A 72089-nucleotide genomic window follows, 5' to 3' on the forward strand; every position below is an offset into this window, starting at 1 on the left:
TCTTTACTTAGTCTTTAAGAGCACATTAACTTAGTGGTAGTGACATAGCCTCTTGTGTGTGAAATAGAGATTATAGCAACTAGAATTGTGGATAGGAGGCTTGCAATTTTAGTAGGCTAGCGCAACACTCGCTTTGCTTCATAACTGTCTAACCACTTGGCTTAAGTGTTGTTGTAGAAATTTTTATAGGTTATTCACCCCCTCTAGCCATTAGGACCTTTTAGCATGGCAGAAGGATGGTCAACAGAGGAAGCACTGGAGTTCTGCATTTAGTATTTGGGTCACACTAGGCTCGACATTCCTATGTCACGGCATGAGGGAAGGCTACAAGGAAACAGGATTATCGGGGAGAAGCATCTCTATGCTCGTGAGTACAGTGTTCTAATGCAAGCTCATTTCACAGTCCTACAACAAGCACATGTAGTTTTGCCCTATGTCAAAAAGCATAAGGAAGAATTAGCTGTAACTAACATTTCTAGGTTTAGGCATGGCTCGACAAGCAACACAGACAAAAGTTTGCCAAATGGCTACAACAACATCTACTGGAGGTTACATTCGGTGACCATAACCTTGATGCATTAGCCATGGGACGAACAATTCAGTGGTGATGTACCAAGGTTATGACATAAATGCGTACACATTTTACACTAGAAAACAAGACAAAAAGAGTGCGAACCAAAATAGCGGTGTCCGGATCGATGCTTGCTATGAACAAAATAAGCAAATGGACACCTACTATGGAATCATAGAAGAAATATGGGTGCTAGAATATGGAGAATTTAAGGTCCCACTTTTCCGGTGCAAGTGGGTTAGACCTAGAGCGGTATCTGTGAACAAGGATGGTGTTACTACCGTGGATCTCAATAGCATGGGTTACAGAGAAGAACCTTTGTATGGGCAAAAGATGTAGTCCAAGTATTCTATGCACTAGACCTAGGAAATAATGAGCGAAGACATATAGTTCTTCAAGGTAAATGGAAGATCATTGGTGTCGACAATACAACTGAGGAAGAAGGGAACGGATATCAGGACACGCCTGTAGTCAAAGCAGATGTTGACCTACTGAAAGCTCTAGTTTGGTTTTAGTTAATTGGTGAAACCCTAAGTGCTAACCTAGTTTATCAAAGTAATTATAAGATAGGTAGCGCTACTCCAAGTGATGAAGCAATGGTAAAGATCATGATGATGGTGATGGCATGGTGATGATCAAATGCTTGAACTTGGAAAAGAAGAAAGAGAAAAACAAAAGGCTCAAGGCAAAGGTATAAATAGTAGGAGCCATTTTGTTTTAAGTGATCGAGATACTTAGTGAGTGTGATCACATTTAGGATTGATAGTCGTACTATTAAGAGGGGTGAAACTCGTATTTAAATGTGGTTATCAAAGTGCCACTAGATGCTTTAACTTATTGCATATGTATTTAGGATCTAGTGGAGTGCTAACACTCTTGAAAATGTTTGTGAAAATATGGTAACACATGTGCACAAGGTGATACACTTGGTGGTTGGCACATTTGAGCAAGGGTTAGAAGCTTCACCAGCGTCCTACATAGAAAAGATAGGGGTTCATAGAGTGACCGGACGCTGGTAGCGCAGTGACCGGACGCTGGGTCCTGAGTCCAGTCAGTAGCAACTGTGAGCATGCGTCTTGGTCTTGTGACTAGATGTTGGCGTGAACAGTGACCGGACGCTGGCAGGGTGCATCTGGTCAGTGCTGACATACACTGACATGAGGCGCATAGAGGAAACGTTGAGTGACCGGACATCGGGTGAGTCTGATCGAACCTTACTAGAAATGACCGGACGCTAGGGTCCTACGTCTGATCCCTTCCTAACTGGCACGTCTGGTCATCACTTGACCGTTGAGATCGGGCGATCGACGTTTGAAGCTGATGTCACGTGGCAAGCATCGAGCGACCGGAGCATTCGGTCACCCCGTGTTGTTCCTAGTGAAGGGGTACAACGACTCTATTTCGTGGGGGCTTCTATTTAAGCCCCATGGCCGGCTCAAGCTCACTCTCTTGGCCATTTGCATTGACATAGCAACCTTGTGAGCTTAGCCAAAGCCCTTCCACTCATCTCCATCATTGATTCATCATCTTTGTGAGATTGGGAGAGAATCTAAGTGCATTGCTTGAGTAATTGCATCTAGAGGCACTTGGTGTTCGTATTTTGCTGTGGGATTCGCTTGTTGCTCTTGGTGGTTGCCACCACCTAGATGGCTTGGAGCAGTGGAGGAGGATTGGCATGAGTTGGTGATTGTTCGTGGCCATCTCCGGTGATTGTGAGGGGGTTTGTACCTTCCCCGGTGGAGCACCGAAAGGTAACTCTAGTGGATTGCTCATGTCATTGAGTTACCTCACTTGTGGGTAGGTTCTTGCGGTGTCCAATTGTGTGGACGAGGTTCGTGCAACACCTCTTAGCCACCAAACCACTAAGTGTTGGTCGACACAACGGGGACGTAGCGTGTTGGCAAGCACGTGAACCTCGAGAGAAAATTGATTGTCTCTTGCCCTTTGGTATTCTCCCGGTGATTGATAAAGTATTCATCTTGTGATTGGTTCACTCCTCTACATGGTGGTATAATCACCTCACTTACTCATTTACATTTCCGCAAACTAGCTATAACAAGCTCTTTAGTATAGCTAGAATTGAGAGCTTGTTTTGTAGATTAAGTTCATCTAGTGGAGCACTTTAGTGTAGCAATTGTGAGAGCTCTTAGTGAGTAGTGACCTAGTAAATTGTGTGCCTAGTGATCATAACAACTAGAATTGTTGGATAGGTGGCTTGCAACCCTTGTAGAGCTAGAGCAAGTTTGCATTTCGCTATTTGTTATACTAATCAAATTGCTCTAGTCGCTTTGTAGATTTTTAAATAGGCTATTCACCCCCTCTAGCCATATTAGGACCTTTCACCTACCTCTATTTGAAGAGGGCATTTAACCTATGTACGTTAGAGTGGATCATGATGAGGCTATGATCATCGTGCCTTGAAAACATTTGTTGTACCTAAATTTTGTTGTTCTTGAGGTTTTGTACTATGATTATAACTGCCAACTCAACAAATGTTACCATCGTACTGTGGTGACAATATAATATTCTTCATGTTATGGCAACACTAGCATATGATCCGGTGTTCCTGTACAACTGTACCCTAGCCCAAATCTGTTTGGTCCATCGTTATTTGATTCATCTCGGCCATCCATTTGTACCCAACCGGACAACCCTAAAAGGATAGTCTACTTACATCTCACCATCCGCCGCCGCCACCGATGACCTCGAACTCCAAGGGAGCAGACCTAATTCTGATCCGACTGACAGCGGACCTTGACTGTTCTGAGTTCCACCAATATGTAATCGGAAGTCAGGAACCTCAGGTTCATAGCTAGGGAAACCCTATATCATGGCAGTGTTGCACATCAGCGCATCGAGTAGCTTGCTTGCCTTACCTCCATATATCGCCGTGTGTACACACTGCCCCTTCTAGTTGTCCCCTTGACCTCCTGAGCAAGGCATAGCTGCGCTGACCGGGGTTGCATTCTAGGTAAGATCCGATCCTTGCCCTTGCCCATAGCTATATATTGAAATAAAAAACAAATCAGTTTGTAAATTATGCGCTCCATGTATCTTTGGTACTTCAGGATTATTTATCACTATGGTGTTGGTGGTCACTAACGATCAATTTTAACCACCAATTAATATCCAAAATGGTAGAAATAAACAAACTTTCAAGACATGTGCCTTTACTATTAACATATTTCCACATGTATTGGATACTTAGTGTTTTATAGGACATATACGCCAAATACATGGGATGATCAAAAGGCGCAACACAGGAAAGCATAAAGCAGAAAAGTGCAAAGGATCCAAGCAAAAGCCCACCCAAGCTAAACTTGGATCGGGCACCGACGTGGAAGCAACCTAGGCCCAGCCTGAAGCCCACTAGAGCAAGGCGGTGGCGAGTGGAGCAGCCCAGGGTGCGAGCATGCCCAGGGTGCGCCCGCACCGCCCCTAGCTCTGCTCGGGCCTAGTTTGCTCTGGCGGTTGCATGGTGGCATGCAGAGGCGGTCCACGACGGTTTCCTAATTTACCTGTGCCAAACCGACCTCCATGTCACTATAAGAAGAGGGGTGGAGCTCTCCTTCAACACACACCTCATTTGGAGCCAAACACCTCACCTCTCTACTTGTACTCTTTTAGTTTTTAGTTACTTTTGTGAGCAAGGCAAGAGCTATCAAGGAGATCTTGGCTCCTTGGAAGAAAGATCAAGCTATAGAAGTGGAGGTTCCTCAAGTTGCTGCTGTACCAATTTCCGCTGACGTACCTGATGCTGAACAACAGCAGACCCCTGCTGCAACTCCTACACACAATAGTGCCGCACCTACCCAGTCAACAGCAACTGATTTGACTCTAGCTCGAGGACAAAACCTACAACAAATCTTTGAGCAAGAAGAAGATGAACAAGAGGCCATTGATCATCGAAGACTAAGACCAACAATGCAATGGGATTATCCTGTTGATAATATTCTTGGGAGTTTTCAAAAGGGAGTATTGATTTGTTCTCATTTAGCAATTTTTTATCAATATTACTTGTTTGTTTCCTCTTTGGAGCCTCTCAAGGTAGAAAAGGCACTTGAAGATGAGGATTGGGTGATGGCCATGCAAGAAGAGCTAACCAACTTCAAAAGAAATCAAGTTTGGACATTGGTGGAAAGACCCAAGACTAATGTGACTAGCACCAAGTGGGTCTTCTGAAACAAGCAAGATGAGAATGGCGTGGTGATAAGGAACAAGGCAAGATTGGTTGCTCAAGGCTTCACTCAACTAGAGAGCTTAGATTTTAAAGAAACATATGCACCGGTGGCAAGGCTTGAAGCAATCAGAATGCTTCTAGCCTATGCCACTCATCACAACTTCAAGCTATATCAAATGGACATGAAGAGTGCATTCCTCAACGGTCCCATTCAAGAACTTGTCTATGTTGAGCAACCATCGGGCTTTGAAGATTCCAAGTTTCCCAACCATGTCTACAAACTCCAAAAGGCGCTCTATGGGCTTAAGCAAGCACTAGGAGCATGGTATGAATGCCTTAAAGAATTCTTGCTTAAACAAGGCTTTGAAATAGGCAAAGCCGATCCTACCCTTTTCACTCGCAAAGTTGATAAAGATATCTTTGTTTGCCAAATATATGTCGATGACATAATATTTGGTAGTACTAATCATACTTTTTATGAGGAATTTAGTAGGATCATGACCAAGAGATTTGAGATGTATATGATGGGTGAATTGAAGTTCTTCCTCAGATTTCAAATCAAGCAAGTGAAGGATGAAACTTTTATTAGCCAAATGAAGTACACCCATGATATGCTCAAGAAGTTTGACATGGTGAATGCTAAGCCTATCAAAACTGCCATGCCAACCAATGGACATCTTAATCTCAATGATGAAGGGAAAGCCATGGATACCAAGGTATATCTCTCCATGATCGGCTCTATACTTTATTTGCGCGCATCTAGGTTCAATATCATGTTTAGTGTGTGCATGTGTGCTAGATTTTAAGCTAACCTAAAAGAGTGCCACTTGGTGGTCATTAAGAGAATCTTGAGATATTTAGTACACACTCCTAACCTTGGCTTGTGGTATCCTAAGGGCTCTAAGTTTGATCTACTTGGATATTCAGATTCCGATTACACCGATTGCAAAGTAGATCAAAAAACACTTCGGGGACATGTCAATTCCTTGGACGGTCCATAGTGTCTTAAAGTTCTAATAAGCAAAACTGTATAGCCCTTTCCACCACCGAGGCCGAGTATGTTGCAGCCGGCGCTTATTGTGCTCAACTATTTTGGATGAGGCAAACCCTTCAAGATTTTGGATGTCGATTTACCAAAATCCCATTATTATATGACAATGAAAGTGCCATAAAGCTTGCAAATAATCCCATAAGCCACAAGAACTAAGCACATAGACATCTGACATCATTTCTTGAGAGACCATGAAACCAAAGGAGATATCGAAATTCGCCATATGAGCACCAAAAAACAACTAGCTGATATCTTCACTAAGCCTCTCGATGAGTCAAGGTTTTGTGCTTTGCGTGGTGAGCTAAATATACTTGATTCTCATAACATGGTTTGAACTATAGCACACCTTTGCTTGGTCAACTAGTATGCATAGTTAAAAGTTTTGCTTCAAAATGCTTTTGAAAGAAACTAGTATACTATGATCATAGCTTGGAATGTTTATCTGTTGCTAATCATAATATGCTGGAGATATGTGTCTATATCCTATATATAGAGCTATTTAGTTTGTAGCTAACTCCTTGTTGTTGTTGGGTGCGGCAATATCGAACATGTGTCATGGCAATGCTGCTTTGCGGCAGTGTCGCATATAGGCCGCGATAGTGTCGCATTTTGAATCTCGCCTGGAGATTGGGTCACAACGATAGTTACTGTAGGCCCCATCCCCTATCCTTTTCTCATCTGGGATGTAGTAACTCTCTCCTCTCTCTTCCCATTCACCCTGACGCGCTGCTCTCTTCCCCCTCATGCTCTTGCATCGCCGTGCCATCGCCGCGCCTTTTGTGCCATGTTCCGAAGGTGCCGCACCGGCTGCCAGAGCTCCTGTGCTTCACCGACGGTCGCTGCAACTCTTGGGTGGAGCCGTCTCTCTCATTTCCTCTCCAATCCGCAAGTTTCAAGGTGAAACCCTAAAACCTTTCCTGATTTATGCAATGGAGTTCATTTTGTGTTGGATAATGGTTTCTAGTGACTACATGATTAGAGTAGAAGTAGCTTTGATGGATAAATTGAATCAAAATAGAGATTCATGGTTGTAGTGCCATCAGCCCATGCGGTAGTGCTGCATGCTGGGCACAGTAATGCCGTGTGTTGTAGTGTTTTCTGCATACTGAAGTAACATTCCATCGATGACTCCCTATAGTGATTGAATTTGTTCACCAAATCTACTACTGATTTAATCATGATGACACTTTGCCTATCAAATGCTCAACTCCATGTTTCTATTAGATCTATATGTCTTGAGAATGTGTGATGGTCTAGAGGAGTATTTGAGAAGTAGTTTGAGCAAGTCAGATGAAACAAAGTGATGGATCAATGAAGCATAAGGTGCAGCAGTGCCGCTCCTAGGTACGGCAGTGCCGCGCCACCTCAAATTTTTCTTTTTAGGTTGCTTCTCAAGTTCAAAATTTGAGTCATCTGGCTTATTCAAACCATTTCACAAGTGTTCCTTTACCTCATCTTTGCACAACTTCTCATTTGAATATACTCTTTGGCATAGATGGCATTCGGATGAGACGATGATCGGAGGGTCCATAGGAAGTTTGATGCTCCAAGAGAAAAGCCTCTCTCTCATCATGGCAGAGGGGCAAGTAGATGTTGCTAGAGAGAGGGGAACCATGATGAGCCGATCCGGTAAGAGGAAACCCTAGAGAGAGCTTGGACGTGTCATCCCTCCTAATGCATGTCCTGACACACCACCACACCTTGATGAGTTTGACCCTTCATATCTCAGAAATTATGATGAAGATGTGGTGGAAAAGAGGGCTAATGACACTCGTTAGCATCCAGTTGTTGACTGTATGGGTAAGCAGAAGATGGTTGAGGAAGCTAGAGAAGAGAACCCATATTTGGCATCGAAGGACTTGGGTGTTGATTATAGATTTTGGAATGTCTTCCATTCCAACTTCTACACCTCAGTCATTTTCAACAATAAGAAATCCAAGATTGTGAAGATAAGTTCATTGACTAGGAGGAGTTGAGAGAGAAGAATGACCCTGATTTCAATCAGGCAATCTAGGCTTGTGAGAGGTTTGGGTTGACAGACACTATGGCCTTTAGGTATGATTGGAACATAGAGGTGCTAGCTTAGTTCCATGCCACCTACTACTACAAGAGCAACACTGATGAGATACATTGGATGATAGAAGATTGCCGCTATCGTGTTGATTTTGGTGACCTTCAGTCGTACCCTTGGGTTTGATGAGGATACCGTGGGTTCTCCTATATTCAGATGAGAGGAGGGCTGAGGTTAAAAAGATAGCCTTCATGTATCTTGATAGTAGATCTGCAGATGGCAAGGTGAAGGGCCTGAAGAGCTACTGTTATATTCTCAACAACCTGATCAGGCACATAATTAATCCCAAAGATAGAGCCACATCTGATCTTAATGGTTATGTGAGGAATTGTGCTTGCTAAGTTTGCTCCAGGGGGAGATAAATTCAATGTTCCTCATTTCATGTGGCAAGAAATTAGAATGGCAATGGATGATGCAAGGAAGGGGCTGCCCTATGCTCCCTACTTGATGTTTGTGATTGAGAGAGTGACTGGCTACCAGTTTGTCAAGGATGGATTGCATGAGCAATACAAGATTAAGAAGGTTGGACATGCCAAGACCAGTGAAACCATTGCTTCTCCCTCTAATGTGCCTGAGTCCTCTCGTAGTGGAAGGAAGAAAAGAAGAAGAAATGGATGCAGTGGATCAAGGCCATTTTTGGCAAATGCACCTATGCAGCTGAAAGGGCATACAGGACACTAGATGGAGCAGCAGGAGATGCTGTGCAGCCGCAAATCTCCCACCTGCTCCCTCCACCACCACCACCTCCACATTATAACTTGCCCAGTTTCTCAGATTCCGATAATGAGGATGAGGAGGAGACCGAGGAGGAGTTTGACTACTGGATGACCTTGGGATCAACCTTGCGCTCTATGCGCCGCACTCACCACACTTCGACCACCCATCGCTAAGGGAGGGTGGTGGTGTCCTTGGACTACAACGACGATGATTGCGGTGATGGTCGTGCTGCTGGTGGAGACGATGTTGATTGGGACAACATCGACGAGGATGAGGAGTCAGTTGTTTGACTTCTCTCTCTTCTCTTTTTGGTGCTTTATACCAAAGGGGGAGAAATTAGAGGGGTCAACACTTTTCGACGCCATGTGTTGCAGTAGCTGGAGCTTCATGTCTTATTCGATGAGAGTAGGTGATTAGGTGTGAGTTTGAGGGTCACTCAAAACTCTATTTTATTGTAATAGTGCTACCTAAGTACTCTATTTATATTGGATATGGACATGTATCGTTGTGTGTTGTAGCTTGTCGTATACCTGTGCTAGATTGTTGATCTTTTTATATATTATCTGTTGTGTGGTGCTTGGCTTAAACTGTGCTGCGATAGAGGAGCGACAGTGCCACACCTTGTTGCATCAGTAATCCCTTGAGTGGATAAACTACCATTCGCATCACGTTCAATTACATGACATAGTGTGCAACACCCCACAGGAGCATGGATGTAGGAGGAGCCCCATCACTTTGACTAAAGTGTGAATTTTGGCCTCTAATGCCAATTTGAAAATTCAACTTTCAATTCACACATATAGGGGGAGTCTCTACACCCATGACTCAAAAAATCTCAGTAACATTTTATATATTTTGTAAGCTCTAATTGGGTTGCCATCAATCACTAAAAAGGAGAAGATTGTAAGTACAATCAAGTCCTAATTGTGGGTTTTGGTGATAATGACCACACAATTAGAGAACTAATAAGATTTATCGAGATGACAAGCAGGAGAATCATAAGAGAGGATGTTATACATAACGGAAGAGCCCCCAATTACAAAAGATGACGGCATCAAGCTTGAAGGGAGGTTTACTTCATTTATATTTTGTAACTGAGTATAGGAAAAGTCATACTATAAAGAGGGATACAATGCTTAAGTCAACATGTACAACCAAGTGTTCAATCTTACACAAAAGCATCCTCAAAGTTTAGCTAAGACAACCAGCTCAAAACCTCCTTATACCTTTGTTGTCTGGCTCAGTGTGGCAGTGGGGTGGCACTGCCGCAGATAAGCCGCGGGATTGCCGCAACTTATCTAATTATTAGGGACTAGGGGAGGTATTTATACCTCTTCACTTCTCTTACAACGGTCTTTTTCTTCACCTCTTCATTTAGACCGACGTAGAACACACCTGTGCTCACTCTCTCTCCTCCATTGGTGCCTTAGAGCTCTCAAGCTTTCTCTTTTAATTTTTCCATCAATCATTGAGAGAAAAAGGTCCCAAATTCAATTTGAGAGCAGATTCATTGATTCCCCAACTCTAAAGACCATTTGGTTCATGTTTTGGTCGGTGGTTATGTTTGTTACTCTTGGAGCTTGGCTTCTAACCGGCTAGAGCATCGTCCGTGAAGCTTATCAACTTGTATGGCAGCCCTATGAAGTTTGTAACCATCTCTTGAAGCTAGTAAACTCATCCCTCATCTTAAGAGTTAAGTCTCTTAACTTAAGAATAAGGAAGTGTTGCAAAGCCCTAAGCCTTAGTGGCTAACCTCAACAACGTGGACTTAGACAAGCCTTGGTGGCGAGCTGAACATGAGATAAATCTTTGTGTCCCTGTGTGCTTGATTTGCTTCACTTGTATTTCATATTGTGTTGATGTGATTTCTAGGGTTTGTCGACGATCTATTTGTGTGTGACATTACTGCCACTTCTAGCTGTCGATCTGTGATTTTCATACCTGCAGGAAGCTCAGTAATTTATCCGATCTAAATTTCTATACATAGTTTTTAACTATACTTCGAAGTTGTCTGCAGGTGTGGCAGTGCCGCTATTCTGCTCGACGGTGCCGTTGTGCGGTAGTGCCTTGGGTTAAATTTGATAATTGCTCAAGTCTTGTTTTAACAGGTCTATTCACCTCCCTCTAGGTAACCAGAGACCTAGGCCATGTTTAGATTGCAAAAAATTTCAACCCGATGAATAGTAGCACTTTCGTCTTATTTGGTAAATATTGTCCAATCGTGGACCAACTAAGCTCAAAAGATTCATATCGTGAGTTCCAACTAAACTGTGCAATTAGTTATTTTTTTACCTATATTTAATGCTCCATGCAAGCGGCTAAAAATTAATGTAATGGAGAGAGTGAAAAAACTTAAAATTTAGAGGTGATCTAAACAAGGCCCTACGCAAAATTTGATCGGTTAAATTTGATAATTGCTAAGTCTTATTTTAACAGGTCTATCCATCCCTCTAGGGTAACCTGAGACCTATGCAAAATTTGGTCACCACCAATCAGACCCTGGTATATGTCCAACTTGTGTTGGCCGAAATCTCTAACGTGCACTACTGTGGCAATTCGGAGAAATAAAAATCAAGGGGCGAGCTCTACAAATATCGACACCTTCAACTCTGCTAGGGTTTTCGGCCGTCATATCCCTTCGTCCACGCTCCCCGCAGCCGCCGCCCCGCAACCCGTCCTCCGCCATGGCCGACGACCACTTCTCCTCCAAGCGGAAGTACGACGACCCCTCGCCGCCGCCCCGGCGCACGGGGTTCTCTTCGGGCCCGCCGCCTGCCTCGCCGCCCGCTGGCGGCGCCCCGTCGTACAACAGCGTGCCGCCGCCCCCCGATGAGATCCAGCTCGCGAAGCAGCGCGCGCAGGAGATCGCGGCGCGGATCTTTAACGCTGCAGAGGCCAAGCGCCCTCGCGTCGACAACGGCGACGATGACGTCGGCGGCTTCGGGGGAGGAGGCTCCCTGGGCGGCAGCGGTGGCGGTGGCCGCATCGGCGGCGGAGGACTCGGCTTCTCGTCCTCTGCCGGTGGTGGTGAGTTACAGGACTTGCTTGTCGTTGAGCCCATGCTTTGTCGCGTAGATCTGTTTGTCTGTGCTTGGTGGTGGAGGACTCGGCTTCTCGTCCACAAGGACTGGGTGTTTTCTTTGCTCGGTTTACGATTCGATTTGGGGTATGGATCGATAGATCAATGTGCGTGAGCTGCGGATGCTCAAACCTGGTTCATGTTTAATGAACCTGTCACCTGTGAGCTATTTAGAAGCACGCTCATATTGTTACGATCGCCAATGTTTTTTTTTTGAGAGCTCACAGGTCGTGATCATCTTATTATAACAACGAGATGCAACTGTGGAGGCACTGGAGGGTTAGTTTTTTTTTTTCCTAGCAAGCTGCAATGCAAGTTCATATCAATCAGCATTCTCCACCTTTTTTTTAGTTTTACCCGCTCCACCTTGTGGAGAAGTCTAGGAGAAGCCTAAAACTGTTGTCATCTGAAGGGGTTCAATTTTTTTTTATCATATTCACTTTCATTATTGTGTAGTATTTTTCTCGCAAAATGCCATTTTCTGGATAGACTGGCAAGAAACATCTCAGATATTATTGTGATCTTGCTAAGCTATAAGATTCATTATCTGCTCATACATGGTGTAGATGTTTAATACCTTTGTTTGGCTGCCAAATGTGGCGTCAATGCAAAATCGAACTGGTGCTGCATCCCAGCTCATTTGCCTGTCTTAACTCGAGTCTGATTGTATCCGCTGTCTTAAAGTAGTATATGTTCATTCAATCTTGATTTGTGCAGTTAGCATATCGTGAAACTGTTGCTTTGTGTTTATACACTGCATCCCTTCCTTTACCATGAGTTGTTGCCCACATAAATTTAAACAGTTATTTCTCATAGTTCATATAATTCAATAAATTCCGATAATAGCAAATGGATTCAGAATTCTAGTGGTTTCTGTATCAGGGCACGGGGCTTCTATCCCACCGTTATCTTCCCAGAGCAGTGCACCGCAGTACTCCTCATATGGTGGATATCAGGGTACAAGCAAAAAGATCGAAATTCCAAATGGAAGGGTAAGCATGTTCAGTTCGTTTTCCGTCACCGAATTTATAGTCGTATAAGAAAGTGTATCCAGAAGTGTGATGTTTGTATTCCCTTCAACTGGCACTGTTGTCGACTTGCTGTAGGTTGGTGTTATTATTGGAAAAGCTGGGGAAACTATTAGGTATATCCAACTTCAATCAGGAGCAAAGATTCAAGTAACAAGAGACCATGAAGCTGAACCTGGTGCACCGACAAGGTCAGTTGAGCTTTCTGGCAATCCTGATCAGATAAGCAAAGCTGAACAGTTGATCAAAGAAGTTCTGGCAGAGGTATTACTCATTATGTTCACAGCTTTTTGTTTAGTTCTGCATTTTTTTCGTACTTGTTACAATGTTTGATCTTGCAATCCAGGCTGACGCTGGGTCATCTGGTGGTGGATCTGGCCGGAAATACAATGCACCACAGCCTGGCGGTGAGACGTTCCAGATGAAGATTGCTAATAACAAGGTATGCACCCTGTTCTATATGAAAAATACATTTTATCATGCTATCACAAGTTTTTGACATGTGCACGGGTGTCCATTTGTCAATTTTATATCAATAAACAGTCAGTATTGTGGTGATTGCCTCATCAATATTATTTTTTTCCGCTGCTTCTGATTATTATCTATTTCTTTTTAGGTGGGACTGGTTATTGGGAAGGGTGGTGAGACTATAAAGTCCATGCAGCTCAAATCTGGAGCTCGTATTCAGGTTTGCTATCTTATTATCCACCCTCCTGTTTTACTGTAGCTGCAATCAGAAATAAGGTTATATTAAGCTTACTTGTGGTTGTTTATCTGCTTGTTTTTGCTTTGCCTAGTAAATTTAAATGCTGCTTCCTTATGATTGATATTTTGTCATCCTTGAGTTCATCATTCATATTTTGCCTTAAACACTCCATTTGGTCCAAGCTGTTCATTTATACTCATCGTTTTGGTCTACTTGTTTTGCTGTTGATCTGTGTTCTGATGTTATTCTTGTCCTTGCAAATTCTTGTGCAGGTTATTCCTTTGCATCTGCCTGCTGGTGATACTTCAGCTGAAAGAACTGTGCATATTGATGGCACTCCAGAACAAATTGAATCTGCAAAGCAACTGGTGATTGAGGTTACCAGTGAGGTCCGCCTTCTTTCTCTTATTGTGTATATTCATGATATCTGTAATTGCTTTGCCGTCTTGTGCTTTATCTGCCTTATTTAGGTTGCTTCTGGTTCATTCTGTTTATTATCTTGTTTTATGATTTTTCCCGGTTCTTTTTGAAAATCTTGTTTCTTTTGCTTCTTTGTTGCCCTACATTGATTACACTGCTGCACTAACCAATGTCTGAAACATATTGTTCGTGGGTACAGCCTCAACATGCAAGGAGATTGTTTTATGTCTTCTTCCCTGTTTCTGAACATAACTTATTAATGATTTTGGGCAAGGTTGATGACTTAAATATATAATAAAGCGAAGAGACTTATTTGTAAACTAACTTGTTCTTTATCAATTAGCTATTGTGGTAGGCCTGTTAAATGGTTTTCCGCAGAAACTGCAGCTAAAAAAGTTTTGACAAGCCTTGATTTGAAATTCATATGATTGTTCATGTCATATGGAATATGTATGATACTATTTTGGGCAAAAACCAACGAATCCTTGTTGCCACCTGTTCTACTCAGTGGCTATTGTTTATTTATTTCTCCACATAGAGCCAATTAGTGTCATTAGCTTGCCAGGAGGACTGCAAACTATCCTGGAGAGCAGGTTTGTTTCTGTTTAATATCAATGTCCTACTGGATAGAACACTGTGTTTTCACTTATAACATGGTTTATGGATTATGTGAGCTGACATGCTGTATCTGGCATCTGTATCATTTCATAATTTTCATCTGCTTCTCCTGTTCCTCTGGAGCACAATGGATACATATGCATTGCTTTACTCATGGCTTGTTTGTGAGGAAGAAATGCTCTAAACAGCCCCAGGTCCCCAGGTGTTTGGTTGTTTATGGTGGTCATGCACTCCAATTTAGGTCCTTTGTTCTAGTTGCTCGTATTTAGGTCTGATGTTTATGATCATTATGGAGGCAAGGTTTTCCTTTTCATCCACTATCGCCACCTATACAACTTGGTGGTTGATTTTGAGTTGTATTCTCATTTACTATTGCCAATACTTGTTTTAGAGTTGAGCCCAATAATTAAGGAGTTATATTCTCTAAACTATGCATAGATCAGAAAAGAAGCCAGTTAATAGTGCAACTAAAAGAAAGGTTTTACTGGAAAAATACGTAAAAGAGGCTAAATTTTGGGATCCAAAATACAGTCCATGTCGTGCATAATTTTTATTTGGAATTTGGAATATTCCTGAATATCGTATATGTTAAACTGTTTTGCATCAGAAGGATTCAGAAAACCCTGCATGAAGCTATTTTATGTGTGTTATCTCTCTTTATTATGTACCTTGTGGCTCTGCAGGTTGCTGTCCAATCTTGTTTTTGTGCTTAAATAGTATCATTTGAATGCTGCCTTTGATGCTTCATTTTGTTTAATATTTTTCAACTTTTTGGAGGATAATATTGAAAGTAAAGTAGCCTATCTGTTTTTTATATATCTGCCATTTAGCAATGAATTGAATCTTTTAGATGGTAGTGGAAGCACCTTTCTATTATCATATATATCTTTGGACATCTATTGAAACTCTATTCCATGGTATTGCTATTCAACATATATATATGTATATATTCGTCTAGCTGTCCAATCTTCATTAGCCCCCATAGTTTTGCACATGGGCAACGGTAGATGGGCATCGCTAGCTTGACGAACTTGATCGGTGAGTTGCTCCTTCCATTTTTCTTGGTGGTTATGGAATTTATCTGCAATATGTCTTGTGCTTTTGTATGTCTGCTATTGCACTGCTATTTTTTTCCTATTCTGTGCTCTATGCCCTTTTGTTGTATACATATACAGATGTGCAAACTATATTTTTGCAGAATCGTGCCAGGAATCCAATGTCTGGTGGCTATTCTCAGCAGGGCTATCGTCCTCCTCGTCCTCAGTCAAACTGGGGCCCACCTTCTGCGCCACCCCAGCAGCCAGGCTATGGTTATATGCAGCCTGGGGCTTATCCTGGGGCACCGCCACAGTACGGTGCACCTCAGCAACCTTATGGTAGTTATCCCCCAACATCTGGTGGCTATCAGACTGGGTGGGATCAGTCTCAAAACCAGCAATCTCATACAACCCCCCCTGGTACTGGGTATGATTATTATAGCCAGCAGCAGCAACCTCAACAACAACAATCTGCCCCTGGAACTGCTGCTTCTACTGATGCCACTAGCTACAATTATGGCCAGCCTTCAACGTATGCTTCACAAGGATATGATTCTACCTACACTCAGCAGAGTGGTGGGCAGCAAGCATATGGACATGATGGCTACTCTGGTTACCAGACCCAAGGGCAGCAGCAGGGCTACTCTCAGCAGACTGGTTATGACCAACAGGGCTATGGTGCATCTGCTTATGGATCAGCTGCAAACTCGACCCAGGATGGGTCTGCACCCAGCTATGGTGGTCCTGGTGGGTCCAGTCAGGCATCTCCAGGGCAGCAAACTTCAACCCCAGCTGCTGGAAGCCACCCTGGCTATGCCAGCCAACCACCTACTAGTGCTGCAGCAAGCTACCCAACTCAAGGTTCAGCTCCATCTGGATATGGTGCTCCACCACCCCAGTCTGGCTATGGCACCCAACCCCCACAGCAAGGTGGATATGGTCAGGGCACTTATGGGCAGCCTTCTCCACAGGGCCAGAAACCTCCTGCATCTTCACCTTATGGACAGGCTCTGCCTCCTGGATCTGCTCAGGGTGGTTACGGGCAGTATGGATACAGCCAACCTGCTTACGGTGCACCAGCCAGCTTACCCTGGTGCACCCCCTGCAAGCCACCCGGGCTATGGCCAGCAGCAATCTTATGGCGATGCTTATGGTAGTGGAAGCTATGGGCAGCCTCCAGCCTACTCTACTGAAGCAACAGCTCCTGCTGCATCCCAGGATCACTCTGCTGCCCCTGCTGCGGCCCCTGGAACAACAGCTGCGCCAGCTTCTGACAACAGTGGAGGTGCCCAAACATCTGCGGAAACTTAAGGTTCATCAGTTAATTTGGAGCAAACATTTTTCAAGCCTCTGCTATGTGGTTTCCTCCACACTGTTGCTTAATATTACGCATCTGGTTTAGGGTCCACACCTACAAGTTATATTTTTTTGGCTGTTGTTTTGACTCGTTGAATTGCTATTTCCTTGCTATTGATTAGTACTTTGCTGTTTTTTTATTGCTGGCGTATATGTTTGGACTGATATGTGTTTGTGTGGTTACTCTTGGACCCTATTCGGTATCTACCGGCTTGGTCTGGACAGAACCTGCCCATCAATATGTATTCTGAGCCTCCTTTTACCTTAGTTATTATGTGTGGCTGTACAACTGTCGGAGGTTTCTATGCCCACTTAAGCTGGTGATGGTTATGGATGAAAATTTGGTTTCAATGTTGCCAGGCTTGAGTATCGGATCATAAAAGGTTTATCTGCATGAAAGTCTTTTTTTTGCTGGCGATTGTTCTGAATCTGTTAACCTAAATTAAAATTCTTTGGGGATTATTTTTGGACGGAAGAAGTTTGTTGCGGTTTTGCATACTGTATATTAATAAAGAAGGCGATAGTTGATCGTGAGTTTCCCTTTGTGGAATTAAAACCGTTAGTAGTATTAGTTTGCTATATTCTTTGCCAGGTCGCCATCTCATCTCATTGTCGTATTGGTCGGGTCAGCGTGCCGACAGAATTGATCAATGGCTGTACTGTCTCGAAATATGAAAATGCATGATTGAATATATCATAGGATCTAGATTAACTAGTGTAGTAGTGTTAATAACAATTAACAAGAGCAGCAATGCCAAAGCTTAACATTCTCAGTCTTCAGAAAGGGCAACGAGGTCAAAGCCTAGCAGCCAAGGTTATGATGCAAAACCAAACTTGATTTTGGCAAATTTTTTTTTGGAACGGGGACTATCAGCCTATTCGGTTGGGGCTAAAACGATCGTATACGATCATGGATTATTACTGCTGACTGGTTTGGTGTGAGAGAAAAATACTATTCTAGCTGGAAATTTACAATCGTTTACGACCAAGCGAACAGGCCGTATATTCGGATGGTTTCCATAGGTTGCTTACACCTGCTGCCAAAACTTGAGCAATGTGTGTTTCACACCCAACACAGTTTGGTAGAGGAATGAGTCGCTGACATGGTGTGAAGTGTGGAGCAATTTGTTGTTCACACATAAATGTCCTTTTCGTTTGGCTGATAAGTCATGACTAAAAGTACTGTTGATTAATTTATTATAAGAGAAAAATACTATTCATTAACTGAAAAAGTACAACTTATAAGCCAAGCAAGCAAACACGTTGAAAGACAGTTCGGTACAGGAATGACCGAATGAGTCGATCACATGCAGAGGCCAAGACGGCAAAATACCCACGTCGATGAATGTAACAAGGCGGGCAGGCGGCTCATGTACTAGATTCAGTGACAAACTGACAAACATTACTATTGTTATATTTAAATACATAGAAACACATTAATAACTATATATCTAGAAAAGTCAAAACGTATTATAATTTAGAACGGGGAGTAGCTACTAACTAAAAATCAAGAGCAAAGATCAATTGTCCAACTTCAATTACCTGGTTGGACGATCTTCCTACACCTATAGCTAACCATGCTCTGCCGTTCACAAAGGCGGTGTTTTGGGACTGCTCCGCTCCCGTTTTTCCTGTTCTGCTCTACGAACTCCACCATGGAGCAGCTCCGCCATAGAGTTTGTGGAGCAGGTGGTACTGTTTTGCACACAGCTCTGCTCTAGCTTTAGGAATGTGTTGTTTCCATGCAAATGGTCCTATTATGCCACTGATTGAAATTGCACTTGATATTTTCCGAGAAAAATAGAAAACAAATGATAGAACATTAGCATAGGCCATAATTCAAATACAAATAAAAATAATTGTCTGGTGAATTCTCGATGGAGGAGGCCACACTGATCATCAAGCTGGGGCTGGTTTGTGCATCTCAGGTGCCTTCTCATCGACCGGACATGGCTGAGGTGGCCAGTATGCTTGAGATGGTGAGGAGTCCTCACGGTACCCCAGAGGATGATCTGGTTTGAGATCCATTTACTAGATTTTTTTCCTCTTTTCTCATTCCTTTTTCATTCGTTTTTGGGTAGATACATGTTGACCTGTTCTTGTTGAGGCTCAGTACAGATGCGGCCTGCGCCGATTGCCGAGTTCTCTACCGGGTCCAGTTGGCTGGCTGGTCAAGACATGTCGGGGACGTTTAACCGAGTTTGGCCCAGCGTGGAGTGCTGCCGTATAGGTTAGGGGAAGTAATCCGTGATTAATAAGTGGCAAGACGGGTAATTATCCAACAGTTCCAGGTGGGAGTACAAAACTCCAAAAAATGGAGTACCCCTTGAGATGTTCTAAAAAAACATGGAGTTAGCCTCAGCTCCACTTTTTTTGAGCGGAGTTCCTGAAGCTGAGGGGTGTTTGGCAACGCGGAGCTGGAAAAAACAGGAGCGGAGCAGTCCCAGACACCCCCAAAAGAGCTTGGGCAGCTCACTCATTTAGAAGGGCTAAACATCCATCTAAGTTTTTATGACCAGGATTTGGAGTGGATTGTGTTCATTCAGCAGGAGCTGAATCACAAAATAGTAATGGCCGCCTTCGCTTATTTTTAATGAAGGAAAAGATCTTTTCCTCGATTTATAGCTATATAATAATAGCTCGGGGATAATTCCCCTCGAGCCATACATTTTAGAGGTACGGTTCGTTTCTATGTGGACAAAGGAATAGATAATCGTTCTATTCTTGGGCCAGCTTATCAAGATCTGTGGGAGGATGGGAAGGACCCATCTTCTTTTTGGAAAGGTCGCAGGTCCTGTGTTCACTTCTCTGGCTAGTTTATTTGGGTGCTCAATTGGATAACATACCGGCGTGCTTTGATGTCATTGGAATGGAGTTACCGAGATCTGTGGATCACAATAATTAAAAGGCATTCACAATGCTAGAAATCACATAGTTTCTATATTTATTAATTTATATAGACACTATACATAGAAAATGTTCCCAATTGATAGTTTGTACGGAATAATCTTTTATTCAGTCATATATCTTCTTCTCCCTCGTCTATCTATCATATCTCTTCATGTCTTGATTTCTATGTAGACATGATTTCCTATTAAACAATTTCCTCCTCTCTCTGTCACATCGTCTTTTTCTTAGTTGGCATCTTAATTAATGAATACAAAGACCATGGTTTATGAGTTGGGAGTGCCCTAAGTATCCCTGTCCAAGTTTGGTGCCTAAACGGCCAAGTTAAAATAAGTATCATTGGAAGGTAAATTTAGGGAGAATCTCATTTTGGTGACTAAATGGCCAAGTTAAAATTTGGTACGCCTTGGAAAAAATAGTTGCCATTTGGTTTAAAACGAAGTCCTGGCCAGCCCAGTTACATGCATTGTACTCCTGTCACACACAGAGAGTATCATTCTCACTTCAGAAGGTCAAACATTTTTAATTTTGACCAAATGTATATAAGAAAATATTAATAGTTATGGTGTATAATTAGTATTATTAGATTAGATGAATCACTGAATATATTTTTATAATAAAATTTATTCGGAGATACAGTCATACGGATGTTGCTAATATTTTTTATAAACCTAGTCAAACTTAAGAAATTTTAACCAGTACAAAGCTCGCAGCAATATTTTATAGGGACGGAGGGAGTACGACGTCAGCACAATCCACAAAATTTGCAAAATCGTTGGATGTAGTATTTTGCTTGGGGAGAGAATAGGTACCGGTGCTACCGTGCTAGGTGGCACTAACAAGGCACAAACTCCTATGTTTATTGATTTGTGCCCCCTTCAATCTATTTTCCAAGTTATAGTTTGATATGATATCTTCTTTTAAATTTCATTTTTTCAAAATGAATTAAGAGATGGTAAAGCCATTATTTTTTTTTGTCTTTGCCAACTTCCGTTTCTCGGCACACTATAGCATAGAGCTAAAATTGGATGAAGTTGTATCAAACAGTCCCTTAGGCTTTAGCAATAGTCATAAATTGGCATGGTCGTGCCTAGGATTTGGCGAGGCTAAAATTTTGTTTGACTCCCTAGCGTTATAAAACCAATCAGACTCTAGTTTTCCTGGGTAAGGAAATTGGTTATAGTCTTGATCCCTGCTACTCCGCAAAGGAATGGTTTATCAAACAGCCCTAATATCATGTTACCAAAAATACTAGACTCTGCTTATCCATCCAACCAACCAAGAGTAGAAATTCCACACGCATGCAAATTCTCTCCCAATCGTCACCGCCGCCGCCCTCCCTCGCGACACCGCCTTGGTCCCCCTCCTCTCTCCTAACCGATGACCTCGCCGGTGGTCAGAGGAGCGGGGACCCAACCCCTTCCCCTTTGTAGTTCTAGTGTTTGGTTTCTGGTGTCGTCGATGAGGCAGATGCGATGGTGGTGCTTTCGAATAAGGTCTCTCCCTACCTCGACAACGTTCGATGTTGCGTCGGCAAAGGGCTAATGAGAGTTTGGTCAATTAGATCTATTGATTATCTTCATATTTTGGCATTTGGTATTCTTATGATAGGAAGTAGTTGGTTGGCTTTCGATAGAGCGACCTCGACTTCTTTTGGTCTGTTCCAAAGCAAGATCCAACAAGGATTGCAAGCCTGCGTTCTTTGGAGGGTTTCTCTAGCCGATGTTCTTTCAGTAAATACTCAATCTCGTTACCAACGAGTGGCTCTTGTGGTCTTCAAACCTTGTTTGGCAAGGTGTTTGCAGGCGTCTTTTTATTGCGGTCTTCAAGTTCCGATAGGCAGTGGACGATCAAAGGAAGAAGATGATCTATTTGATCTTTGATGTACTTTTATTTGTTGGAGATCGTTTTGTGTCTTGTTGTCTATCTTTTGTACTAGCTTATATTTTCCTTGAGATATACGTGAGGCACTCTTTTAAGTGTCTTTATATATATAATAATAATAAAAAGAAATAACGGACCCTATGGATTCATTAGCGGGAGAATACAATTGGGCTGAACAGAGCTAGAACAAAAAGGCAAGCCTACAATGGTTTAGCCCAATCAATGCATTCATTGGGCTCGTTTTCTTGAGTTGCGTTACTTGGCCCACACAAAGTCTTCTCCAATAAATTACAACCCCAGCCAAGCTTTGGAGTGCCGTTCCCAACCATGGCGGCCTCCCCCACTTCCTCCCTCGCCCCGCCGGTGGTGCCTATGGAGCTCCACGCCGGGAACCGCGACCGCCTCGTCGCCACGCTCCGCGGACACCTCTCCGCCTCCGCCCGTCCGCTCCACGGCCTCGTCCTCCTCCAGGTCCGTTCCACTCCCACTCGGCACTCCCCTTTTTATCTCTCTCCTCGGATTTACTGATCTGATTGATCGTCGCGCCTACTTACTTTTGGAGTGTTTTTGGTCTGTCGTTGTGTGAAGGGCGGGGAGGAGAAGACGCGGTACTGCACCGATCACCTCGAGCTCTTCAGGTACTCGTGCTGAACCCAAGTGTTTGTTTTGCCGGTATTTTTTTGGACGTTCATGTTGAGACACAAATCAGCCAATGTTGCAGGCAGGAGAGCTACTTCGCCTATCTCTTTGGAGTGCGGGAACCAGGGTTCTACGGCGCAATTGTGAGCTCTCCTCCTTTTGTTTCACCCCCATTTTCCTAAATATAAGTGGATCCGGTTTCAGTCAATACAGCAGCAAGCCAGGCTTTCAGCATTCAGCCTGTTTAACTATAGAACTGATAGTATATGAAAGTCGTAGGAATAGAAAGGAAACTTTGACTTCTGAATCACTTGCACATCTTGGCGTATATCTTGAGTCTGGTGATATTGTTACTGCTTATATTTTTTGATGGTTTAGTCACTAGTACATGACAACTGGTCCTATCTACTCATCGCAGGGTCATGTCATGTTGATGATTCCTTTTTCCGGTTGTCATGTACTGATTTTTCTTTTGATTGTTGTCAAAGGACATCGCCTCTGGACAGTCAATTTTGTTTGCTCCAAGATTGCCAGCTGACTATGCTGTTTGGATGGGTGAAATAAAACCTTTGTCTTACTTCAGGGTATTTTCCTCTTCTGAGCATTTGATTCTTTGTTAGTTATGCTATATTCTGAATTAGTGTAATCTTTTCATGAATATGTACAGGATACATACAAGGTCGATATGGTCTTCTATGTTGATGAGATTGCACAGGTCGTGCAAGATCGTTTCGGGGACCATGGAAAGCCTCTTCTGTTTGTGCTACATGGGAGGAATACTGACTCTGGAAATTTCTCAAAGCCTGCTAGTTTTGAGGTGCACGATGTACCTTTTAAGTGTTAGATTAGAGAACATACATTCCATTTTTTTTTCATTCATTACTTGTATTTTTTCAGATTTTTTTATATCAAAAGTGTATCTCTTAAAATGAGATACATATTGTGTTATCTGATAGATGTCTTTAGTTATCAAAATAATTCATCTCTCTTACACTTTATCTTGTGATTTTGTGCATTTGATTTACAATGTTTTTATTCCATTCTAGGGGATAGAGAAGTTTGATACTGATTTAAGTACACTTCATCCAATTTTAACTGAATGCCGTGTGATTAAATCTGATCTAGAGCTTGCTCTCATCCAGTATGCTAATGATGTCAGTTCTGAAGCTCACATTGAGGTATAAAAATTCCTATCTACTCTTTAATTTCATCACTCATTGGTGTTTAGATTTCATCTAGGCAATGTTTCTAGGCTGTCCTTTGGAATATTTACATTGAAAAGTGGAGAATATAGGAAAAACACCTAGAATAAATGTCTAGGTGCTAGGTGACCCCCCCCCCCCCCCCCCCCACACACACACACACCACCACCACATAGCACTTTTTCTTGCTTGCTATTGTATCCTCAACTTCCCAGATATCATTAGTTGGAATTCGATGGTGTTTGTTTAATTTTGCTAGAGCTAATCTTGGTCCAAGAGTAGCTATTCCTTTTCCTATCTACTTGGGTTAAGGAAGCACAAAGGTATTAATTGGGTTACTGAATAAGTGGAACAACTATTAGTAATGTTCTGTTACAAGGTCTAAAAAAAAGTAAAACATGTGGTCACCTTATACCATCAGGTTTTAGCTTCCCTATGCGCCTCACGCCAACAAGGGAAGCACTATCTTGTCATCAGTTCAAAATCAACACCCCCCCCCCCCCCCCCCCCCCCCACCCCACCACACACACACACACACTCAAAAAAAAGGAGAGAACCCAAATCCCACTAAGGTATACTCTGAGTATTATGATTGCCAAATATGTTATAAAGTTACTGTTTTCTAGAGATACACTGAATGGATCTGATTTCCCTTTCACTTTACCAGGTTATGAGACGAGCAAGACCGGGCATGAAGGAATATCAGTTAGAAAGTATCTTCCTTCACCATGTTTATATGTATGGAGGTTGCCGGCATTGCTCTTATACATGTATATGTGCTACTGGAGATAATAGGTGAGAATGCATGACATTGTCTGTAAAATGCGGCTTATGTTTAACTACTATGGAAATCGGGTGTGCATGGGCCATCAAATCTTAGATCACTGTCTGTTATTGTTTCACTTGCTATTTTTGTTTATAGTTCACATAACAATTTCTTCATCCTGTTCAAGACCACAGATTTCTACTGATAGCATATAGCCTTTTTTTCGTATAAAGCCATTTTAACATCAGAAATCAACTACTGAAATTTCAGTAAGTTCTCCTTCCTTTTTCTTTGGAGAATGTGAGGTCTCTTTTTAGTGGCCACTTATTTTAAGTGGGGTATCTGTCATAATTTGCTGAATTATTCAAGGAAACATGTAAAGTTCTGTATGATATTACTTTCTGTAAGAAATAAACCATGTGACATTCGTCTCGATCTGCCGTGGTTCTGTTATCTTGGAAACTGGAACTTTGGCTTTCAGGATTAGAAGACTAATCTTTACACATGGAATTTTGTTACATTTGTGTTTGTTGGACTATCTGGTACATATAATTGTTCTGCCCTTTGCAGTGCTGTTCTACATTATGGACACGCGGCAGCTCCAAATGACCGGGTAGGAGGGTACTTGATCTTTTATGACTTTTTTTAACCTAGAGTTGACAGCTGAGTTGCAATTTCTTTTCATACTCAGAAAATGAAACCTAATCCTTCAGACACTCAAATACCATGGATTTTGGAATTCGTATAATCCCATCTACTTGAGCTGGCGTTTGTTTGAATCCAAGCAATATAGTTTACTTGCTCTTCGTTAGCTGCAATTTGTTAAGTACCATGGAGCAATTTTCTCTTCCCTAATATCTATGCTCATAGCACTCATTGGAGTAGTTGAGTACTTGAAGGAATGATACGAGGAAAGTAACTTACTTGACATTTAGCTTTATTGATACCCTATGTTTTTAATATACCAAGTGATGCCTGATATGTTCTCACTAGTTTGTAGAAAATATATGTTTATTTTCAGTATTGAAGCGCTTGACATGAACATATGCATGGTAATGGAAAGGTTAGGAAACCTTTGAATGTAGGATTTGCAGCTGGGGAGGCAACAAGATCAAATGTATTGATGACACCATAATATTGGTTAGTAACGTGGTTCAATTTACATGTACTGGTGTCCCAAAAGACCATGAGAAAGCCACTGCAATTTCAGATCCTGAATTTGCACCAAATTATGTTTAGGGAAATACAGTATGGAAACCCCCTGCTGCGGTATTAATACATACATATAAAAATAAAGAAAAAGCATCTAGAAGCGCAACAAAACTTCCAACAGCCTATTCAGTCAAACAGAAAAGCTATGGCTAAGTGGCAACTTAATTCTGCACAGGTTAGTGGGGTTACAATATAACAACAACAACAAAGCCTTTTAGTCCCAAGCAAGTTGGGGTAGGCTAGAGTTGAAACCCAACATGAGCCCCTACTCACGGTTCAGGCAATAAAATCCAACAAAAGATATCTAAACAGTCGAGGCTGTTTGTGTGACTATTGGATGATATGCTGTTATGCTGTTCATGGCTCCTTTTATTTGTGTGACCGTGCATGTGCTTTTCTTTTTTGAGGAGCTGTAACTTGTGTTCCCTCTTGGAGCTTAAGTTTCCACGTTGCTCTTTAGTTCATGCTGTCTGATTGTCTCAAATGTTTTCAGACTTTGAATGATGGAGACATAGCACTAATGGATATGGGAGCTGAGTACCATTTCTATGGATCTGATATCACATGCTCATACCCTGTAAGTACTTCAAAAACCAGACACCTAAGTGCCCCAAATTTCAGTGTTTACTATTTGGACTTATTTTTTCCTTTTTTTCCCCTGTTAAAAGAAATGACACTACTGCATTGTGAATTTTGTGCTATAAACTGTTTTATATGTGTCATCAGCTTCAGGATGTAGTTTTTATTATAAGGTCAATGGTAGGGCATAGGGGGCACCAACCATGTTTTTTTACTGGTTTTAGATCTTGAATTAAATGTACAGAAGAGAGGTCCTTCCAGTGCTACAATGCCTGTAATGGCTTCTATTATACGTTTATCTTAGCCTTTCTATCTTTTTTTAAATATATGCATGTTAGACCATTGTTTATAGTGTAGCTTCTTGAGACTACAGGACAAGTGTTTCTGTTTCCCATTCTGTACGAGTCTTACTAGCCTTTTGTTATCACATCACATAGAGCACTTTTTTCCCCTACTGTTTTCACATGGAGTATGGTTGCTCAATAACAAATTTCAGTAGCATCCTTTTTTTTTGTATCACTAGCACTCCTTTTCTCTACCTTTATATGTTTGTTTTTCTGTTCTTTGTCATCAGATTATTGGTACTGAACAATATCAAGCTTATTATGTAATATAGATTGTATAGGATCAACTGGGTTCTACCATGTTTATTTTCTTTTACTTGAACCATTTGCTCGAGGGTTATAATGCTTGCTGGCATCTGGCAGAGGCACAGATCTTTCGCTTTAATCCTTTGTTTGTGACATAGTTTTTGGAATCTAGATTAGAGCTTTCACTTACACAGCCCTTTTAAACCAACATGGTTTTGTTTATCATGTCTTACTACAACATTTGTTTAATAACTCCATCTAATGAATTTACATGCTTTCAGATAAATGGGAAATTCAACATCAGCCAGATAGTAATATACAATGTAAGTACCTATTGTAAACACCTATTTTATTTAATACTGTTTGTTGTATGGTACTTAGAAACACATGTTACTGGCTTAGTTTTTTTTGCTTGCTCCACAATCTAAAGCAATTTACATTTTCTACAGGCTGTGCTTAAGGCTCATAATGCTGTTATATCACACATGCGGTCTGGAGTTAATTGGATGGATATGCACAAGTAAGAATGCGTCATTGAAACATAACGGATATGCAAATTTAAAACAAACACCAAATTATTCCTGGAGTCATTAATTTGCACAATGTATCTATTTAATGCATAGACTATTCACTTGTCATAGTCATACTTTAGATGCCCCTGAATCCAAGCAGCCCGACCTCACCAAGGGGGCAGCTGCACCACAGTCTGCTGCTCCTTGCTACACACATTCCTGTGTCATGGCATTACTATTCGTAATTGGCCTGACTTTTTGGATGCTTAATGTGACTGTTATCAGCTTAGATCTATTTTAAAGCGTTTTCAGGACCTTGGCTTAATGTTTTTTTTTTCACGACGGGAAACCCTAATTTCATTACCAATCGGCAACACAACGATGTTTATCAGTTCAAGATATGACACCGCAGAAACCGCATATGACACCTGGATAGCTAAGCACCCAGGGCTTAGAATGTGTGCCTGGCAAAAAAAGTCTAACGATATTGCAGACAAGTTAGACATCGCGGGCAGGCACACGCATCCATGAAGCCAAAAGCAAATGGAATCTAGAAACTACACACTAGAGTGACTTAAGAGAGGTTATATGGCCCATCAGCCAACGCTCACAGCACACGCAGGCTGTAATGACTAACGGTATTAACAGCATCACCAACTGCAGAAGCTACTTAGTTGACAGTGTTCTCCTGCTCATCTAGCCTCCCATCCACACGGATCTTCTGGTGAAAGTTCAGTGTCACCACCTTGAGCACCACCACGCCTTGTTCCATCGCTGAGCGTGCTCCAGCTTCTGAAGTAGCTTATTTACCCTGATCACATTGGCTTAGTGGTTGTTTGTATCTCAAAAATAAAGACCAGTTTTTGCAAAAAACATGTTTTAGAAGAGTTATTAGGAAAAATGAATTTAAGGTTGTTACTTGGTTAACCATGTGTTTGTATAATTCTCTGTTTGGATATAACAAACCGAATGCCTTGAACTTATGTCTGTCTGTCTGTCTCATCTTTTCACAATTTTCCAATGATGAGCAATGGCAACTCAACACTCAACTGAATGAAGGCAGCACATGACCTTCTGTCGTACAATCTTGATTCTACTGCCATCGGCATGTGTGCATGAACACGATGGTTCAACACCGGTTTTGTTAAAAAACGAGTCGCAATCGGTTTTGATAAAACACAGTGTCGGGTACCATAAAACGGGGTACCCCGAGCGTACACCAAAAGAGTCACTTGAACCCCATAAAAAACGAAGCCAGAAGGTAAGCCGTTGGTTAACCACCGGCCCCGTCCGAGCCCGCCGGCTCTCCGCCTCGCCTTTGGCCTCGCACGGGAGGTCTCGACGGCCTGACAAATCTCCGCCTCGCGCGAGGCCTCTCACGAGAGGCCTCGACAAGGAACCCATTCTCCGTCTCGCCCGAGGCCCCGCGCGTACAGCCTCGAACGAGACAGCGATTCTCCGTATCGCTCGAGGCCGGCTCGGCAATAACCCGTCGCTCCCGCCTCGACTAGTCTTCCCGACAGCGCGCCGCGTCCCATTAATGCGTCAACCACTCCCGCAATCTCAGCCGGACGACGGCTCGACACCGCGGAGTGGTCGACGGGACAAGAAGTCGCATCAACGCCATACCGACCAGGACAGGGCGCGGCCGGGATTACCGGCCACTGTGTTCTGGTACTGCGCCCACGATCAAGCGCCTGCACTACGCTGTGCCACCTAACCCCCGCCCTAAAGACAATGCGACATGGGGAGTCAGGTCCGGGTCACCATAGCCTCGGAATCAGCGTACGAGGCCAACTGTTCCCTCCTAGCCTCGGCCATCTACATCAGGGTCTCGGCAACCTCGGGATTCACGTCTGCCGAGACCCCCACGACGGTTCGGCCTCGGCACCAACTGAGCCTCGGCTTCTCGCGCAGTCAACGCACAGTGACCCGCACGTCGACCGCCACGCCCACTTCGAGGTAACCCTGGAGCTCCCACGACGCACAGGATCGGATGTGACCGGCGCGTCGCCCCAGTACTTCAAGGACGGACTACTCCGTCGGCCACGCCGCCACAGGAACAGGCTATAGGGCTCGGACATGCCGCCTCCGTCCGCACGACGCCGTGTAGCTAGTGAATGTATTACCCTCGTCCCCCCTTCAACTATAAAAGGGAGGGACCAGGGCCGTTCCGGGGGGAGGCGGCCGATTAGACCTAGGCATACGAGACGAACTCGCGCATGAACGCCCAGACGAACGCTCGAGCTTCCCCGCGGCCTGAGATCAGCATCTCAAGCAATCCACTCCGCCCCACGTAGAGACCTGGGACTAGCTCCCTCTCTCGCCCTGCTTGTAACTCCCTACTACGAGCATTTCGGTGCAAGGAATACAAGATCGAACTCTCAAACTGGACGTAGGGTACCCATTACCCGAACCAGTATAAACCTTGTGCCTCTTTGCATCACCATCCGGAATTGGGAACACGCAGTACAAATTTACTAGTTGGTTGAGGACCCGCCGGTCCAAAACACCGACACACAGTTTTCTAGTTTTACAGAGAATCAGATTTACGTGTACCTGATTTTGCTGTGCTATCCAAACAGAGATCTAGTGGTAGTTAGGCCGAAACAAGTTTTAAAGATGATAGTTTTCACAAAACAGACTATATATCCAAACTACCCCTTAATGTATTAGCTTATTTACCCATATCACATTGTTTTCTTCTATATGGTTCAAGCATAGTTCATCTCTCTCTCTCGCAGATTAGCAGAACGGGCAATACTTGAATCTCTCAGGAAGGAACAAATTCTCCAAGGGTGCGTAACTTTTCACTGTGACTACCAAATTTCAACCCGCGAAGCTATTTTTCTGACTACTTTTCCTTGAAAACCATTTTTCTACAGGGATGTTGATGATATGATTGCTCAAAGGTTAGGGGCTGTTTTCATGCCTCATGGTCTTGGCCACTTACTTGGGATTGACACCCATGATCCAGGTGGCTACCCTGAGGTCTGTACACTCTTCATAGACTATTACACTGTTTCCAGTCTACATTTGCTTGCTGCTTTCAATTGAGAGTAACGCTTGTTCCTAATTTAGGGATTGGAGAGGCCCAAGGATCCAGGACTGAGCTCCTTGCGAACCACAAGAGAACTGAAAGAAGGAATGGTTAGTTTACTTGTGCCATAAATTTAACATCTAGCAGTAAAGAGGAATAGCAGAATGCTGCACATTATATGCTGTGTCATGAATTCATGATTGAGATGTGGTACCGCTGTCTGATTGCTTCCCAGACAACCGCCCTCTCTCGCATGCCAATTTTTTCTGTATTCTACTCTGATCTTTGTACACTTATCTTGGGTAGCCTCGTGTTGATTGTGCATCATCATGCACATTTGACCTATCATCACCTGGCTGTATGATTCATCAATTTCTCATGTTCAATTCTTCATAAACAATCATGACGGCGCAGGTATCCATTGTGCTTGCACTGTCTGGTGTTCATGAAATAGCAGCCCAAGTTTAGAACGATAATATTATAATGTAACTAGGTAAAAGCACTTCCCTATATGCGTGCAAATATTTGACAAGTGGGGTCATTTGGTATACTTACCTTCATTGAAGGTAAAATGGTTGTACCGTTGGAACTAGAAAATAGTCACTGTCTTTCTGCTGCTGCTGCTGCTGCTTCTGCAGTACTTTTGTGAGGGAGAATTGCAGCTGCAGCAGCAGCCACAGCAACCAGTGCCGAACATGCTCAGTATCTTCTTCTTAATACAGTAATATGAATTCTTTGAGCTTCTGTGATTTGGATTAGGTTATCACAGTGGAGCCAGGCTGCTATTTCATTGATGCTTTGTTGACTAAAGCAAGGGAGGATCCAATTTCCTCAAAGTTCTTCAACTGGCAAGAGGTTGAAAAGTATAAAAGCTTTGGTGGCGTTCGCATTGAAAGTGATGTGGTATGTCCTGGTTCCTCAAAGTTCTATTGCAATTTTCATTTTTGTTTACTTAGTTTCTGCTCACTTCAATTCCGCATTATATAAAGTGTTCATCCTCTTCCTTTTGCACACTAACAATGGTCTTCTCTTTTTTTGTAGTATGTGACGGCTCAAGGATGCCGGAACCTCACAAACTGCCCTCGAGAGACCTGGGAGATCGAGGCTGTAATGGCTGGCGCACCGTGGCCTCTGCCGGCTTCAAGTTCCATGACGGCAGCAGCAGAGAATAGCAATGGCATATCCAAAGCATTGTAACTTTCTCCATGCTCGATCCATATCCCAAGTTGAACAGAATTCGATCTGGATTCTTATATTCAATAAATAGTGAGGCTGAGTTACAAAATATTGTTGGATTGATGATCAATAACCATTAAGGCTGAAAACATTTCATATGCTCATTTTTTATATATTTTTTTTTGAAATTTTTCATATGCTCAGTTAATTTGTAAGCTTTCTGTTATGTGTGGTTGAGATAGATGAGAAAACGTTTAGCTATTCAAATGCCTTGTTTTTTTTTGAGAGTTTCATATGCCTTGGAATTATCTCATCCTGGACCTGAAGAAGATCGGACAAGAAATGTTTCTGTTTCACTAAGAAACCTAATAGCAGCCCAACTGACAAAGAGCTCAGCTGTGTGGATGGGCCGATAGACAAGATGAAAAATCACAGTAAAAATCTTAGTAAGAAAAGTTCAACTGACGACTTGAAAATTGTAAGACTTTTACTTAAAAAGCATCTAGGCTCCCAATTTAGTTAGATGACTAAAGGCAATATGATTACTGTGTCGGTGTTTTGGACACGAGTAAAGTTTAGTGTCACGCACAGAAATCCATAATTAATAAGTAAACTGTGGTAGTCTTAGCCAACATTCAGCCTGTTCGGCAGGCTGTAACTGCCAATATCTGGCTTGGTTTATCAGCCAGCCAACAATGTTTTTCTCTCACACCAAACCAGCCAGTAGTACTTTAGCTATGGGTTTATAAGCCAATCCAGCCGAAACGACCAAGCTGATTATGCTATCACTTGCTTCTCCAGACGGTGCCGAAGTTATACAACATGAATACCATAACATGGTTTTCCATTATTAAACATCGTCTATATGAAATCACACAAAAACAGTAAAAGAGTGAAGTGTAGAGAAGCGGCGGCGGACATCATCATCCCTAGGCTATGTACACCCGTCGCTCGTCCCAACCATCATTCTCGAAGCCATACTCGGGTTCATCTCCTGAAGTTATTTTAGTATGATTTGTACCGGCCAACATTGTACCCTCCATCTTAAGAGTTAAGATAACTACACATCTAGCTTTTTGAGGAGTAAAATTATTTCAAGTTTGACTAGATTTATATAAATCAATATTTGTATATCCTAATATATGTTTATTAGAAAAATCGACTAGTCTAATGATACTAATTTATCACATGTAGATCCGCTGCGAGATTAGGTGTTTCGCTTGTGCCTTGATGTAAGACCCTTGTGTCTATTTGTAATAAAATATATTTGTTTTATTTAATAACATTGTTCTATTCCTCATTTATGATGTCGCTGTATGTGTGAAAATTGATTTTGGCATACATACTATATACATCTGATTTTTGTTTAAAACCGGACATGACATTATTATACATTATAAATATTAGTATATTTTTACATATATTATCAAACTTAAAAAAGTTTGACTACTCAAGAAACGAGATATACAATTATTCTGAAATGGAGGGAGTACTAAAAAAATATAAAGTTATTGATGACATGTGGGCCTCATCTCATACTACTATACAGCGGTTCTCCTCTACAGTAATCTGCCACCAAAATTGGGAAAGTAATCTTATTGACTTCAAGTGGCTGTTTAGTGTCACATGGGATTTATGAAGGTGTGGAGCACCACAAATTACGATTAGACGAAACCATAATTTAGCTACAGTTCCTTGACCCATAAAATCTGCACAAGTGCACCGAGGCAAAAACCAAACGAAGATGGCCCCTGTTGCAAACAAACAGAACCCCCCAAATATTCCACCCTTGATTGAATTCAACTAAAGAAGCTAGTTGCACTTTGAATTTCTCCAATTGGTCAACATTTTGGCCCTGCCAGCTGACATTTCGTGTAGTTTATGGTTCCTTCAGAGTATATTCTGCAGTTGCCTGCAGCAAGCAAATCAAAGTTGAAGTTGAAGCATGGATGTTGAGCTGCAAAAGCTTTAGGCAGAACAGTGGCTTGAATTGCTGTTCAGAACAGTTCCTTGTCCTTTATTTTCGTTTTTCTTTCTTTTTTGGGTCCAAGTTCCTTGTCCTTTCTGCAACCCCAGAAACATGTGGTCTTCCCTGAAAGCAGCCAGGGATGCAGATTGGTTGCTTGTATTGTAGTGTAGGACTGTAGGGTCTCTTCTGTTATGGTTGTTGCCAGGTTTGGTGAGGTGAACCCATTTTCAATTGTATATTCTGTTCTTGTCTTTTTCGTAGGAGACCCTTAAAGAATTATTGGAAGATCATCTTGAATCCTGCAAACACCACATTATTGTGTATGTAGGATTCTTATTTTGCAAATTGAAGGTTCAATGTGGGACAAGATCTTTAAGTTCATTTACCCTTCAGGTAAGTTATAATTTGCCCCGCCCAATTTAACAACTTTAATTTGCTCTGTTTTCGTAGATTTTGTTCGGGAAAGAAAGAGCAGTAAAAAAGGTTAAAAACATACGTAGTCTCATAGTGAACTAACCTGTTGCACTTGTGTATATAAACATCAAACTAAGAAAGGTACACCATGACCAGAGGACAAAAATGATTCGGAATTATGCAGCTTCTCTTTCTCCAGCTGTATTTTTGGCTCCTAGTGAACAACTTCCTAATTCTTTGCCTCCTTGGTTGATTTCTTTTGTAACGAACCAACATTTTTCCATCAAATTGGCCAAACACCATGCTCCTAACTCTCCAAAACGGGACCTCTTATCTTAGGAGAATATTCATCTCATCTTTCAACTCCTCTTCGACGGCTTGACCACAACAACTTGTTGTATGCACATGTGTACGTACGTGTGCAGTTTTGCAGAAAACAGAGAGTTCAAATTGTCCACTGAATAAGTGTTAGTAGGGCATGTCGCTTGATGTATTCTAATGACAAGTCTATTTCTCGCCGCAAATCGCGGTTTCTAAATCCTTTTGTTGTTGAGAACAATTTTACATCTTGTTTGATCTTTTTTTTATGTGGTGACAAGCTAGTGAAGTGGACAACAACTATAAGGACTGATCCCCCCCCCCCCCCCCCCCCCCCCCCCTATTCTAATATGTTTGTCCAAATCATATTGCTTTCGCAGCAGTTATTAGACAATAAAAAAATAGGAATTTTGCAGGGAAATATGGTGATGCTTGCTAAAATCCAGTTTGTTGTACTAAAATAATAAAAATTGCACTTTGCTAGTCTTCCTGCTCCATGTAGGGATTGCGACATGAGAAGTGGATGTTTTAACCTGCAGTAGGTAATGACATATATATTGATATTGTTGATAGTAGCTTAATTAACACCCTCGTTTACGACGTGTAATGGCCAGCTGACTTGCATTTTTAGTTTTGAAAATAAAGTAGTACTCCTAGCTTTTATTTGAAGTTCATCTCCACGTGTTCAATCTTCATCAAAACTTAAAGTAGAGAATAATGTTTTGATCACGCTTGGAAACCTAGATATTTAATTTGATCTGATTTCAATAACTGCCAAATAAACAATTGTTACCTGCTTTTGCAAGAAAACTACAAAAAGAAAGGAAAAGTTATTAATACTATTTAAAAATTTTCTATATAAACCATTGTCATTTTCGCATAGGCTGGCAACCCAGAAGTTCCTGTCACCTTACAGTGCAAGCAAAATTGAGTAGAAACCTCGCCGACTGCTCATCAATATTTGCTGAGCTTGACTAGCTAATATATATCCTAACAGCCTGTTCGCTTGTTGGTTTCAGCCAGCCAACAGTGTTTTCCTCTCACAAAAAACCAGCACCAGCCAGTCCAAACCATCACCAGCCCCAACCAGCGAACAGGCCCTAAATTTGAAGATTAGATAATAAAATCACTGATGCCTTATCAAATGGACCAAACTTGAGGAGAAGTCCATCAAGTAGATCACATGAAATGCAGTTAACGTACTACTTATTTGCAAACATGGAATACAATTTCCCCATCTAACTAGCCCCTATAGATCAGCCAACTAACAAAGCCAGCCACTTCTCTTAATTAACTTTCCCATTGGTCTAACTAATTTCTCCACTACATTTGCTACATGCACCATGATGCATCCTACTAGAGCCTGATACTAGTACACAAGAACACAGCAAAGCATGCATGAAAGCAACATTTGGTTTCCCTCCTCCCCTGCTTCCTTTTGTTTCCCCTTTCTAAAAGAAAGTGTGACGGTAACAACTAACGAAAGAGATTGCCTCACCTAAAAGAAGAAAAAAGCAGCATGAGAGAAACAAAGGAGTAAAAGAAAAAAAAAATGGAGTCTTTGATAGAGACTAAAGTATTAAAAATAAAATAAAGAGAGGGTGCCCTCTCCTCTCTCCTGTGCCACCCATCCCCAGCTACCTCATCGAGTCATCGTCTCTTGGTACACCGTAGCCCCCCAATGATTTGCAGCTCATGGGTTTTATCCAAAAGCAAAAGGAAACCATGCATGCATGGGTCACTTGGCTACAAAGAAGAGCTGATACTGAACGGATGGGGAGAACTACGTGGAAAGAACAAAGTAGTAGTATACGTTTATGACTCACGTAAACATAAAACATGCATGGTAGGATTGAATCGAAGTGTATCTGGGCTTCTTCTTTTTTCACGAACGTGTCTTAACACGTGTTTCATTTAATTTAAGAAAATTACACGACACAGCTACGAGAGATATCTCATTAAGCGACTCAGAAGAAACTAAAGCAGCAAAATAAAAAAAGAGCGACGAGCAAGGGATCCTCGGCCGTAAAACCCTACTGATGAGCTTATGAGGGGAAATGTCATCAACATAACAGATGTCTACAGAAGAGATATAGCCATTGTGGCAAAACATCCACCTAGGAAAAAATGAGACGAGCATCCAGCGACATGTGCTCGTCTCATTTTTTCTAGGTGGAACATCCGCCGTGAAAGAACAGTAGCGGCAAAGCATCCACCACGAACGCTAAACAACTGCGGTAAAGCTGATCACTATGGGCAGGATAGACTCAACTTGCGTTAGGGACTTGCGGTACTGTAAAAAGAAAAGCTTTGAGATCGATCCTCGTCAGCTAGCTCGCTGGCGTCGGCGGCGATGAGTTGATGAGAAATCACATTTTACACACAGACAGCACCGTACCTGCCGATCGAGCTCCGTCCCTCCTATGTGTCCTCATCAGTTATAACTACCTGGCGATGAGGCGATGTAAATCATATATTGTGTGGCTGGTCCACACATGCAAATTGAAAAATTATAGCCAATCCTTCTGACTCCCTGATTTGCCCTAAAAAAGTCATTCGTGGTTCATTAGGAAGCATGACGTCGGTTAGGCTAATCACCCCGTACACCAAGTAAGAGCTGCTCCGCACCACTACGATTTTCTTTCTTTTCTTTGATTTGGTCACAAGGAAGTGAACCTTCAAGTTCAGCTCCCAAAAGTTAAAAGACCCTCCTATTCTTCTCTAAGACTCTGTTTCTAACACAAGATATATATACAAGCACGCCCATGATTTTTTTTAACAAGTAGACATCAATATAACTGCTCATAATTTGCACAGGTTCTCTCATTCCAAACAAAGCACGAAAGATGCTCACACAAATGGCATAAAGCAAGACATTTTAGATAGTAACGATGAAGCTTCCAAAACATAACTTTTGATCATTTTTTAAATTTTAATATATCTTCAACATGTAGCATAACTCTAGATCGAAGTATAGTACTACCTTCCACTGGCGGAGCCTCTTGGAGGCGAAGCTGGCCTGCTGCCCCCCTATCCCTAAACAAATTTCTGAAGCTAGATGTAATGAAGTTATTTAGCACAAGACTTAAGGCATCAACTCATCCATAATCCAATCACGTCTTTTCTATTTCGCCCCCTCTTCGAGTCTTCGTTTTGCATCAAGCTCCGCAGCTGCTACCTTCGTAAAGAAAAGAATGCAATTCAATGTGTAGTATTTTTTAAAGTGTCTAAAGTTTGACCAAATCTATAAGTAAAAATATTAATGTTTTGACGCCAAATAAGTATATTAGTATAAAAATATATATCTAACGGACACTTATTTTCTATCATAAATATTAAGCTTAAGATACTTTGACTTAATATTGTGCTAGAATTACATTATTTTTTGAAGGGTGTTACTAGCGCCCAGACGTCCGGACGGATGCCCGCGTCCGGACGCCCGTGGCTACTTGTTTCCCCCGCGTAGCGAGCCGACGGACCTCAGCTTGCTCTGAGGCCACCATGCAGGCATCGCGCCGCCATCAGCCCACTCGGGGCCAGCACCTCTGCAGGCGTATACGTGCTCATCAGGGTAGGGTTTCCCTGCTGAGCTCGAACTGCCGTGGCGAGATGGAGGGAAGGGAAGGAAGGGGAGGGAGAGGAGAGGGCGAGGCACGCCGCGCGAGGTAGGAGCCGAAGCCCTAGCGGTAGGCCGCTGTCCGCCAGCCACCGACGCCATTGCAACATGTGGAATATCCGATCTACTTTTTAAAACATCCAGATAAACATTCGGAACATACGTCTGAAGACAGATGAAACACTTAGAAATATGTGTCTAAAACTACTTGCAAAAAATACCTGAAAAAACACTTGAAAAGCCATTGCAAACCATATGCAACATCCAGATAAAACACTTACAACATATGTATGAAACATCATGCAACATCCAAATAAACACACTTGCAACATACAGTCCGAAAAACAGATGAAATATTTGGAACAGATGCTTGCAACATACGTGTATAGCCATTGCAACATAAGCAACATCCCGATCTATTTTTGCAACATTCATACGAAACACTTGCAACATACCTTTCAAACAGCTAAAACACTTAAAACATACGCTTACAACATGTGCTAGTTAGAGGGACGTCAACGGCCCTGCGCACACCCAACGCAGACGCAGGCCTCCCCTTCCTAGGAACGAGCGAGGTTGATGGGGGCGTAGGCCTCCCAAGGACTCCCCAAGCGCAGGCCTCCCTAGCCTCCCCTTTCGTGATGGGCGAGGTGGATGGGGCGCGACGTGGGATGGTAGAGCGGGCCACGGAAGCAGTTAGGGTTGCGGGCACAAAGCAGCTAGGGATGGGACGCGCGAGCAACCAGGGATGGGGTGTGGGTACGACGCCATCACGCTAGAGAAGGCCCAGCGAAGGCTCTGTGGGATCACCTTTTGGGTCCCCCGTGTGGACCTCCACCTTTGCCTCCTAGGTCTCTGCGCCGTCTTGGCCTTCGAGCGAAGGCTCTCCATCGGGTGCTCCTACAAAACATCCAAAGATGACCTGAGGTTGTTGAGCGATGTTAGCCTTAGCCTCCATAAATCCATGTTCTAGTGTCCCAACTGTTCCCCCTTGAGGGCGCGGTTCGGTGCGAGCGGGCCATGAGCCTCAAAATGTGACACTAATACGGAGTGGCGGATGCTTTCTTTCCCCCCTTCCCCCTAGGCCACCCGTGTCGAACCGTTTGGTATGGCGATGTGTTGCTTTCTGATTGGTTGTGGTGGCTCAAAGACCGATGCTTTTTTGAATGGCCACGACTGTTGGGGAACAGCCATGACCGTTGGTGCTCAAAATGCGAAGCGTCCGCTCATGGCCTATATAAAGGGGGTCGGTGAGGAGGCCCCCATCAAACTCCTCGAGCCATCGCTTTCATCGCTTTAGTGCTCTTCCAAGCCCGCTACTGTGTTGTTGTGCTGCCTTCGCTTTAGTGGCTTAGGACTTAGGATTTTTGCTCATGCTGCTGCTTCCTTGATTTCACGCTACCTTCGAAAGTGGCTTCGCCCGCTAGTTCCGACCTTCGCTGGCCCAGCTTTAGCGGTCCTTACTCTCACTTGCTCGGTGTTAGGTCAGAGGGTTGGCTACGGAGGTATGAGGAGTGCATGTCCATTTCGGCAGAGGCTCGAGATAGTTTGGAGGACATCGAGGCTTCCATTGGAGACTTGGTTCCTGTTTCTCCTGCCAAAAAGTCGAAGGTTTAGATGGCCAAGTCCTAGGATTTTGGGCCTTCACTCATGATGGAGGAGGCAATAAAATCGCTAGAGGAGGAAGGTTGCTTTCCAGAGGGAAAATGCCATCTTCCTTGTGGTGAGACGGTTCCTCGGTCGGAGGTAGATGAGGCCATCATGTTCAAGGACTTTTTTGCTTGTGGCCTCCGGATCCCTCCGATCTACTTCCTTTGGTTGGTTTTGGAGACCTTCAAGGTACAACTCCATCATCTCACGCCCAATGGTACTTTGACGCTGAGCAAATTTTGCTATGCCTATGAGACGTATGGGGCTTCACCGGACCTAGACACCTTCTGCACATATTATGAGCTTCAGCACTAGCCCAAGAAGGCGAAGGTCGATGGCATGGAGGTGGAGTACCAGTTCACTAGCTATGCATTTATGGCAAAGAGGGCATAGAAGGATGGTAGCTTATAGATATCTTTTGCCCAGAAGAAGAAGTGGGAGAAGGACGGACCCCGGTACTAGTTCTACGTGAAGACCCCTGGCATTGTTTTGAAGACTAGGCCAAAGGTCAAGAAGTACCCCTTCGCTTCAATCATGGGAGAGATGAAGCCTTCGACCCACGTGAGGCCCCCTTTGGAGGTTGATGCTGAGAGAGCAACGTGCAACACTGCTTTTGGGAAGGCCTGCTATTTTTCTAGAGGCCGTGACCTTGTTGAAGAGATGGTTGTGTCCAACTTCTGGCCTCTTGGGAAGCATAGGCCCCAGATGACATTGGTGAGGATGAAACTATCAGTGTTCGGTAGCGTGGAGGGGGAGTTCTGCCCCTGCTTCTACCTTACCTAAGCGGAGGATGAGATGGACAAAGAGTTCATCAATGAGGTGGAACAATCAGCCTCGAAGATACTCGGAGAGATTTCTGAGAGAGAGTACCTATCCCACCATGCCATCAGCGGTACCATGCCCTAGTTGAATTGGGTGTTTGAGGAGATGAAGGTAAAGTATGGGGATCATAGGGTCCCTAAAAAGATATTGAAGTCGGTGGAGGACAAGGCCACGAAGACCTCTAAGTCTGCCGTGGCCCCCATCGCTATGGTCCGGGTTGAATCAAGGAAGAGAAAGGAAGGTGACACCCCAAAGGTTGTCGCCAAGAAGAGAAAGGTGGCGAAGGTCGCCATGGATTTGGCTGAGGAAGTGGCCGATAGTGCTCAAGGCAAGCCTAGGGTCGCCCACCCTACTGGCGTCACTATCCAATCTCAAGTTTTTGCCAGCCACCTAGACGAAGACATGATGGGTTCATCTATTAAGGCAACTGCAGTTGCTGGGGCGGAGGCACTCGTGGTGAACCTGTTGCCCTGCATTCTCAGGGATGACTCTTCTGAGTTCGAGGGCGATGTAGTGGGAGCTGGTTCTGCCTCTGCCTCAGGTAGTGAGGAAACCTCTATTAAAGCTGGCCGGTTAGCAAAGGCCTAGCACTTGGAGGAATCAGAGGCTGAGTCCGAAGAGTGGCTGCTCTTAGCTTTGCCCCAAGTCCCGAAGACCGCATCGACCTCTCCGCGAACCATGGGTGCTAGGACCTCAAGTGATGTCACGGGTGCTTTGCTTCTAGGTAATTTGTTTTCTGTTGATCTACTGTGCATTGCTTGTTTGCATTTATTTGAGATTCCTTGTTTTTGTTTGTTAGTTGGTCTGACTATGGCGATGGAGATGCCTATCCTAGGGGAGAAGCCTGCTTCGGATGGGGTGGATCTCGCTCATGTGGGGCTGCACACTCCTCCAAAGGCCCCTTTACAAGTTGGGGCTGGTCCTGCGAGGGGCGTGGCCCCTGCTACCGAAGGTTCATTCATTTTGTACTTATGTGTTTCCTTTTTATTTTGGTATCTTTATTTATGTTTTATTGACATTTGTCTCTCCTGCAGGCGAAGGCTCTACCGATACACTAAGTGGGTGAGCGGAGACCTTACATGCTCTTTACACCGAGATAGGAGGTTGTGTTTTGTGTATGTGTTTTCCTGTTAATTTTGCCTTACTTTTTTCTTATATTTTGTCTCTTCACCAGATCATGCCCGGCACCATTTCAAGAAGGTGGACTTCCACACGCTCCTACACTACAACCTTGAGCACAACTGCATGGTTAATGTTTCCATTTTTTCAAGTCTTTGATTTTTGTTTTTTTTTTGTTTTCCTTATTTTACTAATTGTTTATTTTTAGGGCCACCATATGTTGGAGGCTCTTGAGGAGTGCGCGGCCTTGGAAGTCATCAAGCGAGGTGAGGCTATTGAGGCCCTCTAGAAAGAACTAGACAGAGTAGAGGATGAAAAGAAGAAGTTTTCTGTGGAGGTGGGGGACCTTTGCGTTGCTCGTCAGGCTGTTGATGACCTGAAGGTGCAGGTGGAGGACTTGGAAAAAGATGTTACCGGCTTGAAGGCTGTTGAAGGGACTGCCCTTACATAGCTTCAAAAAACTGTTGATGCAAACGAGGGCCTTCGCAAGGAGACTGATGCGGAGAGATCTTTGAGCCAGGCACTCAGCGCGCAAGTTGAGCTACCGCAAAGGCGCTTGGAGGAGGCGCGCATTGCTAGGGTTACGATGGTTGAGTTGTACCAGGTGGCTCTAGGTGGCTTCGGTGGTGCTACTTCACCATTGCCTTCTGATGCCTCTGCCCTTGGCATCTTTGCTTGGTTCAAGGAAAATATCGCCAGGTTGCCTGATTTCGTTGGAGGCATTATGGACTTCGGCATGCTCTCTTGTGCCATGAACCTATGTAAGACGCTCGAGAAGCTAGGATGTGCGCACTTTACAGAGCTAAGGAGCTAGAGAGAGTTTAAAGGGCCTTCGGAGCTTGGGGAGACCTCGAAGAGATCTCAAAGCCAGTAAGGAACTTCATGAAGTATTTTTGGCTCAAGTTTAGCCATGTCGATGCCCGTTTGCTGGTGGAGTCCCACCACGCTGTAGTTAATGATGCTCATAATTTTCAATTTTCTATTACTTTTGTCTTTCGTGTATTTTATTTACCTTTGGTGTGTTTTAAGGACTTACACAAGTTTGGGGCGATGCATGCCGCTGAAGGGCAGACATCGAAGACAAGCGAGGCACCGGGCCAAAGGTCCCCTGCTGTGGCCACCGATGCTCCAAGGGCTAGAGAGGCTGCCTTCGAACCTATGGCACCGGAGGTGAAGTTTTTAGGTTTTTTGGATGTTTTTTAGGTTTAATGTATAGTGGGTCTTCACAAGCTGCTTTGTGTTTTTGTATCTTGATGTAAATTTGATCTACGTAGGTTACCCCTCAAGGGCCTGCACAAGATATTGTTCCTTTAACTATGATGCAATATGGTGTCTATGTCAGCGGAGAGTTGTGGGGATACTAGCGTGATACCTTCTCCTGTGCTTCTGTCCAGGATATGTTTGATTTTATGATGCACGATCTCGACGATGAGCATGCAGAGTTTACTCGTTCTCTAGCTTGGTGAGGGTCGTGGCCTCTGACCTAGTTTAGGGTCTATTTTGTCTTTGTTTGGGTAGTCTTTGTGGCTCTTGTAAAGGTTTTGCTTCTTTGGTGTATTAGTGTTTCTGTTGTTGCGCTTTTTGTAATACACTTTTGTGCTTGTAATGTACCTGTTTGAATAAAGCTAAGTTTGAGATGATTTGTTGCTTTATTTCATTGAGTAGCCTAGTTATAGCTTTGATTCAGGCCAAAGGGCTACAACAGTTTCCTACTTATTCTTTCCTTGCCTTCGTTTCTCTCTTCTCTAGTTGACGTTGAGTACGAGTCTGCATGTCGCAGTAGAGGAACTAAGGTGCTCGTCTTCGATCTTGTTGATGTTGCGAAGGCTTTGGCGCAATTTGAGTATTCATTGGGAGCGCCGATGTGACTTGTTGCGGCTTGTGAAGAGGCCATAGTGCAATTTGAGCAAGCAATGGAGTCTGAGGAAGTATTTCTTGTATAGTGCTCCTGCTTGTGACTGGATTTCCTATCTTTGGCCTTTGGTCTTGCTAAAGCAGCTACGCTCCCATCAAACATGGTTGATGTCGGGTTACGCCAGATGGTGCCTTCGGTTGCGGGGGAATGTTACGAGCCTTCATGCAATGCCCTCCCGCAACCTCTAACACTGACTGGCTACTTCTCGGTTTGAGTTGTCTTGGTTGTTACGATGGCCTTGTGACATCAAGCGGATGATGCGTTTGTTCTCATCAGGGCCTTCACTGGATTGAATGAACTGTTGGATTTACGAGTCTTCACGTGATGCCTCTGGCCTTTCTGTTCTTGGTGAGACTTTGGCTTCCATTTTTTATCTCCTTGGATATATTTTGTGGTGCATTTTGGTTTGGTTCGGTTCCCCCTAGTGCTCTTCTAGTGGTGATGGTGTGAGGGTGCACTGACTGGGGCAGTTACTGCGGCGGGGTGTTGGGTTTTATTTAGCGGCGCTTGTACTTTTTTCAATAAATCTTGGTGGTTGGATAGTGTTTATTTCTTAGATATGCTTTTAAGTTAAGATTCCTTGTACTTGGTGTATCTGCTTCCCTTTATTGCCTTTATACTATCTTGTTAACTTGGGTTGTTTGATTGCGGCTTATTACTGATGAGCCTCCTCCCAATGCCTACGCTGTAGGTCTTTGTTGGGTTGATTTTGGCCTTTTTCGGCTATCTAGATGCACCCTTGATGCCTAAGTATGAACAAGACTTTTCTCATGGTCACAGGCTAATTTTTAGCCATGGAGGTCATTCCAAGCTTTAGGATCTTCGCCTAAAGTATTGGAGGGTCCTCTGTGGTAATGTGTGCTTGTCGAATATTGTGGCTCCGTTGCTAGCCACTTTCGACCTTCGCTTTTTTTTCCTTTTTTGGGGGATACCTCTTTATATCTGTAGAGTTTTTTTATATAGAACTTGCCTCGTTAAAAACCTCACCTCCGCTAGGAGCCCCCTTTGTGAGGAAAAGAGTGCAAGCCCTTTTTTGTGAAATGTAAATAGACAGAAATGCGAAACCTAGATAACTGGCGACCTTCGTTTATAGTTCTGCCGAGGCCACCTTTTTACATTTTAGATGTAAAACCTACACAAATTGTTGATGTACCAAGTGTGGGTTGTTGTCCTGCCTTCGCCGTCGACAAGGTGAAATGACCCGAGCCACCTGGCAACCTTCGCCATGTAAGGTCCTTCCCACTTTGGCTAGAGCTTTATGATGTTTTCAGCGTTAGGTCTTCTCCTGAGTACCAGGTCTCCGTCTTGTATGCTTTTCCTAACTATTTTGTTATCTCTCCATTTTTTGGTTTGTTCTTGGTATTTTGCAATATTTTTTACGGCTTCCAATCTTGTGCCTTTGATTGTCTCTTTGGAGTATTCTTCATCTTCGGCCATTGCTTGTTTTATCACGCGGAGGCTCTGATGCATGGCTTCTTCGGGTAACATAGCTTCTTCTCCATATATGAGCTTGAACAGCATGAATCTTGTTGTTCTAGAAGTTATAGTGTTGTGGGACCATACTGCCTTCGGCAACTCCTCTGCCCATTTGCCTTTGCGAAGGTTGAATAGAGTCTTCGCTATTGCTAAGAATATTATTCTATTAGCTCTTTCCACTGCTCCATTGGATTCTGGGTGGTAGACTGAGGTAAAGGCAACATTGGTCCCTATATTTTTGTAGAATTCTTCGAAGTTGTCTAAGTCAAATTGTTTCCCATTATCAACTGTTAGGGTTCTTGGTACTCCGAATCTGCAAATTATATTGTGCCAGAAGAACTTCTTTACTGTCTTCGATGTGATTTTATGAGTGGCTTGGCCTCGATCCACCTTATAAAATATTCTATGGCTACTACTACAAATTTGTTCCCCATTTTGATGGTGATAGCAGTCCAACTAGGTCCATGCCCCATCTATGCAGAGGCCAGGTGGGTGGGATTATCTATGTTGGTGCCGAAGGCTTTGATTGATGGGGTGATGTACTTTGGCATGCTTGGCATGTCTTGACGATTTGTTCTATATCTTTGATGTGCGTAGGCTAGTAGAATCCTTGCCTGATGGCCTTTGCAGATAGTGCCCTTGGGCCAATGTGTGAGCCACATATCCCTAAGTGAATTTCTTGTTAGAGATCTCTGCCTTCGGTTTGGGTTATGCATTTTAGCAGTGGCTGGACAACCCCTTTTTTGTACAACGTTCCATCTATCAATACATAGCTTCTTGCTCTTGCTATCATTCTTGTTGTGGCTACCTCATCTTCTGCATGATACACATTGTTAAGGCAATCAATGATGAGCTACCTCTAGTCCTCTGACTTGGTGACTAAGACTGTTTTGAATGCCTTTGGTGTTATCTGTGTTGTCGGTGCTCTCAGTACTTGGTAAAAGGCTTCGTCTAGAATGGGCTGATTGTTTGCTGCTGCCTTCGCCAACTCGTCTGCCTCTGTTTTCTCTGCCCTTGGTATGAATTGTAGAGTGAATCCCTAAAACCTCCGCTCGAGTGCTCTTACCGTATTTAGGTATTTGATGAGCTCAGGCTCTCTTGCTGTGTACTCTTTTTTGACTTGTCCTGCTACAACCTGTGAATCTATTTTTGTGAGTAGCGTTCTTGCTCCAAGTGCTTTTGCTTTGTTGAGGCCTAGTATCAAGCCTTCGTACTATGCTATGTTGTTTGTTGCTTTGAACTCTAACCTTGCTGCATACTTTGTGCGGAGGCCAGAGGGTGATATCAAAATGGCGGAGGCTATGGCACCTAAGTGTCCCCAAGCTCCATCGGTGTAAAGTGTCTAGACTTGGGGTTGAGGCTGTGGATCCTGATGTACCAAAGGTGTTCAATCTACCATAAAATCTGCTAGTGCTTGCAATTTGATTATTGTTCTTGATACGTAGTTGAGCTCGTACTATGATAACTCTGTTGCCCATTTCCCAATTCTTTTGGAGATTTCTTTGTTGGCAAGAATGTCCCTCAATGGTTGCGAAGATGGTACTGTGATTTCATTTGCCTAGAAATAGTGTTTTAGCTTCCTTGAGGAAATCAACACCGCATATGCTATTTTTTCTATTTCTATGTAGTTCACCTTCGCTCCAGACATGGCTTCTGAGATGTAGTAAACTAGCTGCTGGATGACCTCTAATCCTTTGTTTCTTTCTTTGACAAGTGCCCCACTGACTGCATGGTCGAAGGCTACAACATATAATAGTAGTGGGGTCTCCAGTTCTAGTACTGTTACTAGGAGTTTAGTGGCCAAATAATTTTTAAGTTGCTGAAATGCCTTTGACTATTCTGGTCCCCAATCCAATTTGTCTCCACCCCTCAGTGCCCTAAAGAATGGTAAGCTTCGCTCTCCTGACTTTGAGATGAATCTGTTTAGTGCTGCTATTCTCCCTGTAAGTTTTTGGACTTCTTTTTTGGTTGATGGTTCTGTTAACACTGGATTTTGGTCGATTCTGGAAGATGACAGGTAGACCCACATGCGGGAAGAAGGGTGTTCGGCAAACAACGCAAGCGGTCGGCTAAATGCTTGTGCGGTCGGTTATTCTGGAAGGCGGTAACTCCATTCGGGAAAACAGAAGATGGCAGGCAAGACCGATCGGAAAGATGAGAGTTGTATTAATAAAGGAATCTATAAGTTTAGGGTAAGGAATCGTAAGTTTCCAAGTTTGTTTAGAAGTTCCTTTGTAAATCGTAGTCCTTTAGGACTCACATTTTGTCTAGGGTATAAATATTGACCCTCGACCATTGTAATAAGGGTTCACAACCACATCAATACAATCGGCCCCGTGCCAACTTTCGAGTCCTCTTGTCGTGTCGTCGAGTTCTTCGAGAGGAACCATCGATCCGTCGACCTCCGTAAGTCCCGACAACCTTGTTATCATGTTTAGTATCATGCGGTGGATTTAGACATGGTGCAAGTAGTCTTGTTTGTTTTCAATGGTCGTGCGGCAGATCTTTGCTTGACAATCAAGAAGTCTTTGCTTATGCTTCGTTTATGAGTAGATACCGTGCGGCAGGCGTTTACTCATATGCTTAGTGAAAGCGAGATAGTTATCGGCTCTATATTAGATATGGCAAATCTAAATAGATTCATTAAGTTATCCAGTGTTGCATGTTTTAAACCTCTTATATATTTGTAACACACTTCTGCCCAATCTAGATTGATATTGTTCGGCCTTCTTTCTCTTGTGGTTTTATTCGTGCTTCAACGATCATTGTTTATTTTTATATTACCCTTGCAAAATAGATAACATGCTCATAGTGGCTGAATTGTCTTAATCTAGATTGTCACATGTTGCGGGTTCATGCATGTTAATCACGTTTAAGCTTTAACGAAACTAGGTGTCGTGCGGTAGATGCAGGTTTTAGTTTAGTTTAATCGCTTTTATTTGTACGTTCCTTCTTCATGGATCCCAATTCGGCTGGATTGCCGAGCTTGGTTATGCATTAACTCATAATTAATTTCACTTGTTCAAACATGTCTTCCCATGCACATGCATTCGGCAATTAGGTCTTCACTTGCATTTACCCTACGATTAGCTGAATGGTTTATGAACTTGTTGGCAGACAGCTCTCTATAGCCGTATGTCGTTGTAAGTGGCTTCAGGGCCGTATATGTGGAACTGTCCAGTATTACCCGACATGTTCTGGTTTGACATTTAATTGTTTTATCCCTTGTTAGTTTTTTCAGGTCAAACTGACTGGCACGCTTTCGGATCACGAAACACCCGGAAACCCGATTGAAGCCACGCTTTTCGGCTTGCTGTGTGTGAGGCACAGTACGTCACATTTTGTGTTAACACACTTTTTGGCACGCTCGGTGGGACAATCTGTTAGTTCAAGATGGCATCTGAGATCAACAATGATCATGTTCTGGATGTAAGCATGGCAGAATTGCCAGATAATTACAAGGATTTAGTGCTTCAAGCATGTGAGCAATACCAACGGAAGTGTTTGATGTCTTTTTCCAAAAACAAGAGCAATAAAGTGTTTCAAAAGCAGTCAATGCCAAGGGTTCTTCTTCCGCATCAAACTGATTACACTGAAGAGGAAGATGCTCAGAAGATGGCAGCCCTGGTCTATAAAGCCATGGGAGAAACCATGACAAACCATCACACAGCTTTTCTGAATACCTTTTAGGCGATCATGATCAGTACTTTTGGTCCAATGGTTGATAAATACTTCGAAGAAAATGTTGGACCACTCAGTGGGCCGACGCTTTTCAATGTTCCAAAGCATCAAGAGAAGCTTGTTGGGAAAGAAGTAGCGTCACCTTCAAATATAGGTGGATTGACTCATACTGAAAAGCAATCACATCCCACCTATGGCCAGATGACATTTGGTACCACAGGGGAAGTGCCACCTTCAGCTTATAGAGTTTCTCCAATATCAAACAGATTGCAAAAGAATATGTATGGTGATGGGTATCAAGAATTTACTGATTACAGTGCTATCAATGCTGTGCCAAATCCAGGGTATAGAAGTGTTTCAGGATTGCCTTCTGGAGTGCAAGTACAAGGAAATCAGGATTCAGGCATTGATGTTTTGATGCACAGGATGGCTGATATGATGCAAAATCAGTTCGGCTTGAAGCCAAAGAATCAATCCTATTCATACAAGTCTCCTTATCCAGAATGGTACAACAGAGTGGCGTTACCTCCAAGGGTGAAGCCTCCAACAGATTTAACTAAGTTTTCTGGTCAAGATGATACTAGTACCATAGAGCACGTCAGTCGATACTTAATGCAGCTTGGAGAAGCTGCTTCAGATGAAGCTTGGAGGATTCGATATTTTCCTTTGTCTCTTACAGGACCAGCTTTCACATGGTTCACGTCTCTACCAGCTCATTCCATTGGTACGTGGGCAGAACTAGAGCAGAAGTTTCATTCATATTTCTATACGGGTACTAATGAGAAGAAGTTGGTAGATCTCATGAGTCTGAGGATGAGAACAAATGAGACACCATTGGAGTATCTTCGCAGGTTTAGGGAGACCAAGAATATGTGTTATTCTCTAAATTTACCAGATGATCAACTACCTGGAATAGCTATAGCAGGAATGTTGCCGAATATCAGGGAGAAGTTGTTCGGTTTAGAGTTTGATGATCTTGGTCAACTTGCACAACATTTAGCAGCTATGAGTAATCAAGCCCAAGGATTCAGGAGAGATAATCGCTTTCAGAAGAACAGTGACACTAATGAGGTGTATCAAGGCTTTCTGGATGAAGCGACTGAGTATATTGATGAAGATGAGATAGCTGCAGCTGAGTTAAATTGGGCAAAGGAACCCACTCAAGTTAGTCAACGCTGGTTGAAACAACAAAAGGGAACCTATGATTTTGATGTTACTAAGGCAGACAGACTTTTTGCATTGTTGATAAAGGAAGGACGCATCAAGCTACCAGAAGGACATCCTATGCTACGTCCTGAAGGAGTGAAGGACAAAAAGTATTGTGGTTTTCATAACACTAATTCTCATTCTATTAATGATTGCCGAGTGTTCAGAATACGAATCCAGAAAGCTATCCAAGAGGGACATTTGAGGTTTGATGGTAAGATGAAAATTGATGATCAACCTTTTCCACAAAATATGATTTCTTTCTCTGTGAATATGGTCTCTGCCAATGATCTCAAGGGTAAGGGTAAGGTGAAGGTGTTGACTTCTGATAGAGCAAAGGAGAGTGGTGCTGTTGACCCAGATCGGCAAGTCACCAGTAGAGAGCTGCAGCAACGAGTTCGGTTTCAGAATAGCCGAACTGAGAAAGGTCAAACTTCCAAACCCAGAGTTACATCACGTATTTTGCTAAACAAGTGGCAGAGGGAACAAGAGAAGGAATACTGTAAGAAGCAATGGTTTATGCAAGAAAGCCAGAGGTATGAGGAAGAAGTATACCGAAGGGAGCAAGAAGAATACATGACAGAACAGGAGCAGTCTCATTGGGGTTGTTCGTTCTTTAGGCATTGTTGGAATGAAGGTTTGAGGTTGCTTGCAAGAAATAATTGTCCGGAGTGTAGTGTTCAGTACTCCGAGTATAGGCAATCTCGAGTCAACTGCCGTCCCGTCTATGAAAGACTTGGAACGAAGGTTCCTGAAGATGATCGGCGCTTAAAGATAGGTGGCTTTGAGAATCAGCAAAGGAAAAGAGTTGCAGGTTCGGGTTGGATTCATAATAGAGTGCATGATGAGGAAGCTGACTTCTATAAATACGTATGGCAAAAAGGACAGTGGTGTCCTCCAGGCCTGAGGAAAAGTCAGAAAAGAAGAGTGCAACGGTTGAGGAATAGGGAGCTGGAATTGGAAGTTGCCGAAACAAAGCAAATATGGCGTCCTAAAAAGAAGCCTGATGGATGTGGTCCTTCGGCTAATGCTTGCATGGCTTTCTTCCTCCCATCAGAGTTTATAGCTCCCGAAAGCCAAGATGTCCAAGAAGAGGTGTACTCTGATTTTGATGAAAGTGAATGTCAGGATTTGATGGCTCAGCTTGTATTAACACAGCAGGCTGTTTTTGATAAACCAATCAAGAATCGTCACTTGAGACCACTCTATTTAAAGGGATATGTCAATGGCAAGCCTTTAACTAAGATGTTTGTCGATGGAGGGGCTGCTATCAATATCATGCCTTATACTACCTTCAGGAAACTTGGGATGACTAATGAAGAATTGTTGAAAACTGACATGGTGCTCAGAGATTTTGCTGGCAATCCTTCCGATACCCGAGGTGCTATCCATGTTGAGTTGACCATTGGATCGAAAACTCTGATTACTACCTTTTTTGTCATTGATGGCAAGGGGGCATATAGTCTACTCTTGGGCAGAGATTGGATCCATGCTAATTGCTGCATTCCTTCAACCATGCATCAAATTCTCATTCAATGGATTGGAGATGATGTTGAAATTGTACATGCTGATGATTCGGTAAGTGTTGCTGCCACAGAGTCTACCTATTGGGAATATGAAGGCGTTGATTGTTTCTCCGGAAAAGTGTGGAAAGGTCCTGTGAATGTTTTCAGCGAGGGCCAACAGCCGATCCAAACAGTCGGCTCTCATAGTAATTTTTAATGGGAAATCCTGTCGATGGCAACAAAGGAAAGTTGGGACGTGGTTTTATGTCGGCTGATAAATTGGAAGAAATTGATGTTGGTGATGATTCTAAGCCAAGGCCGATGTATATTAGTGCGAAGTTAGACCCAGAATATAAATCAAAGTTGATAAACCTGATAAAAGAGTTTAAAGATTGTTTTGCTTGGGATTATACGGAAATGCCTGGATTGGATCGTTCCATTGTTGAGCATCGATTACCCATTAAACCTGGATTTCGTCCTTACAAACAACCTCCACAGAAGATATACAAAGAGGAGGTATTGGCCGATGTAAAGAAGGAAGTTGAAAGATTAATAGAAGCAAACTTCATTCGGCCATGCAAGTATGCAGAGTGGATTTCGAATATAGTACCGGTATACAAGAAAAATGGAAAAATGAGAGTTTGTATAGATTTCAGAAATCTTAATAAGGCAACTCCCATGGATGGTTACCCAATGCCAGTTGCCGATTTGCTGGTAGATGCAGCAGCAGGTTATGAGGTCATTAGTTTTATGGATGGTAATGCTGGCTATAACCAAATTTTTATGGCAATAGAAGATATTTCGAAAACAGCTTTCAGATGTCCTGGTCATATTGGTTTGTTCGAGTGGATAGTCATGACGTTTGGGTTAAAGAATGCCGGTGCAACTTATCAAAGAGCTATGAATTATATTTTTCACGAGCTGATCGGCAAGATTGTAGAAATCTACATCGATGATGTAGTAGTCAAGTCTAGAAATCATGAAAGACATTTAGCCGATTTAAGAAAGACTCTGGAGTGCACAAGAAAGCATGGCTTGAAGATGAATCCAAACAAATGTGCCTTTGGAGTTTCGGCTGGTGAGTTTTTGGGATTTTTAGTTCATAAAGGAGGAATTGAAGTTGGTAAGAAGAGCATGGAAGCAATAGACAAAGTTGTGCCGCCAACTAATCTCACAGAATTGCAATCATTGTTAGGCAAAATCAACTTTGTAAGAAGATTCATATCCAATCTATCAGAAAGAGTTTTACCCTTTTCCCCTTTATTGAAGCTCAAGAAAGATCAAAAATTTGTATGGGGTGACGTACAACAAAAGGCTTTTGATGAAATCAAACAATATATGAAAGCACCACCTGTGCTGGTACCTCCACAACTTGACAAGCCTTTTAAGTTGTATGTGGCGGTCGATAGCCTAACGATAGGATCGGCCCTTATGCAAGAGTTTGAAGGAAAAGAAAGAGTCATAGCTTATCTTAGCCGAAAGTTGTTAGACCCGGAAACAAGGTATTCGGCTGCAGAAAAACTTTGCTTATGTGTATATTACTCATGTACCAAATCTTGGCACTATTTGTTGAATTCCGAATGCGTGGTGGTTTCTAGTTTTGATGTAATCAAACATATGTTATCAATGCCGATTTTGAATGGAAGAATTGGCAAATGGATTTTAGCGTTGTCGGAATTTAATTTAAGATATGAATCGGCAAAGGCGGTAAAGGGTCAAATTATTGCCGATTTTATTACCCAACATCGAGATCTTTCTGTTGAAGTGGTAAGCATTGTGCCTTGGGCTTTGTTCTTCGATGGATCATCTTGTAACAAAGGTGGTGGTGCTGGTATTCTCTTGATTTCCCCACAAGGAAAAACTTTTGAATACGCGGTTCCTATTGAATTTCATGTTACTAATAATCAGGCAGAGTATGAAGCATTGATTAGAGGGCTTCGGCTTCTTATAGAAGTAAAGGCCGCTGCTGTCAAAATCTTTGGGGATTCTGAGTTGGTGATTAATCAATTGAATGGTCAGTATGAATGCAAGAACAATGTGTTAAGAGAATATTATGAGGAGTGTAGAGAACTTTTGAAGAATTTTCTGGTAGTAACCTTGCATCATGTCCCTAGAGAGTGCAATGAAGAAGCAAATAAGTTAGCTCAAGCTGCTTCTGGATATCGAGAGAGTCGGGAAATTTTTGCTATAGAAGAAGGTGTTTTAAATACTGATCAAGTAAATGGTGATTGGAGATACGAAGTTACCAATTATTTGAAAGATCCATCTCAAAAGGTTTCCCGAAAACTCAGGTATAAAGCTATCAGATTTGTGTTTCTTGATGATCAGTTATATTACAAGTCCATCGATGGAGTATTGCTCAAATGTTTAAGTCAAGAAGAGGCCAAGAAAGTGATGTATGAGGTTCACGAAGGATTGTGTGGTGCACATCAGTCGGCTTATCGGATGAAGTGGATAATTAGGAGAACTGGTTATTTTTGGCCAACTATGTTGGAAGATTGTTTTGAATATTACAAAGGGTGTCACAATTGTCAAAAATTCGGCAATATTCAAAAAGTTCCAGCGTCTGCTATGAATCCTATAATCAAGCCTTGGCCGTTCAGAGGGTGGGGTATGGATTTAATTGGTCAGATCAATCCTCCTTCTAGTAAGGGACACAAATTTGTACTCTTGGCCACGGATTATTTCACCAAGTGGGTTGAAGCTATCCCTTTGAAGAAGGTAACGTCAGAGAATATGATCAGTTTTGTTAAGGAACATATAGTTCACAGATTTGGGATTCCTCAGACTATAACAACTGATCAAGGAACTCAATTTACTTCTTCAGAATTCTGTGACTTTGCCAAAAGTATGGGGATTAAGTTGTATAATTCTTCTCCTTATTATGCACAAGCTAATGGTCAGGCAGAAGCATCAAATAAGATTATGATTAAAATTATCCAGAAGAAGATTGATGAAAAACCAAGGAAATGACACTTGGTTCTTAATGAAGCATTGTGGGCTTACCGAATGGCTTGTCATGGGTCCACTCAAATGTCTCCCTATGAACTGGTTTATGGACATCATGCTGTGTTACCATGGGAACTGCGGTCAGGATCAAGGCGAGTTATTTTACAGAAAGAATTAGCAGAAGAAAACTATAAGAATCTGATGATGGATGAATTGGAAGATTTACATTTGATTCGTCTTAAGGCATTAGAAAATATTGAGAAAAATAAATTACGCGTCGCCAAGTATTATAACAAAAGGGTTAGGCTGAAGCAATTCGCAAAAGGAGATTTGGTTTGGAAAACTGTATTGCCGGTTGGAACAAAGGATAGAGCGTTCGGCAAATGGTCTCCAAATTGGGAAGGTCCTTTCCGAATAGTAGAGTGTGTACCTGGCAATGCATACATATTGAAGACTTTATTTGGGGAAGAGTTTACCAGAGCTATCAATGGAAGATTTCTTAAGAAATACTACCCCAGTGTTGAGGTTGGTTCGTGAATGTAGATCAGAAAAAACGACAAGGAAAAAATTGCCTTTAGCCTAAAGATCGAATACAAGATTGAGAATAGCCGATATTGTTCATATCGCCTTTAGCCTAAAAATCAGATACAAGACTGAGAATAGCCGATATCATTCATATCGCCTTTAGCACAAAATAGCCGATGCAGTTTGCATCGCCTCTAGCACAAAAATGTTTATCTGAAACTGGGTTGTTTTCAGCATTTTTTCTGACAGTCGCAAGTGGAATTTTACCGAAAAGAATCAAAGAAGTAAATATTATTCCAAAAGACGAGATTATTTATAAAAGTTCATCCTAATACAAACTACTCCTCAAATAACTTGTTGAGGACGGATTGGGGGTTTGTGATTTCGGCAAGGGCAGCAGCATGATCGTCGTAGGCCTCCAGACGCTCATCGATGTCGTCGACTTCGTCTGGGCGTCCTCCAACGAAGCCAACTGGCTGGGAGGAGTAGTCCTCGTTGGTTTGGGAGGTCATTGCCGCCAGCCCGAGAGAAGCGCCGAGGTGCACACCTTGGATGACGGCCTGATCAATGCGGCCGTCCACAGCATCAAGGCGTGCCTCGGATGTCTCCCCCTGAGCATTCACCTTGTCGGCAATCTTGTTCGCCGCCGTCTTCAAGCGGTCATTCTCCGCGGAAAGAGCTGGGCATGAAAGAAGAAATGGGTCGGCAAGCAAAGGAAGTCAGGATGATAAAACTAAATGAAGATATCAAACCGGTGATGGCGTCGCAGAATTGTTTCCGCTGATCCTCCCATTCGGCTTGATCAATGCCGAACTTCTTGGAGACGTCGCCTAGCTCCTCCCGGGCTTCATCCCTCTCCTAGCGAAACTTGAGCGCCTCCTCGTGGGAGTATGGATGGTGTGCATCTGCTGGCTCTGCCGAACCCCAAGGGTTGGAATGGTAAGAGCTTGAGGAGCTGGAAGACCCGGAGGAGCCGGATGATGGAGTTCCCGGTTGAGCTACCGACACCGGAGGAAGGAGATGGTATTGGCTGGAGCTGATGACTCTTATCCTGATGAATGAGGAAGGAGAAATCGGAATTAATAGATGAACGAGGAAATTGCAAAGGGGGCAAAGAACCGAATCATACCCACAACGCCGGCAGCGCGATGCTCTGCTTCCTTCAGCCTCTCCGTTGGCAGGACGCTTGCCACGGTTGCCACTGTTTGTCATTTGCTTTGATGGAGGTTAGGGTTTCCTTCTGGAATGAATCGAACGAAGGAAGTGGAAGAGACAGATGTGAGAACGCTGAGGCAAAGATAGTGATGAAGGCCAATGGAAAGGTCTATTTATAAGCCGAAGCGAAAGATCATGGCGAATTCCACGGGGTTGTGGGATGAGAATCCCGAACGACAGAGTAGGTTTGTTCCCTTTCGGCTGGGCCGTTACTGGACTGGGCCAGGCCTGAGTTAAGTCGAACGTCGCTTGAATATCTCCATGATTTATTGGAGCCAACATTGTTCGGCTATACCCTCACAGTATTTGGATTGGATTCGTTCGGCTATCGGAAGAATGGAGACAATCGGCTACATTCTAATCGAGTAATTTAAGGGAAAATGGCCGATTGCTTTTTTCCGAACGAATGAAAATAAGTGAACATAAAGTTGTTTAATAAAGGAAAAAAGGGTATCACACTTAAAGTTTATTACAAGCCTAATGTCTACTGGTTCAGAAGATGATTGATTGCTTCTATGGCCTCGGTCCTGATTCGGCTAACATTATCTAGCACTTTTTGATCTTCATCTTCAGAACTCTGGATGCTGGATAACTTATTTTTGATCTGCTGGTCTTCTTTGATGGTCGAAGCTATCTTTAGTGAAGTTGCTTCTATGTTCTTCGGCAGATTGGCTATATGGGCCCTGTGAGACTGAATTTTGGCATTCAGTTCGGCTAGTTGAGCTTCTAGTCTGATTTTTTCATCCTCCATGGATTTCAGTTTAGGCTCCAAGGTTGCCAAGGAATTTCTCGTAGTCTGGATATGAGAGTGAAGATCTTTAATCTCCAGCTTTTTCAAAGATCTATCCTTCTGCAGAGCGGCCCTCGAAGATATGTTCTTGGTTGCCCTTCTCACCATAGCAAAGTGATCATCAAGATGGGCTGCAGATTCTAGGGGAGCCTTGAGAGCAGAAGGGATATCTTGATCAATGAGTTCAAGGAGGTCTTTTAGCTGGTCTGTATCCTGAACCAGACTAATGGTATCCTTATTCAGTAGAATAATCACTTCTTTTAGCCGAGCCTGATTCTCTAGTGATAAAGTTTGATGAGAAGTGATCTCTTCACCTTTCTCAATAATGTAGTCCTCAATAGAGAAGGAGTAACTGGTGGTCGGTTTAGTGATGTTCTTCTAGACAAAGAGGAAGAAAGAAGGTGTTAGCCGATTGGGTAATTTTGCTAAAATATAGTATGAGACAAGGCATTACCTGTTGGGCTGATTGGTCATCAGGATGGGTTATACCCTGGCTTGCTAGAGGACTTGATTGAAGGTTCAGAAGAGACGGGTCTGGAGATTGATCAGGAGAAGTTTCCCTTGCTAGTTCATCTAAGATCTCATCTATTCTCAGTAAAGTAAATGATAATGAGCATAAGAGATAGATGTTGTTAAAGAGAAAGGAGAGGAGAATTGGTTGAACAATGTTACCTATAGTCTCATCAGGTTTATGAGCCTTTGAACCTTCAGCTTCATGGGTCTCTGAAATTTCGCTATCATGGATTTCTTCATCTTCAGTAGAAACTTCAGGGGTTGGTTCTGCAGGCGCTGAGGTATTACCCAGTATGGGAATTTTGACTTGTGGCTGCAATGGAAGAAATGAATGTAGAGGTAGTCAGGCTTACTGCTAAATGAGATGGTTGACCTGATAAGAAAACAAAAGGTTCATGCCTTAAGGGATAATCTGGCTTTCTTGGTCCTTGGTTTCTTAGGTAAGAGAAAACTTTCAGGTGTTTTCCTTTTGCTTTTTCCTCTGGAAGATGCAGCAGCTGAAGTAGCAGGAGTTCTCATGAGTGCCTTTAGAGGTGCTGAATCCAAAGTTGCAGAAGTTTTCATGAATTCCTTTAAGTTTGGAGCATCAAACCCCAGAGCAGGTTTGGGACCAACCGGATAGTACTGAATTGCTTTGGCAGGGGGAGTAAACTCAAGATCCTGTGCATGACCAGATGTTAAAATAAGAAGTGGATTCAAGAACAAGAAATGATGGGCATAATGAAATTACCTCACTGTCAGAAGCAAAATCGGGTTGCAAGTTTTTGCATAAAGAATGAACCGATATATTGAAGATATGAGCATGCCATTCTTGCCACCAAGAGACAAAGAGGGGATGAGCAGCATCTATTAGCCCAAATGGAGATGGTTCGTATATTGGTAATTCCCATCCTAATTCAAAGACCTTCTTGGCTTCCATTCCTTCTGTTATTACTTCCCTTGATTTTATGATTGTTGAGAAGAGGAATTTTGGAGGCAGTTGGCCGCATCCTAATTGTCTGGCCACCATGTTTGGATAATAGAATTCATAGGTGGATTGTACTAATCTCCCATGATGAAATTCAGCTGGCAAAGTGCAAGGTTTGATAAAGGAGTTGAAAATCTTTGTGGATTCTTGGCCTGAACAACCAATTTCATAGCTAAACTTGCAAGGCAAAGTCAGATCTTCATTTTCTCTGTAAGGAAACCAGAGCACATTGCCGAATCCTTTGAAAAATAGCTTGAAGAGATGACCAATGTCTATATCAATGCTTATAGATGCTGCTGCTTCCCCATAAGTCTGACAAGCCTTAACCTTTGCTGTGCTGCCTTCAGCATAGTTAACTGAGGGGAAACTTAGGTTGAAGAGGCTCACAGGGGTTATCTGATGCATATATAGTTGGAGCCACATTTGAATTAGCCACCAGGGACCATTCACACAAGAAATTTCTCCACCTTGGCGCATCTGAAGGGTGATCTGATGCATCATATGATAAGCAGACCCTAAGAGATATTTGCCTAATGGGATCTGGGTGCCTGCAGCTAAGTCTTCAGCCATTACCATGTGATTCAGGGTTGGTTCATTGGATTTTCCACAGAAGATGAATCTGCATAGCCACATATTCATGAAGGCTTTCAACTCTTTGTCAGAAACGGTGCCAGATGCATTCATATAGTTCTGGATATGTTTGACCCATCCACATCCAGAACTGACGGCTCTTTGATTACTCTTGCTCTTGTACTTATAAGGATATACTGGCAATGACACATTCAAACCAGTCATCATGAATACGTCGGCTAGAGTGATGGTTATAATACCATGACCAAAGATAAAGGCATTGGTAGCGTCAGACCAAAAATGAGAAGCTGCTATCAGAAGGGAATCATTCCTGGGCGTCTCTGCTAAAGATAACTCCAGACAATGACTGATGTCCTGACTTTCCCAGTGGCTGCTGCTTTTCTCCAACATGCTCCTGTACCAGTTGCGCCATCCGGTGATTGGGGGAAATGGCCAATTCTTGAACGTGTTTGGCCATCGGTTTGGTGAGGTAATCCCAGACTTGAAAGAAATTCTTTGGGTTTCCTTCTCAATAATTTCAGAAGGGTCAGGATTTCCCATTGGGCCGAGGAAATAGGAGTCGGGGTTGGCAGCATAAGGGATCAAAATCTGGCTCTTGTACTCCTTTAGAAGATGATTGAAATCAGAGGGGAGTAAATCAAAAGAGGAGCGGAAAGATGAGATGAAAGTTGCCGAATATAAATAAAGTTTACCTCTGGAATTTCATCCTGGGTCGCCATTGAAGATTTGAAGGAGGTCCGAGGTTGCGCTGAAAGCTTGAATTTTTGGGCAGCGGCTGTGGTTTTGAACGGTGATGACCTAGGAGGATGAAAGAGCTTGTGGTCAATTTCAGAATAAAACAACTTTTATCCCGAAATTGAGGGGGCATGTGTTAACACTGGATTTTGGTCGATTCTGGAAGATGACAGGTAGACCCACATGCGGGAAGAAGGGTGTTCGGCAAACAACGCAAGCGGTCAGCTAAATGCTTGTGCGGTCGGTTATTCTGGAAGGCGGTAACTCCATTCGAGAAAACAGAAGATGGCAGGCAAGACCGATCGGAAAGATGAGAGTTGTATTAATAAAGGAATCTATAAGTTTAGGGTAAGGAATCGTAAGTTTCCAAGTTTGTTTAGAAGTTCCTTTGTAAATCGTAGTCCTTTAGGACTCACATTTTGTCTAGGGTATAAATATTGACCCTCGACCATTGTAATAAGGGTTCACAACCACATCAATACAATCGGCCCCGTGCCAACTTTCGAGTCCTCTTGTCGTGTCGTCGAGTTCTTCGAGAGGAACCATCGATCCGTCGACCTCCGTAAGTCCCGACAACCTTGTTATCATGTTTAGTATCATGCGGTGGATTTAGACATGGTGCAAGTAGTCTTGTTTGTTTTCAATGGTCGTGCGGCGGATCTTTGCTTGACAATCAAGAAGTCTTTGCTTATGCTTCGTTTATGAGTAGATACCGTGCGGCAGGCGTTTACTCATATGCTTAGTGAAAGCGAGATAGTTATCGGCTCTATATTAGATATGGCAAATCTAAATAGATTCATTAAGTTATCCAGTGTTGCATGTTTTAAACCTCTTATATATTTGTAACACACTTCTGCCCAATCTAGATTGATATTGTTCGGCCTTCTTTCTCTTGTGGTTTTATTCGTGCTTCAACGATCATTGTTTATTTTTATATTACCCTTGCAAAATAGATAACATGCTCATAGTGACTGAATTGTCTTAATCTAGATTGTCACATGTTGCGGGTTCATGCATGTTAATCACGTTTAAGCTTTAACGAAACTAGGTGTCGTGCGGCAGATGCAGGTTTTAGTTTAGTTTAATCACTTTTATTTGTACGTTTCTTCTTCATGGATCCCAATTCGGCTGGATTGCCGAGCTTGGTTATGCATTAACTCATAATTAATTTCACTTGTTCAAACATGTCTTTCCATGCACATGCATTCGGCAATTAGGTCTTCACGTGCATTTACCCGACGATTAGCTGAATAGTTTATGAACTTGTTGGCAGACAGCTCTCTATAGCCGTATGTCGTTGTAAGTGGCTTCAGGGCCGTATATGTGGAACTGTCCGGTATTACCCGACATGTTCCGGTTTGACATTTAATTGTTTTATCCCTTGTTAGTTTTTTCTGGTCAAACTGACTGGCACGCTTCCGGATCACGAAACACCCGGGAACCCGATTGAAGCCACGCTTTTCAGCTTGCTGTGTGTGAGGCACAGTACGTCACATTTTGTGTCAACAGGTTCTACCATGGATACTGTAGCCTTTGTTTTGTCTGGGTTAGCTCTTATGCCTTCGGGTCCGATGATGTACCCAAGCATCTTCCGTCAGCTTACGCTGAAGACACACTTTTCTAGATTAAGTTTTAATCTTGCTTCTCTAAGATTGGTGAAGGTTTCCCTCAAATCTGCAATGTGGTCTGTTTCATTCTTGCTCATTACCACGATGTCATCAACATAAGCTATGATGTTTTTCTGCAGCTGCGGGCCAAGGACCACCTTTGTCATTCTGGCGAAGGTTGAGCCAGCGTTTTTCAGTCATTTGGACATTCTTGTGTAACAGTAGGTTCCAAAGGGTGTGGTGAAACTTGTTTTGTCTTCGTCCTCCTTTTTGAGCCATATCTGATGGTATCCAAAAAAGCAGTCCAGAAGTGAGAAGCGTTTGCACGCTGCTGCTTTGTCGACCAAGGTGTCTATTCTTGGTAGTGGGAATGGATCTTTCTTACAGGCTTTGTTTAGATCTATGAAGTCTATACACATTCTCATCTTCCCATTTTTCTTGGGTACCAAGACCGTGTTCGCCAGCCATTTTGAATACTTGACCTCTCTTATTACATTTGCATCCAATAATATCTGAACTTCTGCTTTTGCGACCAGAATTCTGTTCTCCGACATCTTCCTTTGTCGCTGCTTTTTGGGTTTAAGTTAGGGTTGATGTAACACCCCAAATTTTGCACTTTTAGAAATAGAGTAAAAATGATTTATTTTGTAGTTTTGTGCTCATAAAAACATAGGTAAAAGAAATTTTTCTTTAAATTAAAATCCAACATAAGGGTAACAACATGTTTGTGCATACATGCCATTGCATTGATACTTTTGTGATGAGTGGTTAGGAAAATAAATTCAAATCTCAATATTTAAAATATTGCTTTCAAGTAGTGGTTTAAAAAGAATTTGAAAATTTGCAAAAACAAAAGATGCCTTGTTTTTAAAATCTAAAGTCTTGGAAAAGGTTTTAAGACACGTTAGGACGATGCCTCTCTTTCCGGGAATCTTTCCGACCTTTTTCGGGATTAAATTCATATTTCTTGGAGTTTTATCTTTTTCCTTGATCAATGCAAAAGTCTTTTTCGGGAGCTAAACCACTTTGGTTGTGTTCCTTATTCTTCCATCTATTCCCAGGAATTTTTCTAGTATTTTTTCGGAGCTCAGAGATATTTTTCGGAGCCTAAATATTAATTCCCGATTTTCTATAATTATTTTAATTCCGAAAATCAATATTTAGTAAAATATCTCGGATTTCCAAAATATCCAAACCCTACGTGTATATATATGCCGGCGTAGCCCTCGATGCGAGGATTCCAGAAGTACAGCCCGTTTTTCGAGCCGCCAAACGTAGCCCCGCAGATCGGACGCCGAAGTTCCCCACAGCTAGGTTTCCGGCGAAGGTTCGGCGAGCTTTTCTGGCCAACTCCGGTGTCCCCTGCGAATTCCGAGACAATCACAAGGTTCGTATCGATCTCCTCTACACCGTCTCGTGTTTTGTTTCACGAATCCGTTACCGTTTGAACCGTTCCCCATCCTTTCTTTTCCTTCTCCGGCGAGCATCACCATTGTCGGCCATCTCTTGCCCTCGCGGCCAGCCCCAGGCCATGGGCTAGTGCTACCGCGCCGCTGCCTAGCCCCGCCGGCCATCCCTGTGCCCCTGCACGAGCCCCTGTGCAACTTTGCTGCTTGCTGGGCCGCTTGGCCTACCGCAGCCGCGGCTCGTCGCTGCGCCGCTGGCCAGCCAGCAGAGCCCCAGCCGACCGCCAAGCTTCCCCCATGGCTCCTCCATGGCCAGCCGCCCAGTTTCCCCCTTGGCCGCTCCTGTTTCCCTCCATGCGTGCGCCCCTCTGTTTCCGTATGAACAGTGCCTCGTAATTCTACTGTAGCGCTTTTGATCCAGAGGTAGAAGAAGGGCATATCCGCGAATAAAGTTTTCTTAAATCGCAGACAGGTCCCTGATTTATTTAACTTCCGTCCTTTTCATCTATTATTCATCCGTATGATATCCGAATTCAATTCTTTCAGTTTCATCTTTCCAATATGTATTCCCATCATTGTTTAATCCCGCCAATACTAAATATTTTATTTATTTCAGCTCTTTTCAAGTGAAATACCTAGAATGCCCTCCCTTGTTTAAATCGTCCGGAGTCCGTATCTTTTCCGTCCGATCTCCGTTTTCAGCGGTTTTTGCGCTCACGCGATCGTAGAAACAAGACCTACATGTAAGTAACCTTTTCATAAGTTGTTTATCATGTTTGGTGTACTGCTTTTATTTATTTGTATATGTTTGCTTGTATGTCGAAGCGCTCTACGCAGTAGCGCTAATGGTTTTCATGTCACATGATTTTTCATATATAGCTAAATATTAAATTGGTTAACATGCTTATAATTAGTTTTATAACTAGAAACAATATATGTTTTATATCCCGGTGATTATACATAACCTGTTAATTTGCTTAATCAGTAACTTCAGTATAGTCTTAGATTATAATTAGTTGAATGTTGCATATGTGTTAAGTATGAATAGATGCCCTCACACGATTTATGTTTTTAATTTATAGATGTTTAAATGACTAAAAGTATATATATAATCTTTTATAATTATAAAATATGACGTATGCCAACATTAATGCCTTTTTAATTATGACTTGCTTAGATCAATTATGAGACATAATATAATTGTTCTATTAGTTGCTCTCACATGTTCTATATTTCTAAAGTAAAGTTTAAATACTTTATATAATATGAGATATGTTGATTAATAAAATATGATTAATTAGTGACATAAACATGTATGTCTTTAAATTGTAATTTGCCAAGTTTAAATGTGACATATATACTTTGAATATATATACTCTCATTTGTTATTATATTTCAATTTAATTTGCATAAATGATATCAAGATATTTATAATTAAGATATGATTAATTTATCTTAGTTTTCTAAATCTAATAACTCAAGTATAAAACGACTTAACTCAATTTTAGATATTCCCCTGAGATATCTTATACATGTTTTATGATCATTAAAATAGATAAAGCATATAGTTTTCTTTCCAACGTAAATCCTTCGATAGATGTTTCTGTTTTACCGTAGCTCCGATTAGTGTATCTTTCGCGTGTGTGTGATCGTAGCAATGCGTAGATTAGATTTTGAATCTTTTTCATTGATTGGTGTATTGATCTAATCTAGTATGTTTGCTATGCATGCTTGTTCGGATGCTTGTGTGGTGCTTTTCGGTCTTGTCCAGTCGGTGAGTTTTGCGTTGGTGATCTATAAGAAGTTGGAGATCAAGAAGAAGAAGAAAACGTTGAAGATTAAAGCTTACCGAAGGATCGGTGTTTAAGGCAAGTATAGTTTGGGTTTTCTTTCTGTGACCATGATCTTGAAACTTGATTAATGAATATGCTACAAACATAAAAGATGACTTGTTAGCAACAACAGGAGGGTTAAATTCTCTCTCCACACGGTCTCATTTGTAAGTGATCATCCGGGACTTATAGTACAGCTGTGAGGGCTATATGGCTCTGGCTCTAGTTGCTTGGGAGACCTTTTCTAGCAGGCTTAGAGGATACTGCGAGTTGGGTATAGGACAGCCTCTGTCCTGTTGTGCCTTGCTATGGAAGCGGCATTTTAATGGAAGGGGGGTTCCTATATCCGATGACCCTGCGGCCCTTCCCGGTTAGACGAACTTCTGAGTAGCTTTATATGATTTCCGGTGTTTGGACCTTGCAAACCCGTACATTTGGAAATCATGACTCACAGTGAAAGTGTACACCTCTGCGCAGAGTCTAATAAACTGATATATCAGCCGTGCTCACGGTCACGAGCGGCCAAGGGATTCTTACGCCAAAGATGAGCACTTGTTAAATCATGCTTAACTGAGTTATTTTGAGCTATTTATTATTCAATTATACTTGATCATGTGGCTATGGAATGCACTACCTTGTTGCTATATTTGCTGAGTTCGACATGGACTCACCCTTGCAATTTCCCCCACACCTCAGGCTGCTGGAGTCTGAAGGAGTTAGGCTTGTGATCAACCAGTCAGTTTGGATCCAGTGGAGTGAAGTCTGCACCCGGAGATCAGAGTTGTCTATCCGCTGATTGCTTTCTAAGGTTATCTCTTTTGCGAAGTTCGCTATATATTAAGCATTGTGAATTGATACTGCCCCTTCATTTGTAGCTATATGTGAGGTTTGATTACCAGGGCTCACATATGGTGTGCATTCGGCTTTGTCCTTGAAACCGGGTGTTACAGTTGACATCAAGGGAGTGCTGTATAATGTCTCTGCTGACACCTTTCAAGTCGGAGGCTAACCAAGCGAAGACGTCTTTGTTCTTAGCTAGGGTTTCTACTAGATCTTCTTCTTCTTCTTTTGGCAAGTTGCATCTAATGATGACTTTTCTATCTAGGATGGCATCTTCTAGTGCTACCGACTTTGTTTCTTCTTGGTCTTTAAGGTCTGTTTTGCCTTTTGGTATGTCTGGAGGCTCTGTTGAATTGGATTTTGCTGTGTCAACAGAATTGATGTTGCACTAAGATTTGTAGATTGCTCTTTCTATGTTCCTTGCTTCTTTTTGACTTCCTCGCACCATGATGATCCCATGCAGGGCTGGCATCTTCATACACAGATAACCCATGTGAATGTCTGCATTGAATTTGTTGGTGAACCCTCTTCCAAAGATGGCATTGTAGGGGTAGTAGAGGTCTACTACGTCAAAGGTTATATACTCGGTTCTTGTGTTTTCTTGACCTCCAAAAGAGACTGGCAAGGATATTTTCCCTAGTGCATCGATTCTTCTTCCACCGAATCCTATTAGCGGTGAGTTTGAAGGTTGCAATTGATTCCTAGATAGCTTCATCTGGTCGAAGGCATTGACGAAGATGATATCTTTGGAGCTTCTGGAATCTATGAGAACTCTAATGATTTCCCATCCTACGATGTTGGCTTTGATCACCATGGCGTCTGTGTGGGGGTAACTTTCTAGCTGTAGGTCCTGTTCTAAAAAAGTGATTGGTGTCTTCGACCAGTCTATGTGACATGTAGGGCCTTGGACTGCTATGTTGTTGACAAGTCTAAGGTGGTCTTTTTCTGCCTCTTTGACTGGAATTCCATTGAAGAGCCTCTGGCTATGGGCAGTATCATGCCGATGGTGGGTAAAGGCGTGTGCGGGTTTAGTTGGTTTTCTAGGTTGGGCTCATTTTTGGGTGCTATTGTTTGTACTGGGGGAGGCAGAGGCAATGCCTCTAGTTGTCCACCATGCACTTGTGGTGGCTGAGTGGTTTCAATAAAGGTTATGTGCGGAGGCCTAGGATTTATGTAGGTGAGGTTCGCTTCTGCCCTTTGGCTAGTATTTTGCCCTTGTTGCTGGGTCCCTAGTCGCCATGTAGGTAGAAAGTTTGGGTAATATGTGGTAGCCAGGGTGGATGGGTGGATTTGAGTGGAGTTTATGCTTGGGTATCCTAGGCAATACTGCTGATGGTGGGCTACATCGAAGGTATGGCTTACTTCCCTTATGGGTTGTTGCGACGGAGGCTATGGATTTGTTCTAGTTTTGATCCTTTCTCTAGACTCTTCACTATTTTTGGTTTTGGTTCCTGCTCTAATTTTTGCCTTAACCATTTGCACTGCCTTCGGCTTGCTTCTGGTGCAGGTTACTAGAGCCTATCTTCACTAGTTGCTACTCTTGCTGGCTGCTTCCTTACTGCTCTATGTTGAAGACCTGCTGACTTTGTCCTTGTTGCATCTCAGACTGGTCTTGACTTCTGTTACTTTTCTTGGTGTATCTACCGATGTCTTGGAACTATTTGTTTTGGTTTTGTTCTTCTATTCTTCTACGGAGATCATTGTTAGATCTGTAGTACTTCTTGAATTCTCTATAGAGGTCTTCGATGGTCCTTGGTTTTTCTCTTGCTAGGTGGGCTGCGAAGGCCCTTGATTGTTGCCTCAATTGCAACATCTTTCGGGACATTTGGTGCCTTTGCCTTCTATTTACACCAAAATTTTGGAAGGAGAGCGCGGAAACTCATAGCTTCCAAGATTGTATTATCAAGGAATCGGTTACGTAAAGATCAATATTAGCTGATTCAGATGCGGTACTGGAATTGACTCTTTTTGGATAACATTAGTAGACGATGTCAATGGATTACGGGGAAAGATATGTCGGACTCTACAGAAAGGAAAAGATTAGGGTCCAAGTTATTTTAAGTTAGGAATATTTTTTTTTATTCCAAGAATTATAATGAGTCATATTTGAGTAGGATTTATATTTAGGTTCTGGGTATAAATATTGGACCTCGGTTATTGTACAAGGGAACGAACAATCAATCAATACAATCTTTCCGGCTTTCACCATTGCATAGTAGGAGTACTGTAGATCTCAATGAGTTCTTCAGCAAATAGGGCTACATTGACTGATCGACTCCCAGCTTGCTTGTGAGTACCATCATGACTTGTATTATGCTTGTAAAGCTGTATCAGCTGATTGACCTTTTTATGAGTTATAATATAAGTTAGTTATCGATTCATATTGTTGTTTGTAAGGCTGCATCAGTTAATTAATCTCTTACGAACCATAATATATATCAAAGGTATCAATCTTGTATTAAATAACTTATTGTTTAACACAATATCACTAGTTATCGAATCTACTAAGATTAATAAGATTTTCCTTGTTGTTTTTTGGTTGATTCACCGGCTATCGATCTTGTTGTAATTAATGTTTTATTAATTATAACAAATCACCTAATTGAGATAGAGATAGAATCGGCATCACATCATCTTAATTGGTCGTCTTCTAGTCTAGTCACACTTTGAATCCTATAATTGATGGCTTAATTCTGCTAGATCGATTGTTTTATCTCTATTCCTATTAAACATAGTATGTATTCAAAGACATGTTCCAATCATGAGTAAGTTCACTAGTTAATAAGATCTAATCTAATGACACAACTATAGCTGCATTGACCCGGTCGAACCTCACTGGTAAGACTTTGTATTAGAGATTATCGATTAGTGGTTTTGTTCATGATCGAGATATGTACTCTGTTTGTTTGCTATGCATGCATCGGCTATTTTAACTGATTCGCCTGTGCTTTCACACATATAGCATGTTTTCATGAACCTGTCAACGTATAGATGGTTTTATAGATTCTTTGGCTTTAGTTTGTTATTATTATCATAGCTGTATCGATCCGATCGAACCTCGCTGTTGATGGTGACAGATTAGATTTAGAGCGTTTGTAGATTTATTTGTACTAGACAGTCAATTTGTTCGCATGTTATATCATTTCTTGTTAAACTTATCGGCTTAATGCTTTACACTGGTTATATCCATCTAGCTGATGATGTTTCTTTATATTACTTATATTTGGGTGTATTGTACTTGTTCTGTCTAGATTAATCAATCATAATAAAATTGCTATGACCCATGAGTATCGGTTATTTTGAATTCATACCATCATCATTGATATTAGCCAATAATCTTTGATTCAGCGATCCTTGCTTTACTGATATGTTGGATATCGACTATTTAGTCGATAGCCCTATCAAATCGGATGTTTAGCCATATATTTGGAACTGTTTGGAGCAACACCAACATGTTCCGCCTTAAATTAATGATAAGATTTTCTCTCCTTGTCAATTGCAGGTCAAATTGACTGGCACGCCGTTGGGTTTTTAGAATCGACTGGTCCTGTGTTGAAGCCAAGCAGATCTTCAATCTTATTCTATTCAGATCATCCAGCTTGCTGTGTGTTGATTGCATTGCCACATTTTTGCGCCAACACCTTCTTTTGTACAAACTTCTAGAAGTAGCCTTTTAGTGCTTCTCCTTGGTTTTTCTTACATTAGAACAAATCCATCAAAGTTAAAGATTCGCTTGTGAATCCTTTGAAATTTGCTAGGATTTTGTCATAGAGGTCCTCCCATGAGTACATGGAGCTTGGCTTTAGCATTGAGTACCAGGCTAGTGCATCGCCTTCGGCTATAATGACAAAAGACTTGGCAAGGACCGTGTCATTTCCACCAGCAGAGGCCACGGCCACCTCAAAGCTCATGATGAACTGTCATGGATCTGACCTCCCACTGAATTTTGGGAGAGTGATGGGTTTATAAGCGGTGGACCAAGGTGAGTTTTGGATGCCTTTGGATAGGGGCAACTTGGGGTCGGTGGTTCTATGCACTTGTGGCGAAGTGTAAGGTGTGCTGAAGGCTGGTTGAGCTGTAGTGCATGGTGGGGGTTGGGTTGGCTTTGGTTCGCTGAGTGAAGCTGATTAGATGTGTTGAAGCTAGGTTGCGAAGGCTACATACTTTGTATCTCTGCCTACAGGACGACTAGCTGTTGCTTCATTTCCACTGTCTGAGCTGATGCTTGGATCGCTCGCTGACTTGCAGTGAAGGCCGCTACAACCCTATCTCTTTCTTGTTGCATGGTTTGAAGTTGAGCCTACAACTGTTGAAGCTCTTGCTCTGGAGTTGGGTCTAGGGCCTACTGATCGTCGAAAGCCAGAGGCTGGTCTTCAACGATCGACTCTTCCATGGCTTGGTCTTCTACGATAGTGGCATAGGTGCTACGGGCGCTGCGCCTTGGTCTTCCCCTTGGTGTGGGGTCCCTCAATGCCATTGCGAAGGCTACTCTCTTCCTCACCATTGTGAGTTTTACTTGGCCAACATGTGGTGGGCGCCACTGTTGGAAAACTGGGGTTTCCAGCAAGTAATACCCGAAAGACCTTCGCCTAGCCGGGTGCCCCATGGCTCTCCCCATTGGCATTGCCATGATCATCGCCATGACCATTTTTGCCCTGGTCTTCACCAAGACCACAGCCCGTCCCAACACTAGTGCTCTCACGACCAGACCTCAGGTTCATCTATAAACAGATAGGAACCCACCGTTAGGGACCAGGCCTCCATACTTAGAAACAAACAGCTAGAGAGATAATAAGGCCCGATAAATGGTTACAAGCAAGAGCTTTTCCTTAAGACTTAAAGCATTTCTCTTTACTTATTATCCTATCAATTTACTATCCAAAAATTATATGTGTGGAGGAGTTTAGTTTAAGCAAGATTCTCTTTTCATGATGCATGGATCGACCTATTTGTTCGCTCAGGCCGGAATATAGCGGCATTCGTATATAATTTTTGGCACAGTGCAAACTCACTTCCCGTACGCTAAACGATTTTTACGCAACGTAAGTTAGTGTACCTATAGAAGATTGATTAGATAAAACCAGTGCCACTATCCTAGATATACCATATTACTAGGGCTTATATTTATTTACGTAATTTATCGCATCCTACTTTTCGTAAAGCTTTTGTTGATCAAATTTTAGGTTTTGAAAAGAGTTTTTAAACTCATAGACTCATTATTGGCCCTGATACCACCTATGGCAGAACCACTCGAAACAGCGACGAAGCCAGGAATCGACGAAGCCAGGGCTGGCTTCCTCTTCTTCTTCCTCCAGCCCCTCCTTGCCTTCTTCTTCCTCCTCATGGCGGTAGCCCGGGCTAAGCCCGGGCTCCATGTAAATCATGGCTGTAGGGGGGGCTGGAGCACGGGTAGCCCCCCCGCTGGCTTCGTCACTGACTCGAAATAACAAGCTTTTAGAGGCGCTTGTTTTCTACTAGACACTAAGCACCTCAAAAGTGAGCTACATCAGATAGTTTCGTCGAGCACACCTAAGGGAGAACTCAAAACAATCTATGTTTTACATCTAGAATCCAATAATGAGTATGAGCTTACAATGCTTAGTCCATTTCATACAACAAGAGTTCTTGGAAATTATTTATTACAATACCAGAGTTTAGAGTGAGATAATTAAACAATAGAATGAAAATAAACATCTAGCGGAAACGATACAAGGATCCATCTATGCCTACTAGAAGAATCCTCCACACAAGAGCTACTCCTCAAGCTGCACCTGCAACATGGGTAAATAAACCCTAAGTACACAATGTACTCGCAAGACTTACCCGACTAGTGAAAATAGTTTCCTGACTCTCAAGGATATGATAGGCAATATGGGTTTGCTATTTTCTTTTTGTTTGTGGAAAGCATTACTAATAGTTCATCCTTACAGTCAAGTTTTATTAGCAGTCATGATTACTTCATTAGCTAACCATTCTAGGTAAACACTTGTTCTACTTTTAAGCAAGGGTTAAGCAATCAGAACCATTTCACCATCTTTCATCTTACAGTTCTTACTACAGAGCTAGACCATAGCCAAGTCATACCGTCTCACAGAAATGGTGATTCATGAACCAATGTATCCTAGCTAGGTACCCTGAAACACACGCCCCGCTTGCGCCCTAGGCATAAGCAAGACTAACCCATTCCACTCCTGTCATGGGGTCTAGGTCCCCGTCCAAACTTAGACTCCAAGCCCCCACACTTGAGACCCAGTCTCAACATGGTGCTTAGACCTCCACCTTTCTCCGCCTCCAATTAGTTGATCCAGAAAGAGCCGGAACCCACGACAAGAGCGTAATGAGCCTTCCCGCTCCTATAAGCAAGTATGTGCTCAAGATAATAAGTCTGTGACCTGACTACCATTCATAGCAATGGACGGTCCTTAATCGACATGAATAGGGAAAATAGTGTAACCAAGATAAGCCCTATTGGCCGCAGGACACAACCTGTTACACCCACCAATACCCATACCATATCCCTATCTAGTCTCCATTTTTCCTTTCATCATTTTATTATGAGAGTAATAATAATCCCCTATTGTGAGTAATGGCAGGTTACTCATGCTACCAAAAACCTAAGCATAGCAGCTACTCTAACCTGCACTAGTAAGACTCTTAGGAATGGTATATCTATGCATGTGGTTTCTATAAAATTCCTATAACATAAATGCACATAACATATATAAATAGTGATTATAAAAAATAAGGGGTTATGCACTGGGGCTTGCCTTAGGCAGGCGCGGTGTTAGCTGAGTCAGTCAGTGGTGGCTCTAGGACCTCCTCTTGCACGAGAATCTCCTCCTCATACTCCTTGACGATCTCCTTGAACTCGTGATCACCGGTGGTCACGATCTCCGCCAACTCGTTCTCTACATGCATGCGATGATGATGCAACACTTAGCATTTAGGCAACATCAACTCTTAGACTAAGAATATGCATACTAAGCTATTAAGCTAGCTCTAATGACAAAGGTACTAAGCTAACTATCATCTTTATGAAGCAAAGTGTTGGGTTCAACTAACAAACACCTAGCTTTACAAATGAAGG

At 42.6% G+C, this 72089-nt stretch overlaps 1 protein-coding gene, 1 long non-coding RNA gene and 1 pseudogene across 3 annotated transcripts; all 3 read left to right on the top strand.

The window, feature by feature from the left end:
* Positions 1-11167: 11167 nt before the first annotated feature.
* Positions 11168-17185, top strand: LOC136476104 (uncharacterized; annotated as a pseudogene).
* A 4743-nt stretch (positions 17186-21928) lies between these two features.
* Positions 21929-31546, top strand: LOC136471475 (uncharacterized). 2 transcript variants are annotated; one of them, XM_066469203.1, is made up of 16 exons: positions 21929-22096; positions 22214-22263; positions 22335-22407; positions 22753-22848; positions 22932-23081; positions 23311-23442; positions 24134-24261; positions 24803-24845; positions 25938-26021; positions 26895-26936; positions 27063-27133; positions 29870-29923; positions 30011-30116; positions 30207-30275; positions 30925-31068; positions 31207-31546. In XM_066469203.1, exons 1-16 carry the CDS (start codon positions 21953-21955, stop codon positions 31360-31362), a joined length of 1542 nt encoding a protein of 513 aa, XP_066325300.1. In that variant the 5' UTR covers positions 21929-21952; the 3' UTR covers positions 31363-31546. The 2 variants fall into 2 exon arrangements, with proteins under 2 accessions (XP_066325300.1, XP_066325301.1); XM_066469204.1 differs by having other exon boundaries at positions 22347-22407; positions 31207-31544.
* A 30630-nt stretch (positions 31547-62176) lies between these two features.
* Positions 62177-64157, top strand: LOC136471476 (uncharacterized). Its single transcript, XR_010762046.1, has 3 exons — positions 62177-62311; positions 62947-63073; positions 64102-64157. It is a non-coding gene; the product is annotated as an uncharacterized lncRNA (long non-coding RNA).
* Positions 64158-72089: the final 7932 nt, after the last annotated feature.

The sequence above is a fragment of the Miscanthus floridulus genome, chromosome 8 (assembly GCF_019320115.1).
Source record: "Miscanthus floridulus cultivar M001 chromosome 8, ASM1932011v1, whole genome shotgun sequence".
In the NCBI taxonomy this organism is placed as follows: Eukaryota; Viridiplantae; Streptophyta; class Magnoliopsida; order Poales; family Poaceae; genus Miscanthus; species Miscanthus floridulus.

Excerpts from the sequence above, each read along its gene's own strand:
- LOC136471475 (XM_066469203.1), top strand. The coding sequence starts at position 21,953 with ATGGCGGCCTCCCCCACTTCCTCCCTCGCCCCGCCGGTGGTGCCTATG. Across the intron at positions 22,408-22,752 it reads CAGGGTTCTACGGCGCAATT|GACATCGCCTCTGGACAGTC; the intron begins GTGAGCTCTCCT and ends TTGTTGTCAAAG. Across the intron at positions 31,069-31,206 it reads TTCGCATTGAAAGTGATGTG|TATGTGACGGCTCAAGGATG; the intron begins GTATGTCCTGGT and ends CTTTTTTTGTAG.